The following is a 72089-nucleotide window of genomic DNA, read 5'->3' as shown; positions in this document are numbered from 1 at the left end:
TATGCAGCTGCAATTCTTACAATGAAAGCATATCCCTCTTTAAGTGCTGTTAGCTGGAAAAAAATCTTATGGCATCTTTACATGATGGAATACTATGCTGCCACTAAAAATTATGTTTTAGAAGAATATTTAATGTTGCAGGAAAATATTTACAGTATATTAATGGACAGGAAAGGTTACAAACCAGTAGAGTAACCATTCAGTTTTGTTAAAACCAAATGTGTGTTAACATTTTCCCCTACGATTATCTCTGGATGGTGGGATTTTAGATGACATTCTATTTTGTACTTCACACTTTTCTTTATATTTTACTTTCAGTAGTGGATTTATCATCAGGGAAGAAGGATGTGGAGGAGAGTCCTTAGTAACCATATGCTAAAACTTCCACACCTGGACTATTGTTATAGAAAAGATAAGTGAGTAAATGAGCTGTAATTGTTTTCATTTTCAAAGACGAATTAATGCTTTTCTTTTATTAAATATCAGGCTTTCCTTAAGATGCAAATGGAACCAAGCTATATTATTGTTTACCGGTTGTTTTTCCATTATTAGAGGAATATTTCAAAGAATATCTCATAAATTATTTAGGGATTGTCATTTAACTTAAGTAAGAGGTCTATTTGCATTTGGTATTTTCTCTTCTCGGGGAAAGGAAGTAGAGGAAAATCGATTAATCTCCAATCCTTTGGAATACAATTCAAATAGTTTGAGCTCTACTCTCAACTTGCTTTCATTTGGAATTACATGATATAGCGATAGATTTGGGTTCAAATCCAATTCTCTTGCTTTGTAACTTTGGGTGACTTTGGAAAGTTGGTTTTTCATCTGTGCAATGGAAACAATAACACCTAAATGAAAATCTTTATAAGATGTTTAGCATAGTGTAAGCTCTTAACAAAATTGACTAGCTTTCTTTTCTTTTTTTTGAGGAAGATTAGCCCTGAGCTAACATCCGTGCCCATCTTCCTCTACTTTGTATGTGGGATGTCTACCACAGCATGTCTTGCCAAACAGTGCCATGCATGTCTACACCTGGGATCCGAATCGGTGAACCCCAGGCCTCTGAAGCAGAATGTGCACACTCAACTGCTGTGCCAATGGGCCGCCCCCCCTTTTCTTTTTCTTAAGATTTTATTTTTCCTTTTTCTCCCCAAAGCTCCCTGGTACATAGTTGTGTATTTTTACTCGTGGGTCCTTCTAGTCGTGGCATGTGGGATGCCGCCTCAGCATGGCTTGATGAGCAGTGTGCCATGTCTGTGCCCAAGATTCGAACCAGTAAAACCCTGGGCCACCAAAGCAGAGCCTGTGAACTTAACCATTAGGCCACGGGGCCAGCCCCTTGACTTTCCTTTTTTGCTCCTTTTCTATTTTTTGGAGTGGATTTACTTAACAGTTGGAGAGAGAATTGATTAGGTATGAATTCTATGAAAAGAGCTATGAATAGCTGTGATGTACATATCCCAAAGTATGGAAGTTACCATATAAGTTGATTCTGATTTTTCATACCTTCCTTCTCAGGTGTCTATCACCTGGAGTATCGAGTTCACTACATTCTAAAGATGAGCTAAACACTGTTTTTTCGAAGATGATCTAATGTGTTTATATATCTTTTGCCTCTGGCATGATGGTTTTATTGCTTGTGTAAAAAACTTATTATTTCAGAGCTTAATTAATATTTTTCAAAACTCTGTTTAGATAGCCACTTGTGTTGCAGATTTTATCTGATTCAGTTTTTATTGATTAGGGAAATAAGCTTTGTTTTTATCTGGAGAGATTTGCTTTTTAGCACTCTCTCAAAATTGAGTAGTAGTCCACAAATTAAATGGTTACCATAGTAGCTTGTGGATGGGCTTAGTTATGACACTAAGTATTTAGCTATAGAATAGGAACGTGACTTTTGTTTTCTCTCAGGAAATCTAGATTTTGGTTTTCTCCACTTTCTTCTTTACCAAAAGAGAAATAAGGCTTTTATTTAAACTGGGTTTAAGTACTCTTTGTATGACAATATATAGGGATATAAATTCACTCTGAATCAAGTTCTAGAGGAAAATAGATTTTGTTACAATGAGTAGAAGTAAAATTGTATTTCTGCTTCATTTGAGGGTAGTTTGTCTTTTAACTTACTTAAATCTAAATTCATTCCCTTTGAGCTAAAATAAAGTTCATCCTGTTAAAAACCTCCTAAAGGTATGCTTTTGTAGAAAATAAAGGCAGTAATACTTGTTTACTTTTTGTGTTAAAGTGAATAGAATGTATTGAATTTGGGTAGATTTGCCTTGAATGGAATGGTAAATCTAAGCTTTGCAAATATTTACCACCTTCAAGTGATCTACGTTTTCCCTTGACTTTATGTTAAACCATTACACCTTTCTCTTTTAATACAGGAAACATTTGTGGTTCAGTGTTTGCTTTTCCAAGGTATTCTTTCAGGAAATTCCTGACCCTCTAGCAAATTTTGGTTCTTAAAATGGAGGTTAGCAGTTGTTGGAAATAAGGTAAAGAGTTTTAACCCTAAAGGAAGCTATATAAAAATTAGGTGTAGTCAAAGATTTAAAAAGCATTAGGTAATTCATAGTTATAGGGACGGACCCCCCTTTCTTCCCTAGATTACTCCTGGGCTACTTAACAGCCTTTTTTCACTATTAGATTGTGAGTTCCTTGAGGTGAGGTCTTAATATATTTTTTATTCCAATACCAAGTGTCCAGAATAGATTCAGCATTTGGTAAATATTGTAAAATGACTAAGTGAATCTAACTCCTCATGAATAAGACGTGAAATCTGACTGGTTAACTGGGGTTAAAACCCTTATCAATTCGGGAAGAGTTTAAATGGAAGTTTTCCAGGCAACAGATATTTGTGAAGGTGACCTGAATTGCCTTTGCTTTGTAATTTTAATGCTACACGGTTACTTTAAAGGATTTTCAAAAAAGCATCAACCATTAGAAAGTTATATCTATTAGTCTTGTTTCCTTATTATATTGTTACTCCTAGATTATGACTCATCTTTCCCCTGAGGCATCAGCCTGCTAAAACAGACCCATATGACTTTTTCATGTGTTAAACCAGACTGGAAAATTCGAAACTCAGGATCTTTGGCCATTTCTGAATCTCTTTTATTAATCATAATGGAATTATAAGAAAACCATTTAATAGTTAAAGAAGATAGGCTATTTGCATTCTGGGAGTGGTATTAATTTTAGTTTTCTGAGATCGGTGCCATCAGCTGAAAAGAAATGAATGAGGAAGTTTAACCAGAGTGACAAGGAATGAGTTGTAGTTTTGGGTGGTAAGACGAGAATTAGGTTTTACGTACAGGGCAAGATGCTCAACTATCAGAATGAGTACACACAGACTAGGAACTCTAGTTGTCTTGAGGTAGGAGGATTAGAGCTGATGTTGGACAGGTTTGTTGGGTTGTATTCTACTCCTCATCTATCAGAATTGCAGAACTTACTGATTTTCTCTTGTTTCTTCTTAGTTGAGTCCTCTCTTTATGCTAATCTTCATGTAACTTTAATGGTTAGGCACGGCGTACAGAATTAGTTTGCTTCTGATCAACTCCTTATGAATTCTTCCGTTTACTTCTGCAAAGTCTTAAGATGGCTTCTACAAAATGTAGAACCGCTATTCTGAGTTTTTACTCAAATGAGTTAGATCCAAGGTTTTGTGAAAAAAAGGATCGCCTCCTTTTTGTTTTTAGAGAAATCTTCAGTGGTATTCAAGAGATTTTCCGTGGCTCTTTGTATGCAGGATACTTATTTATGAAGGACTACCTTTTAATGTATCTTGTGTGAGGACTCAAAGAGAAGGTCTTAGGTTTCAGTAATGCCATGTTGGTTGTGGTAAACTTTGGACGCTGTCTTTAGAAAAATAAAATTAATCTTCTAAGATGACTATTCTGTGTTACCCATGCTGGTGTGACCTGTTGTCTCATATACTTAATTTTTATATCCTTAGATGGCTGGGAGGCCTGAATGATTTTTTGAGATGATGTAGAATAGACACCAGTCTTGTTTATTTCTTGTTTCAGTATTTTCTCTTCCCCTCCTTTTTTTTCTTTTTGAAAAGGAACAAAAGTTTGTTATATTCCCAGAAATTTTTGAAGTTTAAGATGTTAATATTTCTCAAGGGTCAAGAGAAGCACGTGGGTTTAAAAAGTCTAGGTCTTTTAGAGGATCTCTAGAGAGATCTCTGAAGAATTAAAAAGGGAAGATACCATTTGACTTCCCTTACTTGTGGCACAAGCTTCCTGCCAGACTGTCTGGTACTTTGGTCCTTTCTGTGTCCCAGTACAAAATTAATATTAAGCAATTAATGTTAAATAGAAAGTAATACAATAATAAGATTCAAGTAGAGTTGAAGGCCAAAAAATCTTATTATAGAGAACAGAAATTGTAAAATCACATTGTAAAAACCTTGTGCCCTTGATGAACATAAAGTGTGGACACTTGGTTTTTTTCTTAATACTGAATGTGGAATTTTTCAGAAAGCAGAGCTTCATTAAAGAGTTGATATCCTAGGGTGAGATCCTTGGTGGAAGGAACTTGTGCTGCTTCTGCTCATTTTTAATATAGTCAATCAATGTTCACTACTGCTTGGCCTCAAAAGGCAACAAAATAATTGTCTTGACAGATAAGTTAAAAAATATGTATATTTATAACAGATTATTTTAATTTCTATTTCCATTCCATAATTTTATAATCTCTGCTGAAGCAAAAAATTCAAGCAATTACAGATTGATTACTTCCTATTTATTCCTTTTAAAGCTCAGGATTCAAATAATATTTTCAGATCATGTTAAATCTTTTAGTTTGAGTTAGGTTTTTCCTCCCTCGTTCTTCTTTGGGCTAGAAATTGTATTAAAGGACAAAATTCCAGTGCAATTACTGTCAAAAGATCTATCAGCAATTCAGTTAATGTGCGTCATTTTTTTAAAATAACAGCTTTATTAAAATAAATCACATTCCACACAGTTTACCCATTTAAAGAGTACATTTCAGTGGTTTTAGTATAGTCACCACAATATTTATCACTCCAACAAGAATCCCCATACCAATTAGTGGGCATGCCTCATTGCCCCTCACAACTTCTACCCTGGATCCTAACAACCACTCTTTTACTTTCTATCTCTATGTATTTGTGTATTCTGAATATTTTATATAAAAGGAATCATACAACATGTGGTCTTTTGTGACCAGCTACATTCATTTTAACATAATGTTTTCAAGGTACATCCACGTTGTAGCATGACTTAAAACTTCATTTCTTTTTATTGTTGAATAATATCCCATTCATCATTTGACAGATATTTGGTTTGTTTCTACTTTTTGGTTATTATGAATCGAATTATGAGTGTGTATAAATTTTTGTCTGGGCATATATTTTCTCTTCTCTTTGGTATATACTTAGGAGTGGAATTGCTGGGTCATGTGGTAACTCTGTTTATCTTTTTGAGGAACTTTCAGAACTGTTTTTCAAAGTGACGATACTATTTGACATTCATATCAGCATTGTATCATGGTTCCAATTTTTCCACATCCTTACCAACACATCCAATTGTCCATCTTTTTTTATTATACCCATTCTAGTGGATGTGAAGTAGTATCTCACATTTATTTTTATTGTGGTAAAATATATCTAACACAATATTTATAATTTTAGCCATTTGTAAATGTGCAATTCAGTGACATTAAATGCATTCACAGTATGTAACAATCACCACCATCTATACTCAGAGCTCTTTTATCATCCCTGACAAAAACTGTATACCTTTCTTGATAGTCTCTTCAGTGAATGGTGCTGGGTCAACTGGATATCCACATGCAAAAGAATGAAGATTGGATCCTTACCTTATACTTTATACCACAACTCACAATGGATCAAATACCTAAATTAAAGACCTAAAACTATAAAACTCTCAGGAGAAATCATAGGGGCTAATCTTCATGACCTTGGATTTGCCAGTGGTGTCTTAAATAAGATGCACAAAACACAAACAACAAAAGAAAAAATAGTTTGGATTTCCTTAAAATTAAAACCTTTTTTCACATCAAAGGGCACTGTTAAGAGAGTGTAAAGATAATCTACAGAATGGGAAAAAATATTTGCAAATCATATATCTGATAAGGGTTTACTATCTAGAATATATAAAAAACTCTTACAACTCAGTGACAAAAAGACAAACAACTCAATTAAAAAATGGCAAAGGACTTGAATATACATCCCTTTACTTTTTAAAAAAATATTGTGGTGAACTACCCATACATAACATAATATTTACCATTTTAACCTTTTGTTGTTGTTGTTGTTGTTGAGGTAGATTCACCCTGGCAACATCTGTTGCCAATCTTCCTCTTTTTGTATGTGCGCCACCACCACAGCGTGACCACTGACAGAGGTCTGTGCCTGGTAACTGAACCCAGGCTGCCGAAGTGGAGCGTGCCAAACTTAACCACTGGGCCACCTGGGCTGGCCCCTATTTTAACCTTTAAATGTACATTTCAATAGTGTTAAGTACATTTACATTGTTGTGCAACCAATCTTCAGGACTTTCTCTTCTTGCAAAACTGAAACTTTATACCCATTAAACAACAAGTCCCCATTTCCCCCATCATCCCTTTACTTAAAATCACTATGGTTATGTTTATTTTTATTTACTTATTTATTCATTTATTTATTTATTGAGGAAGATTAGCTCTGAGGTAACTGCTGCCAATCCTCCTCTTTTTGCTGAGGAAGACTGGCCCTGAGCTAACATCCATGCCCATCTTCCTCTACTTTGTATGTGGGACGCCTACCACAGCATGGCTTGCCAAGCGGTGCCGTGTCTGCACCTGGGATCCAAACTGGCGAACCCTGGGCCACCAAAACGGAACATGCGAACTTAACTGCTGTGCCACCGGGCCAGCCCCAATATTGTTATGTTTCAAGTGGGTTTCTTGTGGACAACATATAATTGAGTCTTGTTTTTTAATTCATTCTGACACCTGATTGTATCCACACTGACACTCTGACACACTCTGACTCTTAGTTGATGTATTTAGATCATTTACATTTAAAGTTAATTTTTATATATTTGGATTAATATCTGCCATGTTTGTAGCTGTTGTTTATTCATTGCACTTGTTCTTTGTTTTCTTTTTATCTTCCCCATTTTGCCTTTGGTTTTAAACATTTTATATGATTTCATTTTCTTTCCTCTTTTAACTTATAAATTATACTTCTTTAAAACAATTTTTATTGGTTGTCTTACAGTTTGCAATATACATTTATAACTAGTCTGAGTCTACTTTCAAATAAAACCATACCATTCACAAATAGTGTAGGTACCTGATAATAGAGCGTTCCCAATTCTTCCTCTTATCTGTAAGGGGATCACACTCACCCGATACATTTTTGCTATTAGGTAAGTTAAGAATAAGAAACATAAAAGATGTTATTTTCCCTTCATTTATTCCTTCTCTAATGCTCTTCCTTTCTTTATCAGATGTGTGTTTCTGACGTATATAATTTTCTTTCTCTTTGAAAAACTTCTTTTAACATTTCTTGCAAGGCAAGTCTCCTGGCAACAGATTCTTTAAGTTTTCATTTGTTTGAGAAAGCCTTTATTTTTCTTTCGCTTTCAAAGGATCATTTTGCTGGATACGTTGTTCTTGCTTGGTGGTTTTTTTATTTCCTTTAAACACTTTAAATATTTTATTCCGTGCTCCTCCTGCTTGCATGGTTTCTGACCACATGTCAGATGGAATGCTTATCCTTGTTTCTCTTTAGATAAGGTGTCTTTCTTCTGCCTTCTTAAAATTCTTCTCTGTCTTTGTTTTTTTGCCTGTTTGCATATGATATAGCTCGGTGTAGATATTTGGTATTTATCTTGCTTGATATTCTCTGTGCTTCCTGCGTCTGTGGTATCTATCATTAATTCTGGAAGATTTTCCACCCACCATTATTTCAAACATTTCTTCTGCTCTTTTCTCTCTCTTTCTTATTCCATTATGTGTATGTTACAACTTTTGTAATTGTCCTATAGTTACTAGTTTTTCTGTTTTCTTTTTTTTCTCTCTTTTCTCTTTTGCATTTCAGTTTGGAAAATTTCTGTTGACGTATCATCAACCTGACTGGTTCTTTCCTCTTCGAGCTCATTGATTCTTTCCTTGCCTGTGTCCAGTCTATTGATGAGCCCATCAAAAGCATCTTTATTTCTTTTACAGTGTTTTAGATTTATAGCATTTCCTTTTGTTTTATTTAATAGAGTTTCCATCTCTCTGCTTATATTACCCATCTATTCTTGCACGTTACCTGCTTTTTTTTATTGGAGACCTTATCATACTAGTCACAGTTATTTTTAATTCCCCTGTCTTATAATTCCAAAAACCTGTGTCTTATCTGAGTCTGGTTCTAATGCAGTCTTTGTCTCTTAAGATTGTGTTTTTTCTTGCCTTTTAGCATGACTTGCAATTTTTTTTGAAAGCCAGATATGATATTTCTGGTGATAGGAACTGAGGTAATCAGGCTTTTAGTGTGAGCTTTTATGTTAATCTCACTAGGAACTGGGTTGTGTTTAATATTTGCTGTACCCGTAGGTGACAGAGGCTTCATTTTCTTCTAGTTTCCTTGTTTTAATTTTTTTCTTCCTGTTTTCTTTGGATTTCCCTAAGTAAAAACTCCTTCTTAAACAGAGTCTGTTATCTTGCTGTATTCTCACTTGTAATTCACTGTTGTTATGGTGGATCCCTGTTGATGGGGTGATAAGCAGTTGGGGAGGGAAAGTGTTCTGTAATCTTACGATTAAATCTCATTTTTTTCTAGTGGTCCTGAGTCCCTGGACTGTGACCTTCAAAAGTGTCTTTTAGCCCTCCCTCCCTCCCCCAGCTTCGGTGAGACAAGAAGGCTGGTGGAGGCTGAGGTTGCCTAATTGCTCTTCCTCCAGGTAGATGATGCTCTGCTAAAGTAGTTTATCTTCAGGGTGTGACTTTGTTAAGAAGAGAATGTTCTGGGCATATTTCAGTATGGTTACTTTCCCCTTTTCCTGCTCAAAGCAGAAGAGGATTTTCCTCAGATCTTCATTGTGAAAACCTGAAAACCTCCTAGGGTTCCTGGACGTAAAACCCAGGAAAGTGTGGGGCCCCCCCCAAAACTGGGACCCCAAGATATTTTAACTCTCAGGCTGATCCATACTTGGTCTCCTACAGTTTGTCAGTTACTGTTGAAGTGTTCCCACTCCAGATAAGCTGTGATTCTCTGTATCTGCCTGTCTCCAGTGTTTTCAGTGGTGATTTGCCCTGTGACCTCAGTTTTCTAAGATGTTATTGATTTACAGTTTCCTTTATCTTTTTTCTTGTTGTGAGCATAGGAGTGAGGACTTATAAGCTCCTTATGGGCTGTAGCTGACTGGTTAGTGTTTTTTGTTTTTTTTTTAAATGGTCCTATGTGAAATGCCATAGCTGTCTGTGGCTTTAGTTTTCGTACTGTCCTTTGCTTGAAATACTTTTGTAACGCCTGTCAAGTCTTGGTCTTTGTGAGGATCGGTTCCAGTTTTAGTTGGAAGTTTTAGGAATTGATTTTAAAATGATTTACTTTTCTTATTGTTAGTGACTTATCTTTAGTTGCTGCTATGTCCAAGTGAAAATAGTGTGGTAAGCACAGTGGCTTAAGCATGAGCAGTAAAGCCAGAGAACTCGGGTAATTTCATGTGTCCATAAAGTGTCTTATTAAAAAAGTAAATTAAATCAATGAGCGTATATAAAACAATAAAGATAGCAATGAACAAAGATGAAAAACTTTGGAAAAGTATGCTCTAGTAACTGAAAGCACTTTCATGGACGTCTTAGTTTGTCCATAGTCCTTTTAAGTACAGACGGTTCCCAACTTAATGGTGGTTCAACTTAACGATTTTTTGACTTTACAATGGTGCAAAAGCGATACACATTCAGTAGAAACTGTACTTCAGATTTTGAGTTTTTTGAGGATTATCTTTTAGGGTAACTACTTTTTCTATTCATTAAATTATATTTGTCACTGTGCCTGGAGTTCCCCTAAGGGGTGCAGTATAGCGTAGGCTTTGGTTGGAGATAGAATTCCTAATTTTCCACTTAGTAGCTGTAAGTGCAAATTATTTAACTCCCTTATTGCATTCAGCAAATAAGTGCCTTTCTGAGCCTCAGGTTCCTGTAATAAAGTTCTCATGAGGTTTAAATCAGGTCAGTGTGCATAAAATGCACATGTTAAAATTTGGTAAGTTTTTGTAAGGAAACCCAAGACACGTGGACCCACTGAGAAAAATTCCACCATTTACCCTAACAACCGGAAGCAGTGGTTAAGTATTCAGCAGCATAGTGGAAACCTGTATGGGCCTGTATCACATTTGCGACTAAAATCAAGGCATAAAAAGTTTATAGACAATTAGACTTTATTTTATATGCTTATGTAATTAATACTTGGAAGATTTTGATAGAATTTCTTATAATTTTACTTGAATAAGGACATAAGATTTCTAACACTAAAGCAAGGAGTAAACTTGTAAATAAAGGAGGTGTGAAAAGCTAACTATCAAATACTGTTTGATTTATAACTGAAGTTATTATGGATACTAACAAATAAATGAGCTGTATATTTTATAATGCATTGTAAATAGATACTATAATTTTAAAACTAAAAACACATGCACATATGAGTAATTTCTTGAATGGGAGTGGATTACCTTGCAAAATCTTAGGAAAATTAAGTTTTCAACTTTTAAGTTTAGTTTACCTCATACATCTCCAATCTTCATTTATGAACTATAAAAGAAAATTACATGAATTAAAAAAGAAAACAAAACTTTTACAGCATAAAAGCGATAAATTTATAATATGAAAAGGTAGAAAAAGATCACCTATAATATTATCATCTAGATAACACCTACTATTAATATTTCTGACAGTATTTTACTGTAATAGTTTTATTTTATTTTATTTCCTTTTTTTTTGGTGTGTGTGAGCAAGATTGGCCCTAGCTAACATCTGTTGCCAATCTTCCTCTTTTTGCTTGAGGAAGATTGTTGCTGAGCTAACATCTGTGTCAATCTTCGTCTATTTTATGTGAGATGCCGCCACAGCGTGGTTTGACAGTGGTGCTAGGTCTGTGCTCAGGATCTGAACCTGTGAACCCCAGGCTGCTGCCAACTTAACGACACTATGCCACCAGGCTGGCCCCCTATTGTATTTTTTTTTGTTGAGGAAGATTGGCCCTGAGTTAACATCTGTTGCTTATCTTCTTTTTGCTTGAGGAAGATTGTTGCTGAGCTAACGTCTGTGCCAGTCTTCCTCTATTTTGTATGTGGAACACCGCCACAGCATGGCTTGATAAGTGGTGTGTAGGTCTGAGACTGGGATCTGAACCCATGAATCCCGGGCCGCTAAAGTGGAGCACGTGAACTTAACCACTATCCCACAGGGCTTACCTCATGTGCTTTTAAACATAGTTGTGATCATATTTTGTCTACAACTTATAGCCTGCTATTTTTGGTTAGCATTGTAGTGTGAACTATTTTCCATATTATAATTGAACTTTTTTGAATTATTTTTAATGGATGGTATGATATTGTATGACTTTTATGCATACCTGTTTATTTAGCCATTATTATACATTTTAATTATTTACAGTGTTTTCGCTGTTGTAAATAACTCATAGATCAGTATCTTTTGTGAGTAAAGTTATTTATTAAGAATTATTATCTTTGTATAGATAAAAAGAAGCAGAATTACTCAAGAGATCAAAGGCTTATTGCCAAGTTGTTTTCTAAATCCTTTTATTACCACTGTCCATATGTGAGAGTGTCTACTTCAGAGTAAGTTGTCCTACAATGGGTAGTCTTTTTTTCCCTTAAGTATTTAATAAGTAAAAAAAGATATACATTTAACACTTTTTTATGGAGTTAATGATAGGTTACAATCTTGTGAAATTTCAGTTGTACATTAATGTTTGTCAGTCGTGTTGTAGGTGCACCACTTCACCCTTTGTGCCCACCCCCCACCCCACCTTTCCCCTGGTATCCGCTAAACTGTTCTTAGTCCATAATTTTAAATTCCTCATATGAGTGGGGTCATACACAGATTATCCTTCTCTCGCTGGCTTATTTCACTTAACATAATTCCCTCAAGGTCCATCCATGTTATTGCAAATGGAATGATTTTGTTCTGTTTTACAGCTGAGTAGTATTCCATTGTATATATGTACCACATCTTCTTTATCCATTCATCTGTTGCTGGGCACTTAGGTTGCTTCCACATCTTGGCTATTGTAAATAGTGCTGCAATAAACATTGGGGTGCATAGGACTTTTGGGATTGCTGACTTCAAGCTCTTTGGATAAATACCCAGTAGTGGGATGGCTGGATCGTATGGTAGTTCTATTTTTAATTTTTTGAGGAATCTCCATACTGTTTTCCATAGTGGCTGCACCAGTTTGCCTTCCCACCAGCAGTGTATGAGGGTTCCTTTTTCTCCACAACTTCTCCAACATTTGTTAGTATTAGTTTTAGATATTTTTGTCATTCTAACGGGTGTAAGGTGATATGTTAGTGTAGTTTTGATTTGCATTTCCCTGATGATCAGCGATGATAAGCATCTGTTCCTGTGCCTATTGGCCATCAGTATATCTTCTTTGGAGAAATGTCTGTTCATGTCTCCAGCCCATTTTTTGATTGGGTTGTTTGATGTTTTGTTGTTGAGTTGCGTGGGCCCAGGCGACTCGGCCCCCACTGCAGCCTTGGTCCTTCCTGCGGGAGCGGGCGGAGGTGCCGGGTGTCCGTGTGTCCGCTGGCCGCATCCTCAGTGCACCTGCTGTCTGCTGCCCTGTTGACGTTTATGTGACTGGCTCCTACCTTATGGTGTGCGTTAGCGCTACATCCTGCGTTGTGGTTACGTTCTGCCCTGTTGGTACTTTGTGCACTGTCGTTATTTTGGACGTTCTGGTTACTTGGTACTTTGTCGTGACGTTCCACACTGTCGTTCCATATTGTTACCTTGTATGTTGTGGTACTTTCTGCCCTGTCCTGACATTCTACGTTTTGTCGTGTGGAACCGGCACCAAGACTACAGAAGCCAGAATACTCACCCCCTCACCCGATTTTTGAAGAGAAAACTTTCCGGTGTCCTCTGCAGCTTCAGTATGTTTTCTCAGCCTCTAACGAGCAGGGGAAGCTGGGGCGGGCAGACCCCTTTGTTCCCAGTGCGTTTTCAGGGAGGGAACAGCTGCTTGGCTGCATCTGGGTCCCAGGCTGGGGCCTCAGCGTAGAACCCGCTCCTCCGCGAGGAGCCTGTGGCAGGTCCCCTTTAGTCGTGGGCGGGCAGGCAGGCTTTGCTTCTGGGGAGAGCGCCACCTCCCCGCTGTGCGAGCACTGGCAGGCGGCCCCAGATCTGCCCCAGATCGGCTGTCCTTGCTGACCTGTTTGTGCCCTGTGCGTCCACACTGAGCCACAGCCGGGGTCCCTGCAGACACCGCCCCCTGCAAGGCCTCCCGCACCCTCAGCAGCCGCGCAGAGAGCTGCTAGGTCAGGGCGCGCCAGCTGTCCCCTCCCACCTGCACAGCCGCCGGCCCGCCCGCCCGCGGGAGGGGTGGCCTGCCACCCCTCCTCCAGCCATGTGCCCTCCTCAGCCTGTGGAACGCGCGCCGCCTGGGCCGGCCCCCACAGCGCCTGGCCAGCGACGCACGGAGTGCGCTGAGCCCAGCCACCCCAACCGTCCTGCCGGGCGCAGCTGCCGCCCCGAGCCCAGCGGCCCCAGCCAGGCCCAGCCCCGAGAGCAAGAGCCAGAGCGAGGTGCCTGGCCCGGGCCCTGGCGGCCCACGCGAGCCGACATGCGGCTCCACGAGCCGTCGCTGTGCCAGGACCCCAGCCTGAGGCAGGAGCTGGCCTCACTGGCCCGCGGCTGCGACTTCGTGCTGCCCTCCCGCTTCAAGAAGAGGCTCAAGGCCTTCCAGCAGGTCCAGGTCTGCCGCATGTCACACCCCCGGCCCACCCGGGTCCCTCCCGAGTCCCTCACTGGTGTGGGGGGGGCGGGGGCTGCTCTCACCCACCCGTGCAGGGAGCGTGGGTCCCGCGTGAAGTCGCTGGGAGAGCTCCTAAGAGCTCGCCCGTTGCTGGAGTTTTGGCGGCAGGTGCCGCGGTGTGGCCAGGATGCAAGCCCCCAGCGCGTGGACAGGTTCTGGCTCGGGTGGGGACCTGACCCTGTGGTCCCGGTGGGAAGCCTGGCCCATGGTCACGGCCATCTCCGTGATGACACGGCCCTGTGGGACGCCTGGCCTTCTCAGCCACATGGTGTTTACTGGGCTGTGGGGATCTGCACACATGGGCCGGGCAAGTGGATGGCTCGGTGCTGATAGTGAGTAGTTGGCGTGTAGACACCCTCTCCATGGTTGTGTGTGCTCGGAGGAGTAAGACCTGCTGTGTCTACACCTTGGACGTGTTACGAGTTAGTTTGAGGGACCCAGTCGTTTGGAAGCATCAGACAGCCCGTGATCCCCAGAGTCTGTCTGTGACTCGAGGGGTCTCCGTGGCATATCTTGTCCTCGCCTCAGCTCTGGGCCGGTGCTGGGGGCAGGGCCACAGGGCTTGGGGCCGGGGCTCCTGCTCCTGAACGCCTCACCTCTTGCAGTTAGACACCCGCACTTTTTCTCTAGGCCAGGACTTAACGTCCTGTTGTGGCCAAAAAAAATGACATCCAATCAGACCGGGCCATCTGGGGGAAAAAAAGACCTGCCTTCTGCTGATATTTTAATGGGAGTTTTTCTGGGATCATATCTCAGCTTTTACACAGCTTGGGAATTTTTCCTGTCTTGTGTCTTCCAACTTCTGAAGTTTTGTCTGCAGCTGGGGAAGGTGTGAGTCTGTCCCTAGATTTTAAGGAAAGTGCCTGCATTTGGAGACCCAGGAGTGGAATCTGTCCCACGCGGGTCCTGCTTTGACGATAGGAAAACAGATGTGGGGCAGTTAGGGTTTCTCCTGATGGTCCACTGGGCTGTGTGGGAGACCCGGAAATCCCTCCAGCCTCGCCCAGGATGGTCGTGCCTGGGGGCCCGGCTCCCCACAGAGCCCATGCAGGAAAGTCTGCATTGCTTTAGGGCTGCTGCTTATCAAATGAAAATCACTTTTTGGGAATCAAACTTTATGAATTCATTTCATGGGAAGTTGTTTCTTGTCACAGAAAACATGTCTCAACCTTGCTTCTCAGCCGTGACGATGTGCATTGCGTAACGTGAGTGCTCCCTGGGCTGCAGGCGGTGGACCAGTGGGTCTTTCTCATGGGGGTTGTGGGAGGAGCAGAAGGAGAGTTCTCCTGGCTCCTTTCATCCCAAGATGTTGGAGGGCGGATTCGGGACACAGCCTTGGGGGGGTCAGCCAACATCTTTGGGAGAGGCTGGGGGTAGAGGGAGAGGCTGGGGGTGGAGGGAGGGAGGTGGTGCTTCAGCCTGACGGCCACGCCACCCGCTCAGTGGGCCCCCCTGGCCCGGAGCAGAGGACCCTGGGGCACGGCTGTGCCGTCCACAGTGGAGCCATCCCTGCTCCCGCCTCCCATGTCCACCCGCCCACCCTGCCCAGGGATTCTCGGGCCTTCTGGGCGCCGAGCAGCGCCAACTCCCGGTGGTCACTGCAGGCTCTCTCAGGCCCAGGACATGCTCGGCTCACCCCGCTGGAAGGGGTCCTGAGCGTCCTGTACCCCGGGGGTCCCATCACCCACTCTCCACAAACAGGCTCAGGCACAGTTGACGGGCGCCTCTGCTCCTCCACTCTGTCACCTTGCTGTGGGCCCGGACACGCTGTCCAGCCTCCCTGCAGGGTCCTTCAGGGCACACAGACCCCGCTGAGCGTCATTCCAGACCCCAGTGTGGCCACCCCCTGGGGACAGTCCTGGACTCTGAGCTGACCTCCCCTCCCTGGGGTGACAGCGTGGCCTCCCAGCTCTGCCTGTCCCAGATGGCAAGTGGGCCACAGTCTGGGGTCCTAGTCTGGGTGGGGTCACAGTACCCTGCAGGAAGGGTCATGAATACCCCCTTTGATCCACATTCCCAGGACCCTGGCAGCTGGAAGCGGCCCCTCTGTCCACTCGGCTGTGGATGCAGGTTCCCCTCACAGGCCACTCCAGAGCCGCACACACGCCCCCTTGGGAGCCCGTCCTGTGGGGCAGGTGCAGAGCCAGGCTGACAGTGTCCAGGCCGGGGACCCCGCTCAGCCGGGCTCCCCCGTCTGTGTCAGTGTTGGGAACACAGCTCTGCTCCCTCCTGTGAACGCGGCTGGCCCAGCAGCCTCCACAGTGAGCCCGGCCCCTCCTGTGCTGGAGGGAGATCCTTCGCACGAATCCGTGTGCAGGGCCTGGCTCCCCCGTTGTTGTCTTTGGCTCCCCTGTGTTAAACTTTGACCTCTGGCTCCCATCTGTCAGCGTGGAGTGTCGTTCACGCGTTTAGTTGGCGCACCTCCTGCCAGCTGGTGTGGAGGGTCCACGGGAGCCGAGGAGAAAGCTCGTGGCCCACAGGGGCCTCCTGTTGGGTGCAGCATCTTTGGGGCCTGGGCTCACCTGGAATCCACAGGCTGTCCCCCTGAGCTCCCTGGCCCCGTCCAGGGCCCCGTCCCGGCCTTGCTGCTGCATCCGGTCTCAGACGGGGCCGCCCAGGACGCTGCTGGGCTTGGCCGCTCCGGCCCAGCGTCCCTGCCTGGCCTGCTCTCATTCTGCCACCTGTGCCCTGTCCTGGCCCGTTGGAGTCGGAGGGACCCATCTGATGTCCCAGCACGTGCCGTCTGACCCCTCTGGGACCTGACCGTCCGAGGCTGGTGTTGGGAGGTGTGACCCCAGAGACACAGCTGGACGGATTTCTGCTGGGCTCCCCCACACCCTTCTGCGGGAGAAGAGATGCCTTTGCTTTATCCCAGGGCTTGGATTTTGGTCGTGGGGGCACCGCTCCGCCCCACTGTGTGTTCTGGGAGGCCCATGGGCGAGTCTGAGGTCCCAGGAGTGGGGTCGAGTCAGGGAGCAGGCGGCTGGGGCCCTCTACAGAAGTAGCTCTCCGTGAGGCCGTGCCCCTTGATCGGGGCTGCAGGGGGCCTGCGTGGGGCGGGGCGGGTGGGAGCCCAGGCAAGAGGCTTGGGGACCCGAATGCCCCTTGGTCGGCTGGTTGTCATTTTTTAAGAGGCCTGAGCCGTACTTTAGGACTCTCCTTTCACACACACACGTGTGTGTTTTTGCCACTTTTGTTCATTCCAGTCATCTGGCCGCGTCCCCTGGAGGTCGGGGAATGCGCCCCACGGTCCCTGCAGGACCTGCTGAGACCTGTTTTGCGGCCCAGGAGGTGGCCAGCCCCCAACGGCGTCCTGTGTGTTGGAAAAGAATGTGAGAGCTGCAGCTGTGCTGGGGCCGCATCTATTTCTGTCCCGGAGATTAAACTTGTAAATCTCCTGTGTCTGCAGCAGGCTGTTTGTTTCTCGTTGTCCGGTCAGCTCCGTCATCGCTCCGGGGAGCTGGGCCCGGCCTCCCTGGGGGCTGGACCTCTGCTTTTCCCTGCAGTGTCTGCCGTGTCCGTGTGGGGCTCCTGGGGCCGGCATCGGCCAGCTCTGAGGCATGTCGTTTCCCCTGGTCGCCTGCCCTGACGCGGTCCCTGTCTCTCTCTAGTACTGTCCACACCTCCACCTCTTGTGTGCACGTCAGTCCAGCCACCCCACGGCCCCTCTACCCTTTTCCGTCTTTTGAGAAGATGTTCACCCTCTGCACCCTTACGTCTTATGTGTGTCTCTTGTGAATAGACACGATTCTCTTTTTCCTTCTGATCTTCATCTTTTAACTGTGCCGTTTGTCTGTTTCCACGTGTTATGACTGTTCGTCCATCTTGGTTTATTTTCGTCCTGTCCTTTCTTGCCTCCTCTTTCTCTTTTCCTCTCCTACTTTGGAGTATTCCCTTGCTCCTAGCTGACTGCTCATCCTAGAAATGGCCACTACTGGATTTTTCCAGGTGAAAAATTAATACCTTTGCCTTCCAGCTCAAAACACTCAGATGGGGGCTGGCCCAGTGGCGCAGCAGTTAAGTGAGCATGTTCTGCTTCAGCGGCCCGGGGTTCACCAGTTCGGATCCCAGGTGCAGACATGGCACCACTTGGCAAGCCATGCTGTGGTAGGCGTCCCACATATAAAGTAGAGGAAGATGGGCACGGATGTTAGCTCAGGCCCAGTCTTCCTCAGCAAAAAGAGGAGGATCGGCAGATGCTCAGGGCTAATCTTCTTCAACAAAAAAAAACAAAACTCTCAGACACTTCCATTCCATGACCCCATTCATTTTATACTGCTGTTGTTGCCTTCGGAGGGTTTTTAAAAAGAAATAAAATCGCCGCCTTATGATGATTCACACAGTCAGCGTGTTGAGATTTGCCCCCCATACGCCCCTTTCCTGCATCTCCGACCTGCGTCAGGAGCACTTGGCTTCTGCCTGACGCACGGTCCCCCGCACATCCTGGACCAGCGTCTGCTGACAGTGGCCGGCTCGCTTTTGCTTTTCTTCCGTTTTGGTCTCAAACTGTCTCCATGTTGGTTTTGTGTGGCAGACACCTCCCGGGAGGTGGCGTTTGGGCGAAAGGGCAGCCGCTCTCCTCCAGCTCTGGCCCCTGCATTTCTGTCGAGAAGCTGGCTGCAGGGCTCCTGGGTCGCTCCTTTGGAGACGGTCCCCTTTTCTGTTCCGTTCCGTCTCCTTGTGGCAGGTTCTGAGGATCTGCCGCTGTCTTGGGTGTTGTCCAGTCTCGTCGTCCGGTGTGCAGTGTGGGTCACTCCAAGGACTCCTGCTTGGGGTTCCTTGGGCCTCGGGTCTCAGGATGTGTCTCCAGCTCTGCAGCTGCAGGCTCAGCACCTGCGTCTCCTCCCTCCCGGGGCACGAGTCCCTCCCAGCTGTGCTGCTCTGCTCTCCAACCCAGAAAGCAAGTGTGTTTCCTGTTCTTCTGGACGTTTTATTTGGGGCTGTCTTAAGTCTCCTCACTCTTGCATCTTCAAGCCTCTCCCTGTCTTGATATATGAAGCGTGTCGGCTCTCATTCTCAACAACGTCAGAGTCCGGAGTATTTGCCAGCCCAGCTGCTCCCTGCTTGCCGGCTCTCCCCCATGGTGCCTTCCTTTCATGTGTGTTTGTGCATTTTGATCATGAACGCCTCACTTTCCTTGGAACTTGGGGCGTTTTCTGAGTCCCGAGTTGAGGATGGTTCACCTCAGCACATCTTGCTGCTTCCGGGCACTGCTGATCTGTGGCAGCCTGACGTCGTCGGCTGGAGGGTTTGGGGACCAGGCACAGGATGTACATTTGGTTTGCACACTTGACTGGGAGTCTGCTGTGAGCTCTCGGGAGCTTCGCCACCACCCCTGCCCACAGCCCCTTGATGCAGCACCAGCTTTCAGGCCTATGATTGTCCTTTCCTTCCTGGGGTCAGAGGTTGGTGGGGATTTATTTCCACTTCATTCTTCTCGCTGCAGGGGCAGCCCCCAGGATCCCGCTCAGGGGGCAGCCTCCGTCGAGGATGCTGGATGTTGCCTCCTGTCCCCGAGCTCTGCAACACTGTGAGGTGACGGTCACTTCACCCCCTTGAGTGCACTCCCTGAAGGCAGCGCCTGTCCAGCCTCTCCTGGCCTCGCTGGGTGCCCCTTCCCAGCGTCCGTGCCCTGAGAGTCCTTCCTCTCTTGCCAGTCCGTGAGGCACTCAGGAAGATGTTTGTCAAGTGCTCTCCCCAGCATTTCCAGCTGCCTTCCTCAGAAGGGCTGGTCCGGGTACCTGGGTCTTGACAGGGCCGCAGAAAGAGCACACATGTTAGCATTTACTTCTCCCTGAGTCGATCCTGCAAGTCCAGCACCAGAACTGGGTCATCCAGTGTTGCGCTGTGCCTCAGGGAGTGAGTTGGTGGGAGACGCTTGCTTCCCCATGAGTGTGAGAGACATGGAAGGTTCCAGGCTGGGAGAGACTCACTGTGGACAGAGGGAAACAGAGTCATGTGGCCAAGTTCTCTGAGGTAGCAGCTTTCCAAACACAGCGAAAGGTGTTTTCCTTTCAGGGGAGCTCTTTGGGATGTGCGTTCCATCACTGCATATTGCTGGGGGCCTGCTCTGTGCCAGGCACTGGAGGGTAGCTGCACCTTCTAGTTGGGATGACAGAAAAGCCTACAGAGCCTGACTGGGATGACAGTACCTGTGAAGGGGAGGCAGGTGGGGTGGGATGTGTGTTCTGTCAGGGATGAGCTTGTGACCTGTGGTGATGTATTCTGTGAGGGGGCAGCAGATGGGGTGGGATGTGTGTTCTGTCAGGGATGACCTTGTAACCTGGGATGATGGTTCCTGTGAGGGGGCAGCAGGTGGGGTGGGCTGAGTGTTCTGTCAGGGATGACCTCGTGACCTGGGGTAACGGTTACTATGAGGGGGCGGCAGGTGGGGTGGGATGTGTGTTCTGTCAGGGATGACCTTGTGACCTGGGGTGAGGTTCCTGTGAAGGGGCAGCAGGTAGGGTGGGATGTTTGTCCTGTCAGGGATGACCTTGTGACCTGGGGTAACGGTTACTATGAGGGGGCGGCAGGTGGGGTGGGATGTGTGGTGTGTCAGGGATGACCTTGTGACCTGGGGTGATGGTTGGTGTGAGGGGACGGCAGGTGGGAGTGGGCTCAGGCGGGGGGTGTTGTGTTGTCTATTGATGACATGCTAGTGGCAGGTGGGATCTGATCATGGTCTTAGATGAGGTAAGGCAGTGTTTGTGGGGCGCCTGGGAACAGTAGGCACAAAGGCCCTGAGGTGGGCAGTGACAGGGGCAGTCATTAGCGCCTCCACACACCCGCTGTGCCCCAGGGAGCTGTGGTGCAGTGGTTCTCAAACTCCTGACCCAGGGGACCGTCCTCCTGTACCAGCGTGTTGGTGGAAGGGACGTGTGGCACCCTCAAGGGAAGCCCTCCTGCTGGCAGCAGCCAGTGTGGCCATGCGGGGTGTCTGCAGGGCGCTGTCAAGAGCACCAAAGACCTGTGGTTGTGTCTTTGCCCCTAAGTTTGTAGCTGTCTCCCTTCCTCCCTCCCTCCATCTGCCAAATTCCCCCCAAATTCCCCCCGTCCGCATGGCTCTGACCACAGGGGCCGTCTCTCACTGCGCAGCCCATGTGGGCGTCCTCCCTCCACCATGGTCAAGCTCCCCAGGCAGTAAGCTCGCTCGTGTCCCACTCTGCTCGTCCTGTGCCGCTGTCCAGAAGGTCATGTCTCATGGAGCTATGCGTGTGTCCTCGGGGCCAGGCCTCAGGGCCCGGAGCAGAGGAAGACAGGCGCTCTGCTGTGTTCCAGGGTCAGAAGGACCCGGGCTGCCGCACGAGGCGAGGGGTTCCTGGAGATCAGCGAGCTGTGTGTCCACCCCCAGGAACAGACACACGAGCTGAGGCAGAGACAGGCCCTCGCGTGGCAGCCCTGGGCGTGGAGGCCTCATGCGTGTGTGTGCGTCTGTGTGTGTGTCTCCATCGCGACCAGCAGGCCCTTTCCCGCCAGTCCTGACTGGGAGGCCCATTTGGCTGTTGGGCCCCATCCCCTTCCTGTTCCTGCCCCTGGAGACAAGGGGACCAGCAGACGGTGGGGGATGGAGAAGGAGGAACAGGTGACTGAGCCGGTGCCATCGCTGTCGTGGGAATCTCTGCGCCATGTGCTCAGGAAGCGGGTAGAAACCGTCAGATGTGGTTCATCCCGTGCAGTGTGAATACTGCCTCCTAGAGTGCTCAGTCTTTGCAGCTTCGGAAGACACGTTGGCGCGTCTCCACCCACAGAGGTTTGGTGAACTTGCTCCTGACGCGTGGTTTCTGCCCCTTGCGAGGCCCACACAGGACCTGGGGCTCCCCGTGCCCTTGGCCCAGGCTGGCCCCTCTGCCCGGGTGGCCCATCAGCTTCTCCCTCTCGGACTGCGGCCGAGCCTGCATCATGGGGGCCCGGTGTCCATCCTCCTTGGAACTGGCCCCCCATGTCCTTCTCTATACCTCTGGCCTCTCCTGTTGTCCGAGGCCTCCCCGCCCAGCAGGGCCATGGGAGGGTCGATGGGCCACTGTACAGAGCTCAGACGTTGTCCCCGTGGTGCCAGTCGTTCTGAGTTCGTGAGCACAGGGCACGTGCTCAGATGTCATAAAGTAGCTCCCAGTGCTGCCTTGGACCATCTGTTAGACCAACGAGAGAATGAAGCCGACTACAAACGTGATCTAAAAACTCCCGTGTGGTGACAGACGTCACAAAGTAAATAAAAAGACGTGGGGCCTGGGGACGGAGGACAAAACTCACAAAGTCGAAGACACGTGCCGCCCTGGGAATGGTCAGAGGAGGAACAGAAATGATGGCACAGCGTGGAGTAGAGAAGGGGCAGGGAAGATGGTGTCCTTGCCTTTTAGACAAATGAGGAGATGCTCCACCTGGTTCAGAGTACGGTGGGGGTGGAGCATGATGCCTGTGTGGTGTCTTAGTTCCCCCAGACGGCGGAACCTCAGTTTGACAGCGCCCTCTGCTGACGGGGCAGGAGGGAATGCGGTGTCGGAGATGGTGGTGGCCCCCGGAGCTCCTCCCGCAGGAGCACGTGGACGAGCCACACTCTTGCGGTGCTGAGGCCGTGCCGGCTGCCTCCCTGTGCTCCCATTCAGATTGGGGCCTTTGTAAGCTTCTTGCACTCGCTCACCTTTAAACAACGCAGGACAGGCGCCTAGCCCGTGGTGGGGACCGCCCACCTTTAGGACTGTGGTGTGTGCAGACACCAGCACCAGGGACACCAGGCCCCCAAAGCCCCCTCAGGAGGTGCTCGCATGTATCCTCACGCCTAGGACAGGAGCCACGAGCACTCGCTGCTGCTGCTGCTGCTCCACAAAGGGGCATGCTGGCCTCCCGCCCTCCCCTCACGTGTGGTGGCGGCCGGGTCACCGCGAGGTCACCAGGGCACAAAGGCCACGTTACTTCCCCAGGCAGAGCCGCCAGGACCCCAGGGCAAAGCCTTGCTCGCGGATCCCAGCCTGGATTCGCATCTGCGTAGACTGCGGATTCATGAGGAGGTCTGGTCGCCACGCGTGACTTGTGCAGATGAAGACAGACTTCCTCGTGAGTGTCCAGCGAGGTTCCAGAGCTGTCGCTTGGCAGCCCTTGGGCAGGAAATGTCCCTATGTCTCCACAGGAGGGGGGCACAGATAGTGGGCGTGAGCGACACAGGGCCTGACACCACATGTCCAGGACGCCCCAGTGAGCCCACCCCGCTGCTTTCAGGGCTTCGTGTGGTGGAGTCAGCATCACGCCGTCGCCAGCTGGAGTGTGCCTGTGGCCATCCAGGGGGAGGAGGGCACCCATGGGGACGCTCGGGCCAGCCAGGGGGGCGAGGGTGAGCCTCGTGGTGGATTGCTGTGCACTGACAGCCGCAGGAAGATTTGATTTAAGTTCTTTGTCACGTTCTGTCCATTTTGTCAAAGTCCATTTCTCAGGACCGGCCTGAGTATTAACTGTGTAACGGGTCTGGCAGAAGCCGGCTGACACGGTGACAGCAACCTCGTTTTCAGGAATCACACCTGGTCGTAGGCGAGAGGCCGAGCAGTGTGTCTGCATGGAGGCGTAGCAGCGCTGTCATCCCTCTTCCTTGTCCTTTCCTAGGTGACCAGGTGCGCGGCCTCCTAGCGCTGACCAGCAGCGAACGACGTCCCTGTGACTTAGCAGCCCAGGGGTCTGTGTCAGCCCAGCCATGGACTGGGGAGAAGGCACATGGTTGACAACGGCTCCAGAACCAGCCCAGGGGCAGCCACCCCACAGTGTAGGTGCCCTGCCCTCTGCCTGGAGCGCCAGACTCCTTGTGCCTCAGTTTTCCCACCGTGAATACAGGATGCTGGTGGCACGTCAGTCACAGATTGTCCTGAACGCGGCAGTTGAGTGAGATGGCTCATGGGAAGATGTGGTCGGTGCTCAGGAAACACCAACACCGTATTGCACAAAGGTACAAGGGCAGCGACTGTGGCCGACAGCTCAGGGCATTGGGCTCGCAATTCATTCCGCCTCGCGGGAGAGAAGAAAAGAGAAAGACGGGAAAACGGAACCACCGCCACAAGGCAAGGAAACAGGCACTCAGGGGCCTGCCCCGGGGGCACAGCAGTTAAGTTTACAGGCTCCGCTTCGGTGGCCTGGGGTTCGCGGGTTCGGATCCCAGGCGCAGACCTAGCACCGCTCGTCAAGTCACGCTGAGGCGGCCTCCTTCATATGAAGTAGTAGACGATTGGGACAGATGTTAGCTCAGTAACAGTCTTCCTCACAAAAAATTAAAAAAATGAAAAATGGCCCTCAGTCTTTGTTCCAGAAATCGAGGGGAAAAGTTATCTTCCTCAAAGCGAATCGTGGGCACCCCCAGCAGATCTGTTGAACCGAACCCTCTCCTTCCAAGGAGGCAGCTCTGGGTGTGGCTTCCCCTCCCGCCTGTCCCTGGGCCACGGTGGGTGTGGTTTTGGCTCAGTGCTGCTGTGCAGGGCTGTCACATCAGGACTCAGTGATTCTGACACTGTAACCCAATCCCCGTGGAACAGGACATCCCGGGCTGGGAGGAGGGGGATCAGCCTGTGTCCCTGGGTGCTGACTCGGGCCGAGTCTCGTGAAGGGTGGGCCCGAGGTCATCGTCCAGCCTTTGCTCTGCTCTGAGGCTTAGTCCACAGTGTGGTCCTCGTGCTTCCCACCGTCCCTGGCAGATCCACCTCGCTCAGCACAGCCGGCCTGCAATAGGTGCCGGAACCTCAGGGCCGCCCTTTGCAGCCTCTCCTTTCTGATCACCGTGCCGTCCACATCTGCCTCTCGGCTCTCAGCACTGAGGTGACCCTGCGTCAAACCCCTGACTGTTTTATTTGCCCTGTTGTGATCACAGGGCTCATTGTCGTGCGTCTGCAGGCTCTCCCCATAGCCCCCCAGTACAGCAGACTCAGGACAGCAACACCTCTGGACGTGTTGCTGTCGTCTGTGGGTCACGTCAGTGGGGCAGGACAGAAAGCGTTTACAAGTGACTCCTCCTCCTAGTGCTGGAGGGAAAACAGACAGGTGACACAGGGCGTCCCGGGACATGACTGAGGGGACGCGAGGCCGTCCCGAGATGTGACTGAAGGGGACATGGGGCCATGCTGAGACGTGACTGAGGGGATGCGGGGCCACCCTGAGACATGACTGAGGGGGACATGGGCCCCTCCCGAGACGTGAGTGAGGGGGACGAGGGACCGTCCCGGGACGTGAGTGAGGGGATGCAGGGCCGTTCTGAGACGTGACTGAGGGGATGCAGGGCCGTCCCGAGACGTGACTGAGGGGGACGTGGGGCCATCCTGAGACGTGACTGAGGGGACGTGGGGGGCCATCCCAAGACATGAGTGAGGGGGACGTGCGGCCATCCCGAGACGTGACTGAGAGAACATGGGCCGTCCCTGAGATGGACTGATGGACTGAGGAGGACACTAGCCGGTCCCAGAGGCTGCAGCTGGGTGGCGAAGAGGCCCCCGTTGCAGGACGAGATGTGTAGGACACCCGCAGGTTTCAGTGGGGAGCCGTGTTGACTGTGTATCCTGGTGGCAAATTGGTAGTGCTGTTGGTGTCTGGTGTTCCAGCCCCTGGTCCCTGTGGCATGAGGCGGCGGCTGCATGAGCTGTGCTCTGTCACTCGGCCTTGGGGAGGGTGGCTGACATGTGAGTGCCCCGTGGCGCATGGAGGGGACCCCCCACCTGGGCGTTCGGGCCTGCTGGCGGTGCCATTCCTCTGGGTAAGAACCACGCTGTGCCCGGTCACTGGGCCGGCCCTGAACCCTCTGTGGTGTTTCCTCGGCCTGCTGTGTTGTGTGTGTGTCTCCTGCACGCTCAGGGTCTGCAGGTCCTATGTGGTCCCGTGGTGTCCCGTGTGCATTGGGTTCCCCAGACCTTGTTGAGTTGGGGACCCTCACAGTGCACTCTCCTGACCATCTGCCCACTCCCGGCCCCATCAGCCCCCGTGGCCTCAGGCATTGGGTTTTTGCTGCTCAGTCCAGTCCTTCCCCAGTAGGACGCTGGGCTGTTCCTGCCTCCTGAGACTGTGGCCTCGTGTCCCCAGCCCTAGAGAATGTAGGGTGTAGACCGGAGATGCGTCCATGGGCCAGACTGTGCCTCCCCGTCACTGCCCGTCGAGGCCGACCGGGTGCCTGGTCCTCGGCGGCCGTCTACGACCCGGCTCCCAGGAGCTGTTTCTGGCCCCAGAAGGCCTCTCCTGAGTCAGCAGGGAGATGCTGCTGAGTCCTGCTGGGCGACCGTGCCCACCGTAGTGGGAACAGCGAGCCTCATGGGCTCGGCCTCAGAGGAGATTCAGAGCCTCTCCCCCCTCGGTGCTGCAGACCCGGCCTGGGGCCAACTTTCGGCAGTCATTCCTTAACCGGGTCCACTGAACAGCTCTTTCTGCTTGGGGGCATTTTAAACAACCGTGTTTTATATACAGAGTCCCCCCTTCCGCCTGTAACGACAGCCCCACAGCAGGTCAGCTCCCTGAATCCCCGAGGGCACGTCCCGACACCACTGTGTCTTGGAAAGCATGTCAGGAGGTCAAACTTCTCCGAAGTAGTTGCTGCTGAAGGTGCTGGCTTCACTTGGGGTGGCTCAGCTGCCGTTCTGCCTTGTGGCGAGAAAGAGGCTGCAGGGCCAGATCCTTTCCCGGAGGGCCATCCCAGGTCAGGTGACAGACGTACGTCCCATTCTCCGGGAGGCACACGTGGGAACCAGCGACTGCAGGTGTGGGCCCCAAAGAGAGGCCACACCTGTCCTGGCTGTGAGCGAGCGCCATTGACGGCCCGCCTGGAGGACCCTGACCCCAGGAGGACTGCGGGGCAGGCTCCCCACAAGGACCTGTGCCAGCCTCCCTGGCAGCCTGGGCCGTCAGCTGTCACTGTTGCGGGGTCACACTGAGGCAGGGCTGGGGGAGGCTCAGCAGTGTGGATCAGTGGTATGTGACGCTCTCTTGTGGTGTGTGACCTTTCGGATGCGGGTGGCCTCATGGCTGGAGTTGGCCCCCAGGATTGTCTGGCGTTCTGTGCACATTGGGGTTCCGTGGCCCCGTGCGCTCACTTTGAGAACGGTGCCGCCCCTGTCTGTTACGGGTTCATGTGAGGACGATGTTTCCTGTTCCCAAGTCCTCACCACCTGTCTCATTTCTCAGGTCCAGACAAAGGAGGAGCCCCTGCCACCAGCCAGCAGCCAGAGCATCCCCACCTTCTACTTCCCCCGAGGCCGTCCGCAGGGGACAGTGAACGTCGATGCCGTCATCGCCAAGATTGAGCGGACCTTCGCCCAGTTTCCGCACGAGAGAGCCACCATGGAGGACATGGGCAAGGTGGCCAAGGTGGGTGCCCTGCGTGCTGCCTCTGGGCAGCACCACGTTCACGGGTTGGTGCTTGTGTTCTGTTTTCAGGATCTGAAACACAGTGGAGACTCTGTATTAACGGTTGTGCCAAATATTGAAGACAGACATGCCTGTGCGTTGTTGCCCTCCCAGATGGAGCAGCGTTCACCTTTGCATTTTTTAAGCAACTGATCCCCTGAGGTCCAGCCTGGGCCTTCCTCTGCGCCCTCCTGCCCCGTGTCTCTCCCTGTGTAGGGTGGGTGCTAGTGGACCCACAGTCCATGCGCAGCAACATGTCGATTTTGAACTTAGCCTAACACATGATCCCCCGTGCATTGTCTCACCATTTGGTTTTGAAATTCGGTGGCATGTCTCCAGGCCATCCATGTTGACATGTGTAGACACATGTAGACGAGCACAATCGTGGTTTCCCACATCGCCTCAGCCGCGTGGGAAGGCTCCCGTGTAGCCGGCGGCTGGCACGGCCCCTCCTGGGTGCTGGCGTTGACGCGTCCCGCTCCCCCATGGATCGGGCTGCCTTGGGCTGTGCTCCTGAGCTCCGCCTTCAGGCCGCATTGGGGTGCTTGTGCTTCCCCTTTGCCCCTGTGCTTCCGGGGTGCTTTCTCTCTCTTTCTCTCTCTTTCTTCATCCCCACCCTCCCCTCTGGAATGTCTCTTCCTATTCTGGATGCTGACCCTCCGTCCATGTGTGTTGTGAGCAGGTTCTGTTCACCTGCTGAATGGTTCACGTGCTTCCTTTTGCTTGCAGTTTTTAGGGCTTGTCCTCTTTTCTTGTTGGAACTGCTTTATTGAGATATAAGTCTCGGACCACAGTTCACCCATTTAAAACGTACAACTCAGCACAATGCAGTGTATGCCCGGAGTTGTGCAGCCATCATCGTAGTCAACTGGAGGACATTTTTGTCACCCCCTAAAAGAAACCCTGTACCCTTTAGCTGTCATCCCCCCTCCCCCACCCCCAACTAATCCACTTCCTGTCTCTGTAGGTTCGAGTATCCTGGACATCTTATGTAAACAGATCCATACCATGTGTGGCTTTTTGTGTCTGCCTTCTTTCCCTCAGCACACAGCCAGACCCGGGCGACACTGGGGGCTCGGCTCCAGGCCCCCACAACAAAGTGAATGTCACCATAAAGCAAGTCACACGAATTGTTTGGTTTCCGAGTGCAGATAAAAGTTAGGTTTATGCTATGCTGTAGTCTAAGTGGGTGATAGCATTATGACTAAAGAAAAGTGCATACCCTAATTAAAAAATACCATATTGCTAAAAAATGCTAACCAGCACCTGAGCCTTCAGCAAGTCATCTTCTCTTTGCTGGTGGAGCATCTGGTGAAAAACGCAATAAAGCAAAGCGCGGTAAAGCGAGGAGCAATAAAGGAAGTGCTTTATTGCAAAATAAAGCAAAAATACAAGTGAGCCTGTGTTTTCAAGGTTCGTCTGTATTGGGGCGTGTGTCAGTAGCACGTCCTTTCAGCGTTCCGTTGTGCATTTATCCATTCATCAACTGATGGACGTCTGGGTTGGCCCACCTTTGGGCTGTGGTGCACAGGGCTGCTGGAACACGCGTGTGCGAGTCTTGGTGTGCAGGTGTAGGGTTCTCTCAGATATACACACCTAGGAGTGGAATTGCTGGGACACATGGCGACACCATGTTTAACGCTTTGAGGAGCCACAAGACCATTTCCCAAAGCAGCTGCCCCATTTTGCATTCCCACCGGCAGCGTAGGAGGGTTCCGATCTCTCACACCCTCGCCAGCACTTGTGTCTTGCTGATTGTAGACAGCGTGTCCTAGGGGGCACGAAGTGTCTCCTGGTGGTTTTGACTCGCATTTCCCTGAAGACTGTCATGTTGAGCAGCTTTTCATCTGCTTATTGGCTATTTGTGCATCTTCTTTGTAGAAATGTTTGTTTAGATCCTGTGCCCGTTCTTTAACTGGATTGTCACTTTATTGTCCAATTGTAAGAGTTCTTTATATATTCTAGATTCAAGTCCCTTATCCAATACTTGGTGTGCATTTTTTCCCATTCTCTGAGTTGTTTTTTCTTTTTTTTAATTATATGTACTCAGCACCTGAAAAACTGAGAATTGACCTGAGTCTTTTTTAACCTTTTCTTTTTTGTTGAGGAAGACTGGACCTGAGCTAACATCTGTGCCAGTCTTCCTCTATTTTGGATGTGGGCTGCTGCAACAGCATGGCTTGTTGAGCGGTGTGTAAGTCTGTGCCCAGGATCTGAACCCACCAACACTGGGCCACTGAAGCAGAGTGTGCAAACTTAACTACTGTACCACCAGGCTGACCCCTTTTTTCAGTTTTTGATAGTCTTCCATGATGCCAAAAAGTTTTTGTTTGTTTGATAAAGTTCACTTTATCTGTTTTTTCATTTGTTGCCCGTACTTTTGCCGTCATATCCAAGAAATCATTGCCAGATGCAAGGTCATGAAGATTTGCTTTTGTTTTTTCCTGAGAGTTTCTAGTTTCGGCCTTTACGTCTAGGTCTTTGATCCATTTTGAGTTAATTTTTGAATATAGTGATGCAGCGGTCAAACTCCATTTTTTACGTCTGGAAATCCAGTTGTCTCAGCACCAAGGCTGAAGAGACCATTCTTTCCCCGTCCAGCGGCCCTGGCCCCCTTGTTGAAAATCAGTTCCCCATAAATATGAGGGTTTAGTACTGGATTCTGATTCTAGCCCTTGACCTGTCCTTGTGTCTTTATGCCAGTTCCACCCTGTCTTGATTACTGCTGCTTTGTAGTCGGTTTTGAAATGGGACGTGTGAGTCCCTTCTCAAGCTTGTTTTGGCTCTCCGTGGACCCTTGCAACTCCTTATGGATTTTAGGGTCAGCTTGTCAGTTTCTGCAGAGACGCCAGCTGGGGTTCTGCTGGGCTCGCGTTGACTCTGTAGATCGGTGTGGGGAGTATGGCCGTCTTACTACTGTCTTCTCATCCATGTACATAGGACGTCTTCCACTCATTTAGGTCTTAGTTTCTTTCGAAGATGTTTTGTAGTTTTCAAGTATAAGTTTTGCACATCTTCTGTTAAATTTGTTCTGAAGCATTTTATTCTTTTTGATGCTATTATAACTGGAATGCTTCTCTGAATTTTATTTTCAGCTTGTTCATTGCAAGTGTATAAAAATGCAATTAATTCCTGTGTACTGATCTTGTATCCTGCAGTCCTCTGAACTCATTTATTCGTTCTAATAGTGTTTTAGCGTATTCCTTGGGATTTTGTGTGTACATGATCATGTTACCTGCGGCTAGAAATAGTTTCGCTTCTTCCTTCCCGGTGTGGATCTGTTATTTCCTCGTCGCGCCCGACTGCTCTGGGAAGAACCTGTAGCGTGGTGTGGTGTTGATGTCCGAGAGTGGAGGTTCTTGATCCTGCCCTTGGGAAAAGCATCCAGTCCTTCACCGCTAAGCATGCTGTGAGCGTGGGTTTTCACAGATACCCTTTATCGGGTTGGGGACCTTCCTTTCCATTCCTGGTTTGGTCAGCGTTTTTATCAAGAAAAGATGTTAGCTTGGTCGGATGCTTTTCCTGTGTCTGTTGAGAGGCCCGTGTGGTTTGGTTCTTTATTCTATGGATGAGGTGCATTACGTGAGTTGGTTTTTCCAATGTTAAACCAACCTTGCGTTCTGGAGCAAATCCCACTTGGCCATCGTGTGTGGTCCTTTTTCTGCGTGGCTGGATTTCACTGGCTGGTATTCTGTGGATGGTTTTTGTGTCCGTATCCAGAAGAGATACTGGCTGGCAGTTTTCCTGTGATTCCTGTGTCTGGTTTTGGTATTAGGGTAACACTGGTCCAAGAGGAAGATCGGAAGTGTCCCCTTCTCTTCTGTTAGAGATCGCCTTTTTAAAGTATGTTTTTAAATTTTGTTTTATAAGTATGTAAAAACGTACATGGTTCCAAGGTCAAAACTCACAAACCAGATATATTCCCATAAGTCCAGAGTCTACCCCTGTCTGTTCAACTCTGCTCTCTTCCTCCCCCATAAGTAACAGTTTTCATAAATTTGGCTTATCCTTTATTTTTTAATATGAGCAAATACCTACAAATATACATCTGTGTATGTACACACATATTTAATTTCTTCCCTTTCTTGGATGAGAAGTAGCACGCTGTTCTATGCTTGGGTGTGTTCTCTCTGAACATTATGGGTGGCGATCACTCCCCATTGGCGAGGTGGCCCTCGCTTTGCATGTTCGTGTGGGAGCATGAAAGTGACCCCACGAGCTGAAACCTGTGTAGCTTTTCTACTTCTTTGGCGGCTTTCTCCGGGCACGGTTGCTGGGCGAGAAGCAGTGGGTGTCTGCTGTGGACAGTTTGGTGAGCTCCAGTGGGCCTGTCAAGCCGTCAGCACAGTCAGCATGATGAGCGTCTCCACTGGCCCCTAAACTCTGCTTCATTCTCATCCCTCCCGCCCCCAGCCCCAGGCTCCCTGTGGTCACTATTGATTAGGGATTTCTAGAATTGTACATAAACTAAATCATACTGCAGATACTTTCATTCTTTTTATGGTGGTAAAATTCACATAAAGTTCCACCAGCATTTTAACCATTTTAAGATGTACAATTCAGGGGCCTTTATTTCATAGACAGTGTTGCACAACCATTACCACTGTCTGGTTCCCGAACATTCACATCCCCCTACAAGGGAATCCCGGGTTCTGTAGCAGTCACTCCCCATTCCCCACGCCCAGCCCCTGGCAACCATGAGTCCCCTTTCTGTCTGTGGATTGGCCTGTTGTGTTTCAAAAAGATCTGGGCAAAAGTTTTGATACAAATGAAAATAAAACCAAACCCACCTTCCCTAAGCGTCATTTTTTAAGAACAGCCAGAGAAGTGTGATGGTTTGGTGCCTAAGCTTCCTTTCCTGCTGAAATTCTCATCCAGCCTGGCACCAACCTGAAGGAAATCACCTCACTCCTCATGCTCATCGCCCTTCCCTCTTGGGACCTGGGACCTTCCTCCCAGGACCTTGGGGTTAGGGGCTAATAATGGAAGTGAAGTCACTTAGAAAACACAGAAAAGCAACTTTAGGAGATATGTCACTTCAGGTAATCTAATCCCATCCATCAAACAAAATCTGCAAGTGTTTGGTGGTGAGGATGTGGTCTATTTTCCAGAAATCACAGACAGCTTATATTGCTTCCTGTGAAAACTTTTTCACCTCCTGTACAAGCTCCCATCCAACCCAAGTACGTTTCTTAAGTAGTCTCAACAGAAAAACTAACCTGAGAATGATTTAACGGGACTTTCAATTCTAAAAGATCCAGTGTCAAACGCTTTATGATCAACTTCCTTTGGCACCGCAGAGCCCACGCCCTCAGCACGCTCTCCCGGCTGCATCCTCTCTCTCATTGCCTTCTTCACAGCAGCGAGGCGACCCCCATCTGCGATCCCAGCATCATCATGTTTTGGTTCACTCGCTATACCCGAGACAACTTTTTCCTACAAAGAGAAATTATGACATTTACTAAAGCAACTCATTACCATCTTATAAGAAAAATGAATAAAGCATGCCTAAAATATTTCACACATCCATCTTATGCTTATCAAGTTCCTAGTATGTGCTAAACATGCTGGGGGTCAAAGGTAAAGGACAAAGTTCCTGCCCTCAAGGAGTTAGTTGTGGTTGTCGTTTAATGTAAACAAAGATAGGACCCTTCAACATGTCTAAAAACTGATGGAAAATTCAGTAGTCTTAACGGTGGCCTATAAAATAATGTAGGAGAGAAACACTGGTGGTAAGGGGCAGAATTACAAGGCTCCGACATAATGCTGTCTTGACACAGCCGTTATCTGCGTCACTGATGGTGTTATGTCCCCAGGACTAAGCACCCGATAAGAAATGCGCACGGCAGGTCCAAATGTCCCAGCATCCTTCCTGTTTAACAGACTTGAAATTCATTCAATCAATCTCGTCACTGTCCTCAGGGCCTTTGTCATTAGTAAGACATTACTAACGTCTTACTAAGACATTACTTCATTAGTAAAATAAGGAGACTTCATTAGTAAAACAATCCTACAATAATCCTTTAATACTCTAACATCTTAAACTCCTAAGACAGAATTCAAAACAGAGTTTTTATTTGGATTACACAGCATAATAAAGTACCAGTTTAGAAACCTGATTTTACAACCAGAGGCATTTTTCTAAAATCTAAAAGAAAAAGTGGCAGGGCTCCAAGCTGGCTTGAGAAGTAGCAATTCTGAACCAAAAGCTTGGAGTTAAAATATTTTGGGAAAAAAATTAGTACTAATAGATAAGAATGGAATCTATCATGTCAACAAAGCCAATTTTACAGAGAAAATAGGAAATTTTACATGATAAAATTTGGGAAGAAGAGAGAGAGTCTAAGAGTCATTGTTCCTCTTTTCTACTTAAAAAGTTCTTTCATTTTGAAATATATCACGCACAAGAGTATAGAAAGCAGAGATGGCATAACCTGTGGGTTAAGAACATGGGTTCTGGAATGAGAAACCCAGCTCCACCCTGGGCACGTGCTCGAGTCTTCCTGGCCTCAGATTCCCCACCCGGGGATAACGGCACCCACCTCACAGTACTGTTGTGAGGATTAACTGAGTCAATGTGTGTGAGGGCCTGGGAAGCATAGTTGGCACATTATATAAATTATGTACTACTGCTATTATTACTACAAAACAATGTATAGGTACAGTTTAAAGAATAAAACACACTGGTACATACCGTTACTTAGCAACTCAGAAGCTCTCAGGAGGACCAAATCCAATCTCAGCCCCACCTCCCCCGCCAGAAATAACCATCCTGAATTTTGTGTTGACCTTTCCTCACTCTTCAAGACAATCAGGACATTGTAATAGATGACACGTTTTGTGAAATGAAAAACCTGAAGCTAAATGTTTCTAAAGCTTAAATTCATTAAAGTAAAAGTCTATATTAGAAATCCACAAATTTACCTGAAACACATCTTTGCTCGTATTGCTGGCTTTCTCCCATCCACACTCCTCAAGTATGGTCAGATTGTTGAATTTCTGGCGTAGATCCTGTATCTGTTAATAAATGAAGCACAAGTTTATCAGATTAATGCTAACCATATTAAATTTACAAATTAATGCCCAAAAGCTTCAAACAAATTGACAACGACTTGGACTGCTGACATAAAATTAGACTGTCATTGTCAATTTTGTATTCAAATGAATTCTTATGGTAAAATTGTTCATTGTTATTTTATGTTAAAAATCTACATAAAGGATGTCATATGTGAATAACTCCCAAACTATTATGGTAGGAGAGATATCCTAAATTATACAGTGTGAACACAATCTCTCCGTTTTTTTTTTTGTTTTTTTGGTTTTTTTTTACAGTTTATTTATCCCTTCTCCTACTGAGGAGCATATCCATTGCTTCCAAGTCTTGGCAATTATGAACAATGCTGCTATAAACATCTGTGCACATGTTTGTCTGGACACAGGTTTTCAGCTCATTTGGGCAAACACCAAGGAGCGTGACTGCAGCATCGTATGGTAAGACTCTGTTTAGTTTTGTAAGAAACTGCCAAACTGTCTTCCAAAGTGGCTGCACCATTTTGCACCCCCACCAGCTATGAATGAGTGCTCCTGTTGCTCCACATCCTCACCAACATCCGGTGCTGTCAGCGGTTTGGATCTTTGCCATTCTAATAAGTGTGTACTAGTGTCTCATTTTACTTTTAACTGGCAATTCTCTAAGGGCATATGATGTTGAGCATCTTATCTTTTCATACACTTACTTGCCATCCATCTGTCTTCTTTGATCAAGTGTCTGTCTGTTCAGTTCTTTTGTCCATTTTTAAATCAGGTTGCTTGTTTTATCATTGTTGAGTTTTAAGAGTTCTTTGTATATTTTAGAAAACAGTCCTTTATCAGATAGGTCTTTTGCAAAAGTTTCCCCTAGTCTGTAGCTTGCCTTCTCTTTCTCTTGACATAATCTCATTTTATTTTCATTTTTATTGTTTTGGTGAGGAAGATCGGCCCTAACATCTGTTACCAATCCTCTTCTCTTTTCGCTTGAGGAAGACTGGCCCTGAGCTAACATCTGTGCCAGTCTTCCTCTATTTTGTACGTGGGTCACCACCACAACATGGCTTGATGAGTGGTGTAGGTCCATGCCTGGGATCAGAACCCGCAAACCCTGGGGCAATGAAGTGGAGTGTGCCAAATTTAACCACTATACCACTGGGCTGACCCTGGCACAATCTCATTTTAAAGGATTCAAATAATATACATACTAGCAGGATGGGAATGTATGATCCCATCCTTCTGGTATTTCCAATCTCCTCAAAGTGGTAACCACTGTCAACAGTTGGGTAAATATGCTTTGAGTCTCCGTTTATACAAATAGGTACTCTATTTGCATTTATACAAATAGGTACTCTATTTGCATTTATACAAATAGGTACTCTCAATCTCCCTTTCTCAAAAAAATTTAAATGTCAAAAAGACTCAGGATTACACTTATGACCAATTGATTTTCAACAAAAGTGCCAATGCAATTCAGTGAGGAAAAGATAGTTTTTTCCAACAAACAGGACTGAGAAAAGTGGATATCTGCAAGAAAAAATATGAATTTGGGCTCTTTCCTACACCATACACAAAAATGAACTCCAGAGCCAGCCCTGATAACCTAGTGGTCAAAGTTCAGTATGCTGTGCTTCGACAGCCCAAGTTCAGTTCCTGGGTGTGGAACCACATGACTTGTCTAGCAGTAGCCATGCTGTGGTGGCAGCTCACACAGAAGAACTAGTAGGACTTACAACTAGAATACACAATTATGTACCAGGGCTTTGGGGAGGAAAAAAAAGAGAGGAAGACTGGCAACAGATTTGCTCAGGGCAAATCTTTCCTAGCAAAAAATAATTAATCACAACTTAATTTTTTTAAAAAATGAACTCCAAATGTTCACAGACCTAAGTGAAAGAGATAAAGCTTTTAGAAGTAAACATAAGATAAAATCTTTGTGACCTATGGTTAGGCAAAAAGAGTTCTTGGAAATAATGCCAAAATCACAACATTAAAAAAATTGATAAACTGAACTTCATCAAAATTAAAAACAGCTGTGTTCCAAAAGATACCATTAAGAAAATTAAAGAACAAGCCACAAACTGGGAGGAAATATTTGCAAATATTTCTGATAAAGGACTTGTATCCAGAATATACAAAGAACACTTACAACTCAATAATAAAAAGACAGACCCAATTAAAAATGGGCAAAAAGATTTGAATAGATATTTCACCGAAGACGACATACAAATGTCTAATAATAAGCACATGAAAAGATGCTGATCATCATTACTCATTAGGGAAATGCAAATCAAATCTACAATATGACAGTTCACACCCCACAGGATGGCCGATACTAAGAGAGACAGGAGCAAGCACTGGTGAGGATGCGGAGCAACAGGAGCTCTCACACACTGCTGGCGGGCACGTGAAAGGGTGTAATCAATTTGGAAAGCAGTTTGGCAGTTTCTTAAATAGTTAAACAGAAATTTACCACATGATCCAGCCATATCTACCCAAGTGAAAGAAAACATGCCCACATGAAGATTTGTAAGTGAATATTCATAGATTATTCGTAATCGTCAAATAGTGGAAATGTCCATCAACTGGACGATACAGACTGATGTCTCCATGAACCGCTACTCAGCCATGAAAGGAACAAAGTACAGGCATGTGCTGCAACATGGAGGAACCCCAGAGACACCACGCCGAGGGAAAGAAGCCACATACAAAAGACCACATATTGGGTGATTCTTAGAATGAAACGTTCAGAAAAAGCAAATCTACAGAGACAGTAAGGAGACTCGTGGTTGCTTGGGACTGGGAGTGGCAATGGGAACTGACTGAAAACAGGCAAGAGGCATCTTTCTGTGGTGAGGAAAACGTTCTAAGTTTGGATTGCAGCGACGGTTGCACAACTCTGTAAATTTACTAAACATCATTGACTTTTACACTTAGAATGGGCAGATTTTATCATATGTAGATTGTTTATCCTCAGTATAGCTCTTTAAAATAAATAAAAGCCCCAGGAGCCAACTTGAAGAGGCTCCCACTGGCCAAAACTGGGAAATGAGCATCACTAAAGATAATGACTGTAAAAGATGCCAACACAAATACTTTTAAATCCATAAAATAATTATGATACTAAGAAAGACAAAATTAATTGGTCACCATTGAAGGATGCTAGTGAACCAACTCATTATTATGTCAACTGGTCATAAAGTGACTCCATAAACACTATTCACTTCTGCGCCATATAATTACCAGAATATTGTGTTTCTTCACATTTTTCTCTAGACTTCATCATTGCTTTGCTTTTTGTTTGCTTAGTTTTTTAATGTATCTATCATCAATTTGCCTCTAAAGTCTGCACAGTATGTATAAATTCCCTCTTAATACAACTAGAAAAGCAAACCACTCGGGTATTCTGTTCCGTTCAGCCTCAGAGACAGTATCTCGCCGAGCCCCAGCCTCCTGCTCCAGTCTGAACAGCTGCTTCCTAAGCCTGCTGCTCACCCTCTTTACTCACCTCAGCCACAATTCCCTTAGACTTTTTGGGGATCTGTCCCAGCTCCTTCCCCTTTCTTGGCTTACTCCCTCATTTTTGTGAGGGCCGTTCTCAGTTTCCTGAGAAAGGGTGCCTGGGAGGTAAAATTTCAGACTGTGTGTGTCTGAAACATGCCTTTCCACCCTCAAGCGTGACTGGCTGGGTATACAACACCAGGCTGAGTGTTATTTTCCCCGAGAAGTTCGAGGGCCTTGTTCTCCCAGCTTTCGATGTCGCTGTTGAGAAATCTAGGGATATTCTGATTTTTGACCTTTTGTATGAAACTTGTTTTTGCTCTCTGGAAGTTTCTAGATGTTTCTCCTCATCCCAAGAGTTGTACAATTATATTTCATTGTGCATTGGTGTGTGTCTACACTGACATACAGTGCTAGGCACTCAATGGGCTCCTTCAATCTGGAATTCAGGTCCTCCAGTTCCAGGAAAATGTCAAACTATTTCATTGATCATTTCCTCTCCACTATTTTTTCTGTTCTCTTTTTCTGGAATCCCTGTTATTTGGATATTATACTTCCTAGACTGGTCCCCTTAATATTCTTATCTAGTCTCTCCTCTTTTATCTCTCTCTTTTTGCTCTAATTTATGGGAGATCTCAGCTTCATATTCCATCTTTCTAGTGAATCTTACATTTCTGCTCATATAGTTTTTAACTTCAAAGAGCTCTTGTTGTCGTTCTCTGAATGTTCTTTTTTGCATAGCTGTTCTCATTTGGCAGAAAAAATGCCTGGTCTCTTTGAGCATATTAACACTTGCTTTTAAAGTTCTTTCTCCTGGATCAGCCCACGGCCTCATCCAGACAGCTTCCTTCCTGTGCTGCTGCGGCCCCTTCTTCCAGGTTTCGGGCTGTCTGCAAATGTCTCATGGTTCTTGGCCACTGGTTCTTGAATTAGTATTTTATATGCTTATTTCTAAAATAAGCTCAAAAAGCTAGAAATTGTCATCTCCCTACCTTCACTGATTTTCCTAGTAACGGCCTCTATCAGCGCTTTCTACACCAGATTGGTATGAGGGCTATGTCTGACTCTGATAAAACTATAAACTCCTCTGGGGTAGAGAATGTGCCTATTTGTCAGCTCCTCATACAACGCCTGACACACAGCAGGGACAATAACTGCTCGATGGACCCAGCTACTGAAGACTCGTCCTCATTTTCGCACACATGGAATCATCACAGACTAGGCAACAGCTGAATAGAATCTCAATTTCCAACCCATATAGAAATTACCCTGACAGTATGCAGGAGGAGGGGACAGCAGCCATAAAATTTAGACAGTGCTTTACAGTTTGTAAAGGGGCTAATATCTCCTTTAATATTACAGATACCTAAGCCGCCTCTACTACTCCCATTTTACTACTGTTACCTCACTTCCAAAAACATGCGACTCGAAAGTTAAGCCATTCCAAATCCTGGCCACATACCTGAAGGCTGGCCATGTTCCAGAACCCATCCAGGTCTGCACAGGTGGTATCCTTTTTGCCTCATTTGTATTCCAAATTGTCCACCAGTTCTTCAAGCCGTTTGAATATTTCTGCCTTAAGGAGTCTTTTTTGACCAACTGCGAGGGGAATAAGATCTTCTGCTAAGGAAAAGATGAGATTTTTAAAAGCTAGAGAACAAAACAGGACCTTGATTGCAAGTCAGCCAGCTGATAAGACGACCTCACCCCAAATATCCTGGGGCTTCCAGAATCAAACTCTTACCTTAAAGCAAAACAAAAAAACATCGACTACAAAACTTTGTCATACAAATACTGAGCATTAACTGTCTGCTTCTGTTCCCACTAAAACGTAGCAATATTCATTCTCATATATGTTGCTACATAGTAAACAGCATTCTGCTCACCTTGTATTTTACAAGAATTCAACCTCAAACAACTCACTGTACATCAGCATCTAAGGACTTCACACAGCACACAAATGATTTTTTCTAAAAAGCTTCTCCAAATAAGATTAAGGAAATATCAGAAAATTTGTTCCATATTTATTTAGGTCATTTTCATTCAGAAAATATTTTGCATAATTAAACAATACTAGATATAGATGTCACTCAAAAAGTCATAAAAAATCTAACAATAAATAGGCAAACGTTTAACTCCCAGGAATGATTGCTAACATTCTAATTACTTACACCTTATAAGTCATCTACCATTTTAGCACAGAGATACTAGTGAACGTATGTTGAGAAATGAAAAGTCTTGCTATTTTGATTAACAAAACTATAAAGTTCGGCAACACTAGATTTTTGTTTCAGATAAATGTACACATATTAAAATAAACAAATGCAGAGCCACCCTGGTGGCCAAGTGGTTGGGTCCATGCACTCACCTTCAGCAGCCCAGGGTTCACTGGTTCAGATCCTGGGCCCAGACCTACACACCGCTCATCAGGCCATGCTGTGCTGGCATCCCACGCAGAAGAACTAGAATGACCTACAACTAGGATATACAGCTATATGTCAGGGCTTTGGGGAGAGGGAAAAAAAGGAGGAAGACTGGCAACAGATGTTAGCTCAGGGCCGATCTTCCTAAAAAGAATAAATACATAAATAAAATAAAATAAACAAAGCTAAGACAAAAAACATAAATGTTCCCTCCCCTTTGTTTGGAATCTATACTTCAAGCTTCCTTTCCCACTCAAGGCAGTCGGTCAATATTAATTCCTCTCTTTCATATCAGAGAATCTTTCTAAAATTATGACATGTTTCAGCTTTACAAATGTTTCTCATACTAATATCTAAGTACTAGCAATATGACACTTATACAATAGCGATTTTCCAGAGCTGATGCTTATTTTATGAACTGTGATATATTAAAATCCATAAATACAAGTTGATATCCTATACATGTCCATCTTTCTACACCTAAAACTTACGTGGATGGTTAATGCCAAGAGCAACTTTCCAAGCTAATATTTCTAGTTCTTTCCATTCTCATTTATCAGAGATGAAACAGAAAGAACCAGACATGCCTGAGTTCTGTCTTTACTTCTGGTATTGCCCATGGAACTGAGACCAACCCAACTGCCCAGAGTAAGTTGAAGCTAAACCCTGTAAGACTGGAATTACAGTGTCAGGGCCTCACAGATTCTAATTAGTAGGCTTTGCTTGTCCAAGGGCGGTAGTTCTCAACACTGGTCAATTTTGCCCCCCAGGGGACATCTGGCAGTGTCTAGAGCACCTTTGTCACAAACCAGAGGAGTGCTACTGGTCTGGGACGTTACACAACATCCTGCGATGCAGAGGACGGCCCCACAACAAGAATTATCCAATCTGAAATGTCAGTAGTGCAAGTTGAGAAACCCCGGCCCAAGATAAATTGAATCTGTCTCTTTATAAAAAGCATCTTAGCAGGAGAAACTGAGGATAGTTTTTTTTCTTAGAAGAAAAAAATTAGCTGTTTATATCTAATGAAAACTTAATTAATGAGAAAGGAGACTTGTCTTAGATCCGACATTATTTAGTTGGGTAAATTGCTTATTATCTCAATGTCTCAGTCCAACAACACGGTGGACTAGCTCATCTCTAAAATCCCTTACAATCATAAAACCTTACGTTCTACAAACAGCTGAAGTGGCTCTGAAATATACTCATTCATAATAGAACAAATGAGTATTAAAAGTATAGGAAGATAATATTTCTCCTCTATTTGATTGTCAAAGCCCAAAAAAGTGGTTAGTACTGTATTGGAAAAGATGTGAGAATCTCCTTGCTACATTCACTCAAGAACATAGTATGTCATCATTTCCTGTGTGATGTGGAGCGTTGGGGCCTTTCTCCAGATGCAGTCCTCTGATCTGTGTCCAAGGCATTTAGGTGACATGGCTTTTAGGTTCCCAAACAGGAACTCTAATTTTCAGTCTTCATAGTTGGAGAAACATAATCCTATCTTATGATTTAGTGGGCCAAGGAGCCTACCATCATCTCCCTCTATCCTTCTTTTGTAAAATAAACATTAACTTAGTTTCTTTGTTTGAAAAAAAAGGTATGATAAAATAGGAACTCCCATATTTTGCTGAGGGAATGTAAATTGAGGTCTTTATTTATTTGCACAGGAGAGGATTGAAAAGCATCCAGGCTTGTTTTTTGCAGGCTTGACAGTAATACTACCAGACTGAACTCAATGGAAACAACCAGCAACAGGGACCTACTAAGTAAATCGTGGTGTAGCCATACAATTGGATACCATGCGGCCATTAAAACACACACAAAAACAGCATGAGAAAGTTCTTAAAGGACTCAAATGGAATATCTCCTACATTTAACATTAAATGAAAACAGAATAGTATGCTACTGTTTACATTTAAAAAAAGTTTATCTACATATGCATTATGTATCTCTGGAAGAATTCACAAGAAATGAATAACACTTGCCTCTGTGGAAGGTTCGAACTGTAGGGTTGGGAGCAGAGTTGGAAAAAAGGCTTCTCACTTGTACCTCTTTCTATCTTTTAAGTTAGCAACCACATGAATATACTAGCCATTGAAAAAGATTTTTAATTTAAAAGATAAATAAAAATCACTCAAGGTCAGTTTCCTCCTAATTCATCTACGTATTATATTAAGGTTAAAATAGTTTAATTTTGGTTTTAAATGTCTAGACATTAATACAAAATGCTTACACTGGGAACAAACGCACAGACCTGAAATGCAGCACATGTCGCTGCTGAGATGTCTGATCCTCCTTTATTTCAAGTGATGGGACTTCTTTTATTGGAAAGCCATGTAAATTTTCAGTAGTAGTTTCATTTTTATTTAAGACACGATCTATAGATTAAAGAAAACATTACATATACATTTCAAAGCAGCAACTCCTATAACGACATCCCCCACAAGACAAATTTCTTAAATCCTTCAATTTTTTCAACATTGAAATTTAAAATTGTAAATAAATTTAAAATTTAAATAAAATTTTATTTCTGCCTCAAAGATTTCATTCATCAGATCTCCTTTTACAGTGTCTCTCAATGTTCTTCATCTCTTGAAATTTACATTTCGGTCCCCCTCTCAGTCTGCAGTCCTCATTCCAGCTCTGTTTCCAGATAGCCCTCCCCATGCTTTTCCGTCTCTTCTGACCCTGAGATCACACCCTGAGCTACATGGTGAGACACATGGTGGAAAAGACTCTAAACGATCTCTGATAAACCATAACCCAGAGAAACAAGTAAAAAATTCATGAAAATACCATACCTGTGCTCCCAACTGTCAGAGAACTCAAAGGACGGCGTAATTCGTCGGAATCTTGATGTACTGAAGTTTCACTTTTGTGTGCCAACATTTCTTTTGTTACTTCTGGAGCCTCATCACTAAGCAAGAGCAAAAATACACTTCGTAAAACATGAACCCATACATCTCACTGAAGGATTTCAAAATTATGTTGTTTTTTAAAAACATGGGATAAAATAGAAATATGTTTCTGTTTTTTAAAACATGTCTAATCTAGAGGGAAAAACCGTAAACACCTCCAGCGGGAAGGCCCGTCTCTGCCCCCTGTGATGAGATCCACAGATGCAAAGCCCTCTCAACCGGACATACACACTTAGGAGTCTCAGATGCCGCAGAGCAGTTCTCGGTCAATCTGCCGCCAGCCAGCCTTTGGAAAGCAACCTTGCCATTTCTTGTAAAGATTCAAACTGATTTTTTCTCCCCACTTTACAAGTTAATCATTTTGTCTTTTGAGATAGCTTTTATAAAGTAGTACTCAGTAAAAAAAACACAAACAAAAAAATCCAAACCATGTCTGAGCTGCAGTATAGCAATTTCTTCTTTCTAAAAATTTATTTCTAAGTGTTGCAATTAAGTCACTTCTTAAAAGCAAAAAAAAGCAAATTGAATCGTGAAAATAATAATGCACAGAAAATATCAAATCTGTCAAATACATTATTGTATCCTTCTGAAAAATTTTTTGGAGAGGTCAAATTTTCATGATTTGTAATGAACATAGTTTACTAACTAAATAACTTAAAAAGCACAGGCCAAATTTAAGAAAGGCATTCGTTCTCCATGTCAGCAAGGAATTCATTAATAACATCTCATTCTGTCACTGGCTGTCAAAGTAGCGGTGCTTGTTGGAGTCTAGGTGTTACGTCATAGCTCTTCAGACCATCTGGTGGCCGAAACAGAAAATCTACTGGTGCGAAGGATGGCCTCCCTTTCACTTCTGCAGGATTTGTCTCAGGTAACTTTTCCACTTTGGATAAGACTCCATCTGGATCCCTTCCGTTTGTCACACTGGTTTGTGATTCCAAAGTATTTACTTCGCTATCAACTTTAAAAGACATGACCTGGATGTGAATAAACAGAATAGAGTGAGAGTCTCTCTTCTTGGGATATATTCCACCAATTTTTTAGGCCCGAAAATGTGAAAGTTAAGAGATATATCCCACGTACATAATTTAAGAAACAAAAACAAATACAATTAAATGTTTACATGGAGTCAGAAGACCAGCTACATAAACCATTGCTATGGTCCAGAAAGAGGGAGAACCAATCCATATTAAAAAAACTATGTAATAGGTTTTAGGTATTACCAAAAATTAAAATATATGAAAACTAAGGTGGAAAAATTCACTCACCTAACAAATACGTATCTTTTTACTTAAATTATATTGATAATTACAAAGGTTTGAGAATCAGAAATCCAATGTTTATTGGATTACCAGTATTGTCAAGGACAAAATCTTTTTTAATAACTTTGGATTATTATAAATAAGTTTATCATATGAGCAAAACTATTTTTCAATGTGGCACAGTAAGATTAACCATATAAAATGTGAAGCGTATTTTCTTTTTCAAGTCAATTTGTTATTTGGTAGTTTTTTTTTTTTACTGTAATATAATTGGCATACAACATTACATTAGTTTCAGGTATACAACATGATTCAATATTTGTATATTGTGCAATGATCACCCCAGTTAGTCTAGTTAACATCCATCACCATGCACAGTTACAAATTTTGTTTTCTTGTGATGAGAACTTTTAAGATCTACTCTTAGCAACTTTCAAATATACAATATTATTAACTGTAGTCACCATGCAGTACATTACATTCTCTACTTACCTATTTTATAACTGGAAGTTTGTACCTTTCAACCACCTTTGCCAATTTAATCCACTCATTTCAACATAATTTTTAGAGGTTTCTACGTTTCTGAGTTTTAATGAGATACGTATTTCTACCCGGACTAGAGTTTAAGGGTAACACTGTGCTTGAGGCCTGTGTGGCTGCAAAGGTAGACACTAGCGATAATCCTTAAGGAGAAAACCAACCTTGAGGGAGGAGCTGTGAGGTCCAGCTGCTCGCCTGTGAAGATCACCCTGTACTGCCTTCCTTGGAGGATCTATGTCTGATTTTTGGTAAGAACCTAGCCAGGTTTCTTACACTTTGGCATAACTTTGTTTTTTTTTTTTAAGGCTAAGGAATTATAGCATGGATTATAAATTAAGGGATTGGGTCCTCGAAATGGTGGCTCTTTTTGAAGACTCTACCAGGCACTATGCTAGATGCTGTCAGAAACGTCAGGTGATTTCATTCTTGAAACTACTCTGTGTAGATATTACATGTTACAGCTGGGAGAACAAACTCATAGCTTCCCCAAGATTATATAGCCAATTGGAAGCGAGACAATAGGCAAACTCAGGCCTAGCTGAATCCAGAGTCAACGCATTTCACCCACTGCACCCATCTCCTAGCCGATGCTCACATGAAGGTTTCCGTCAGCTGTGTTTTTATTTTCTCTCTTCTGTTAACCAAACTACACATTCTCTACCTATAAGGTTTTAAAGATGAGACACCTCACAAACCATAACAGTAAACCCTCTTGACGCTTCCTTGTGCTTCAAGAGGTTTTCACACACGTGGAGGTTAACCTCTTGAAGCAGTTTTGTAAGCTTAATTTCAGCTTCATGAAAATAAAAATGAGATTTTCCAAATGTCTAGAAATAAACAGATACTTATACTCTACCTTGCCTGGTTCTTCTTCGATCTTTTTGGCAGGCCTTCCTTGATCTGGTACTTTTCTTTCTGTTATATTATCTAAAATAAAAATGACATAACAGATCCATTTTGACTAGATAGAAAATTCTGCATTAAAAATGCTAGGTAAGGAGCCGGTCCAGTGGCATAGCAGCTGAGTTCATACACTCCACTTTGGTGGCCCGGGGTTTGCTGGTTCAGATCCTGGGCATGGACCTATGCACTGCTTATCAAGCCATGCTGTGGCAGCTGTCCCACATATAAACTAGAGGAAGATGGGCACAGATGTTAGCTCAAGGCCAATCTTCCTCGAAAAAAATTAAAAAGTACTAGGTAATTTGGGAAAGAAAAAAAGGCAACAATATGAATCTATGCCTTAATGGATTTTATGATTAAAAGTCATTTTAAAATATCCTATTTAAAATACCCTATTTAAATACGATAAATACAGATAAAACTTCCTGCCAAGTATAGGATATCTGTTTACAAAACCAAAGGTGCTAAAGTATTTTACCTTTTGCCTCTGACTATCAAATGCATATTTATTATAGAAAATCAGGAAAAGCAAAGCGCAAAAAACATCACCCCAGAGGGGCTGGCCCCGCTGCGCAGCAGGTAAGTTCACGCTTCTGCTTTGGCAGCCCAGGTGCTCAGATCCCGGGTGCGGACCCACCCACTGCCTGTCGAAACCATGCTGTGGTGGGTGTCCCACATATAAAGCAGAGGAAGATGGGCACGGATGTTAGCTCCGAGCCACTCTTCCTCAGCAAGAAAGAGGAGGATTAGCGGCAGATGTTAGCTCAGGGCTAATCTTCCTCAAAAAATAAATAAATAAAAATCACTCAAGATGACCTTACTCAGAAATCATCACTGCTGACAATTCAGGGTATGCTTTTCCAGTTTTTTTCCTATGTTCACATATTCACATACATATTTTAGAATTGTGATCACACTGTTCAGAATTTGACCTGTTTTCTTTGCCCACTTAATACATCCTGGACCATGTCATGAAGTGTCTTTCACAGGATCGTTCTTAAACGCTACACTGTATTCCACCAAACAAATGGGCTGTAATTTACTGGGGCCATTAATCTTCACTTTGTGGCGCTGCCCACCGATGCACACGCTTCACCGCTTGAGCGCCCACTGTGTGCTAACTGGATGGTGGGGCACTGAACCTGTCTTGGGGACCTGGAATCTCCCGTTTCCTACTCAAAGAAGTACACGATGACTTTAAAATCTGAACACGAAAAACCTCAGGGACCAGAGCATTCTACTTCAGCCACTGATGAAGGAACAGTTCTCACCACGTGCCGCTCGCGTGGCCGGCACAGCCAAGGCTGCTCCCGCAGAGGCTGCACTGGCGGTGCCTGCCCCCGAGGTCTGCTTCGCTCTTTGAGTCATCGACCGAGTGGTTCTCACGCACGTGGGCATTGCAGGCTGCCCTGCTGCGGGAACCATGAAATTAAATGCTTTCGGTAATTACTAAAGCATTGTTGCGGCAACGTCAGAGCTTATAATAATAAGCTACCTTTTTCTCGTTGGACACTTTCTTTTCAGAGGTTTGTCTTTGACCAGATCGTGTTGCTCGAACATCACTCCTATTAATGATCTATTGAAAAGATTAGGTGGTATGTGATTTAATTGCTTGATGAATCAAATTACCACATTTTCAATCGGTATTTTGACCCCTCATCTGAAATCTATTGTAAATGACCCAGCAAAAAATCCACCACCCCAAATAAGATGAGATGAAAAAAGTTTTCCATTATATAGATTTCCTTACAAACTTTTTGTAGAATCCTAGAATTTTGAAAATGCTAATAGCCTAAGCTATTCTAAATAGCTGACTATAATCTTCTGAGATTCCTTAAACATACCAGCATGTTTTCGCTTCAAAACTTTTGAATTTTGTCTGGAAAAATCTTCTCCTGGATAGAAAACTCTTCCCACAGTGCACTCTGCAACTTCCTTGGAGACTGCATTCAAAGCGCCACCGTCTCAGTGAGGCCCCATCGGAAGCTCACCCTGTACCAGCTTCAATACTCCCCATCTGCCTTCTTTTTTTTTTTTTTATTTCCCGCATAATACTTAGGACCATCACATACTATATATTTTTCTTTTCATTGCCTATCTCACATGTAAGCTCCATGAAAACAGGGAATGTTGCTTTATTCATTACTATATCCTAGAGCCTAGAGGAACATGGCAGTGACTCAATTTATTGAATACATGAAACGGAGCCTTCTCACCTGATAAAGAGACATACTATTTACCTCCTTGCCCACTTCACTTTATTTTAGTAATCGTCCTATTAACTTTGTCCATAATGGTGTTCTGAAGACCCGTAAGTTTATCCCCCACCCTACGTGCTTTATATCCCTATCTGCATTTTATAGTGACATGGATGCATAATAGAGCCCAGTAAACAAACAGAGTGACACACAGAGTTGGTATAGATCTCATAAGGGATGTTTGGCAATGAATATTTCAAGTGAGTACTTCCTTAGCATCTAGCCAAAACTGCTCTATGTCACCATGCCAATAACAGGGAGTTTGGTACTGTTAACTCTAGTAAAATAATCACTCTGATTGAAGCTGATAATAGATTTAAAATGAATTTACTTACTCTGAGAAAAGGAGCACGATTCATCATTTTAGTAACAATTATCTACTATCAACTTCACCCTAGTCAGCTCCATTTGGGCTTTGGCCTTTGACCTGGCAATCCATACAAGATGGAACAGCATTAAAACAATCAAAAGCAGACAAAGTTAAAAAAAATGAACTGCCATAATTTACTTCCATGTCTCATTACAAAATAAAGTCTCCATTTTAAAGTTAAATTTTACCCTTAGTCATCCAATCCTTAATCATTTATGGCAAAAAGATACTTGCTAACTTAAATTACTCTCTTTTCTGGTTCTGGTTTGATTTAAATTATGCTTAAAAGCCTCAAAACTTACTCATATTTCTCAGTGAGCACAAAGGAGAAATTTCATACTATATTTTCCAGGTATTAGAATCCTTGTTAATATGATGAACTGGAAATATTTGGAAGGGGTCAATGAAGAAACTAGAGTATTAAGATCTCTTCTCTCCTGTTTATGAAAAGATACTGCACAGCTTACTTTCTTAGCTTTGACAGTTTGCCTTCAAATCCAATGATTGTGCACTTGTCCTCTGTCCATAAGAAAATGGAGACCTGATCACAAAGCAAGGAAGAAATCCAGCAAGAGAAGGATTGATTAAAAGTGATAAGTTATTTATCAACTCTAAAATTCCTGAAGAAGCACAATCAGACTTCTTCTGTAGATTAGAAGCCACTTGCTTCTCCAAATCTCAGGGAAGATCTAGTGCTGAAGAAACGAGGCACAAAGTAAACAATATTCAGCGATGGCTATTGTCTAAGTAGAATAAAAAACTACTGGTGAATCGTATTATTTAACACAACAATGTGTGTCTTTTTCCCCCTACATATAACACTTTGTAAATAGCTGTTTACAGTTTAGACCAATGACTGGTGCCTTACATACTCTTGAGAAGCCAGATTAAATTCAGCCCCTTCCAAGAGGTCTTCTCTGATGTTCCTCCAAACAGAAACAATCTCGCCCTCCTCGAACACATACACACCATATTTTTCTGTATCTTTCCACCTTGAGCTACATTCTACTAATTTTGGTCACTTCCACCTTATCCTAAGGTCACATGCAGAGTAATCAAAGGTCTCTCAAATCAATGACATTCCTGAAGCAAACAAAAACAGGCGATATCTTGAGCTTTTATATTATTCAATTCTTATTTAAATCAGGAATGAATACACAGCCAACAAGAGACTACCTTGAAAAGAGCAAATCACCAGTGACTACCTAATTTACAAATCCAGCTGCCTGTGTTCAAACTTCATCCCCCTTAACTCATGGATCATTCTCTTCTTTAGATCACCCCTCCTCCAGCTTCTGTCCTGTTTTAGCTCTCCTGCCAATCTGACCTATCACTGGTACCTGACTTCTGCCCACTTGAAGGTGCTCTCTAGACCTCACTCTTTCACAATGTGTATATCTTTACTGGAGTGGTCTCATTTAGCCCTACAGCTTAAACCCCCATCCATACTCCCAATATCATATCCTAAATCCACCACTCAGCATGGATCTCCGTCCTGATTTTCAAATTTTTATTCCCAACTGCCTGTTATCCAGATGGCCCAAATGAGCTGCAGAAAAAGCAGGAAAAGCATTATCAATATGCACCCACTTAGGCATGTTCCTTTTCCTGGCTTCCACCCCTCTTTTAGCTGCAGCATAATTTATATGGTTGCTCAAACTAATTTATCTTCAGAATCATCTTATCTCCGACTCTTCAATTTCCTTCACCCCTCACCATCTGCTTGGTCCCCGTCAAATTTATCTCCTGAGATGTCTCACACCTGTTTCTTCCTTTAAGCCCACTGCCCCAGTCCCCTTATCCTGTCTCATCTATTCCATCACGACAGTCTCACTACAGTCTTCCTACCTATAAGTTCTTCCCCTTCCAGACTACGATCTTCCAGCCTAGGGTAATCTTCCTGAATTATTAATCTGATCATGGTACAAGCTCATGTATAAGCCTCTCTTGACTCTCCGCATCCGACAGGGTGGACGCCAGATCCTTCGCCCGGCCTTGCCCGTCCAGCCTGGCTCTGACTGCTTTGCTAGTTTTATCCCGTGTCAACCTACCTATGGCTGCACCGAGAGACCTCATCTCCATCTTCTGAACTATTAGGATGTCACTCCCAGCTCCTGCCAACTAGCTAAGTGAATAAAGGGACTACAGGGAAAGGGTTGTTTTAGTCATTTAAACTCTCAAATAATCGCTTCTTGGCCTCTTGGCTAAGATCAAGTATAATCTCTTAAAGAAAAGTCTGGTTAAGAACTATTCCTGAATATCAAGTTATGATACTAAATTTACCTTTTTTGGTTGGTGTGCTGGTATTCATGAAAGAAAAATAGTCTTATCATGTCTATAAACACCCACTATAAATGGTCATCGCTGAAGGTTTCTCAATTTTTTCAGTCGCTTTTCCTCTAGGTATTTCTGGAACATTTGTCTTCGTTGATCACTTAGAAGAGACTTTGCTGATCCTAAGCAGGGGGGAAAATAGCATATAAAACATTCAAATAAAAAGTTATCCAAATGTCTAAAATACCATTATCTAACTTCAACAGCTGCTAAGCAATACTTTCAGTAACTTCGTATTGATTCCTTAGCACGCTAACCACACAAGTCATTTCAACCCCTGTTCTTTCAAAATTTCTCTCCCTTTTGCCTTCTCTTGTTCACAAATTAACTGCTTGCCATCCCCTAGGCATCCATTACTTCACTTTTAAATTAATTAACTTCTATGATCACCCACCTCCAAGCTGACCTCCAACAATTCTCACCTCCTGGTAGTCATGCCCTTGTGTTGTCCCCTCCACACAGAATAGGGCTGAGCTGTGTCACCAAGAAAAGTGTGGGAATGATGGAGTGTGGCTTCCAAGACTGTATCATTAAAGACAGTGCAGCTTGGCCCTGCTCTCTCTCAGATCACTTGCGCTGGGGAAGTCAGTGGCCATGTGGAGCCTTAAGGAGATTCAGGCAGCCCTGATGGGGAGTTTTAGGCTGCTTAATTTTAAAACAGTTTATGATGAGGATTTTTAGGCTGGTTACTTTTAAAACTACAGATAAGAAGCAGGCTCCAAGGAGTGGAATTTGTTTGCCCTTTGATCAGAGGCAATTGCATTTGTAAAGGAAATCTTCATGCCTCCCTCTCTGGAATTTGTTTGCCCCTTGTTGGGAAAACATTTACATTTCTAAGGGAAACCTCTATCTGTGAAGATGCCTCCCTCTCTGAGCCAGGAGGAAGGGGGGATGGCCTTATCTTTGGAAACTGTCTGGCAACCTCATGTAACTGACCCCCCACCCCAAAATCCTCCTTTGTCTTTAGCCGAGGATAATATTTGAGCGGTGACTTCTGCCATTTACTCAATCCGGTTTGATTCTTATCTAAAAGTTGTGGGACCGCCAAATGGCCAGACCAAACGGGCACTAATAAAGAGATAACTCACACACCTATGCCTTAAATATTGGCCCCAACCCTCAGTTCGGGGCAGCGGCAGCAGCAGAAGCTCCGACTGCCCATGGGTCCTGTCCCCATGCTATTCCACACTATTCTCTAAATAAAAGAGCACTACTGCCAGATCTTGAGAGTCTAAGAAATCTTTCTTTCGACTCCTCGGCTCACCGACCCCGCGTCAGCCCTATGGAGACACCACATGACGAAGAACTAAGGCCTCCTGCCAAAAGCCAGCATCGACTTGCCAGTCATGTGAGTGAGTCATCTTGGAAACAGCTCCTCCAGCCTCAGTCAAGCTTCAGAGGCATCCCTGGATGACACCTTGACCTGTCAGATTCCTTATCTCCCACCTGTGATTCTCAACTCAGGTTTCTACTATGTATTTTCATGTTTATTTAAACTTGTTTGAAAAATGTGAGTGGCTACTATGTACCAGACATTTTTAGGAAGTAAGAATAAGAGAATTTCTGCCCCTGAAGGGCTCACAGTATCGTGGGGGAGATGAGCACAGTTTCAATTTGGTTTAGCATGGAATGAAGACTACGAGAATGCACAATCGAGAATCAGTATAAACCTGTCTGGGGAGGTCAGGAAAGGCTTGTCAGAAGAGAGAATACCCGAGAAGGTTTCTGAAGAATGAGAGTGCGTTTGCCCACTGGGTGAGGGTTTAAAATAATCCAGGGAGATGACTGCACAACTCAGTAAATTTACTAAACAAAAGGCATTTACTTAAATGGGTGAATTTTATGGTATGCAAATTCTACCTCAATAAAGTTGTTTAAAAGAAATAATCCAGGCAGAGAACAGAAGATGCGAAAGCTCAGATGATGAAGTGGTTAATCATCGATGAAACCCCTATATCCTCAACTTCCCTGAAGTTCCTCTTCCCTTCATCTCTTGATCTAACCGTAACCTGGCTCTCCCCTGAAGACAACGCTCCCCTAGTTGTCCTCTCAAGTGGTTGACTGTTTTCTTCTCCCACAAAGGTCATATCACTGGGCCTGAAGCGGGCCGGGGTGGGGGGTGGTCCCTCATTGCTGTTTCTCAATTATTTCTTCCTCTTCACTAAAACAGCCCAGCTTTATATTTCACATCATCAGACCATACTAGACAGCACCCTGACTTGCCATCTATAGATGGCAAGTTCTTCTCTCAGTATTTTACAACTTAGTAAATGGCCACTCCATTTTTTTAGTTGCTCAGGCCAAAACCCTTAGAACCATCCTGACTTTTCTTTATCAACCTACATCCACTCTATTAGGAAATCCTATTGGTTCAAACTTCAAAATGTAACCAGAATGAAACCACCCAGGGTTGCCGTTCCCACTGTGGTCAACCATGAGCTAAATTATTGCAGTTATCTCCCAGCTGGTCTTCTGGAGGCCATGCTGGTCACCCTACCATCCGTAAGTGATGCTTTAAAACATAAAGCAGATTATAAACACACTAATCCAATAATGGCTTCTCATGTCACTCAGAGTAAAGCTGGTCTCCCTGTAAAGAAGGCCCTTGGGCTGCATATTTCACTGGTCCTGGAAAATGACAAAATTGAAGCAGTGAACATTTAAACAACTTGAGACCTGATTTAGCTACAAAACTTCTATTTTAATGTCCCTTATCAATTAATCTTGTCAACACTTATCTTATTCAAACTCCAGAAGTCAGAACTTACAACACTCCACAAGCGAATGGAACTTTCACAGCCCTTACCTTAAATAGGAAGTATTTAGTCATAGAAAATATCAAGTTATTTAGAATGGTATTTCAAAACTCCATTCTTCTGGTAAGTTTTTTTTTTTTTTTTTGATGTGGAAGATTGTCCCTGAGGTAACATCTGTTGCCAAAGCTTCCTCTATTTTGTTTGCTGGATGCTGCCACAGGCTTGAGGAGCAGTATGTAGGTCCACGCCCAGGATCCGAACCCACAAACCTCGGGCCGCAGAAGCAGAGTATGTGAACCTAACCACCACACCACCCAGCTGGCCCCTGGTCAAGGATTTTTTAACCTCAGGTATTAAACCAACTTTTTTCCCCTCTTCAAAGCAGTTAAAATTACAATAGCTCTTTACTTACTTTGCCTCACACTCATCTCTTCTGGAATAGGCTCTTGAGATGTCTCCTCTAATTCAAGATTTCTACCTTCCAAGGTTGGAAGGTTGACATCCGTCAAACCAGAGTGTCTTTTTCGTTCATATTTATCATATCTGTCTGCTTTCTGAGAGAGAAAACTCTCCTCAGCAATTTTAGTTCTAATCATCTCAATACTTAAATCCTTTCTCAGTTGACTGGCAAAATGTGATGCAGCCATCCTGCCAGGGAAAAGAAAGGTAGACAACTTATATAGATTTTCATATTATTTAAAAAATTAAGATTCCAGTTCACCTCCTGCCCCACCTCAGAGCATTCTGAAATAAAAAATTTTCAGTACAAAATGGAATAAATATACGACACTGCAGAGTGGGAAGAAAGTTATCAAAAGATAGTACGATCTATTTTGGGCTTCTACATAGGGCCTTGCTTGACAGATGAAGTGAAGCCCAGGAAGCTGTGGGCCATAACACAAACAAGAGGCTCTAGGCTCACCGCACAGCATTACAAAGTGACAAGAGTGAAGGAAAGGAGAGAATAGGGAAAGTAAGTGAAGGACAGTATACAGAATCGTTTCCTAACCTTTCCCTGTGATGAAGGCAGGCAGCCTGGCATTTTTTCTCAAGCCAAAAAACAAAACAAACCAAACACACGAGATGCCTATTAGACAGACAGGGATGATAAGCAGGCAGTTGGATATACAAGATTGAGCAAAAGATGGGATTTTAGAAGAACTACCATGGTGATACAGAAGGATAACCATAGTTTGCCATTTGAGGGCATAATGAAATTATTTTCGGCCATGTGAAAAATCATATTGTTTACCTGGCCCATACTCTTTTCTTAGAAAGATTCTTGAGAACGTGTTCAAGCAAAACAAGGGAGAAGGACAACAAACAGGATGCCATGTGTTCCAGGAAATCCTTCATTCAAATGAGGAAAAGAATAAAGGAAAGTGGAAAGTCTAAGGGAGTCACCTATGCAGCTGGTATAGAAAAGAACCAAGCCCAATGGGAGAAAGATGACTGATTCTCCACAAGTGTTGCTGGCTCAAAAGAAAAAAAAAAGAAAGAAAAAGGGGAAGGTCTGCAATAGGAAGATAGAAAAGTTCTAAGCACACTATACTCTTCAACAACAAGAATAACTGAGACAGTCCACTAGAAAACTCCAGATAAAAGAAAAATCTGCACAAGAAATGCAACCCATTAAAATGTTACATGATTTTAAGCAATCAACAGAGTATATAAAAAATGAGAATTCTTCTGACCTGGATGCTAATAACATTCTCCTGTAAGAGCCCAGGGGAAGTGACAAAGGACTCTACTTTTCAGTAAGCATGCTCCTCTACTATTTGACTTGCCACCTCCTGCAAGTATTAATGTGCTAAATGTTAAACAATAAACCATTAGTTATTTTAAAATACTGCATAGGACTATGCTCCACAAAGAGAGACAGGGTGTGTGCAAAAGCTCGAGTTAATAGTAAAGGCGTGTTTAATTGTCACCTAAACCAGCACAGGTGGTTAGTGTCATCGCTGTTACACAGGTGAGGGAGAGAACTGCCAACAGGCGCTGGAGCTGGGATCTCAAGCCCCGCAGCCTGGCTCTTCACATACAGGACATCTAAGTTCCCCTCTTGGCTGAGTGGAGTTTCTTCCAGCTTGAAAGTCTAGAATGCCTTCGTCTTGCTTGCCTAGAGGTTCCCAACCAGGGCGGGTTTAGTTGTCGCTGGCTCTGGGAGCAGCTACTGGAATTGAAGGTCGGGGCCAAGGATGCTAAGCATCGTCCCGCCCCAGAGGCCAATCACGGCCCAGTGGTGAAACGCTGACTGCTGCATAGATTATGGCAACAAATACTTACTCTTCTGGAGGACGGAGCCATCGGCTGCGGGAAGGACAGGTAAGTGGTCCTAGAGGAGCCTCCCCCAAGCGGCGTCCAGCTCGCCACTGCCCACCTCAGACCCTTCCAGACCTTCTAGGAGGAGGCGAGCCAGCGCCCTTCCTCCAGCTCCCAGCACTCACCTTCCTCAGGCAGCCTGTCGCGTGAAACCTCAGTCAAACCAAAAGGAAAGGAACGCTCCCTGTCTGGAGAGCCGCCGCCGCCGCCTCGGAGCAGTGCCGCCTACACCTGAGCCGCCCAGAATCCGAACTTCCCACACCCAGCCTCTGATTGGAGGGCCTTTGAGCAACCCCTGCGGGAAAGGGGCCCGCCCCTTCTCTCCCACGAGGCTTGCGATTGGTTCTCTCCCTGTGCTATTCGAACTGATTGAAAGGTGAACGCACGGTTCAAAGGATGGGCGGGTACGACGGGATTATGCCTGAGGGGCGGGGCCGGGGCGCAGGTGAGGCGTTAGGGTCCCTAATCCGACCGGAGCTCCAGGGCCCCAGCATCTGAGGAAAAATGAAAGCGCTCCTCGGAGCAGAAGGGATTCACTGTTTGCAGGGCTTTTTAACGTCCTTATTTAGTCACACAAATACAGCTCAGCTTATTGGAACGTTTTCTTCACTTAATATTTTTTAAAAAGGGTTTACTACCGCAGATTTCTCCTTACATCGCTTAGCGTTACTTTCCAACATCGCCAGGCTTTTTTTTTCCCATCCGCTTTTTATTGAGGTAAAATTTAAATACCGTGGAAAGGATTGATCTTTTAGTGTGTGATTTGATGAGTTTTGCTAAACGTAAACAGCTGTGTAAGCACCACCCAATCGGGATACAGAGTATTTCCATCACTGAGAGTTCCCTCATCCCCTTTCCAGGCGCCCACTGTTAGGCAGCCAACCTCTGCTCTGATTTCCATCACCACACACATAAAGGGGGTAGGTCCTCTCCCAGGTGGGCCTTCTTTCTCTAACCATGCTTTCCAGATCCATCCCTACTGTTGCGTGATCAGGAGTTGGATTTTATTGCTGAAAAGTATTCCATCGAATACTTTGTCTACCCATTCACCCATTGCTGGACATCTGGATTGTTTCCGTTTTTAGCGATTATGAATAAAGTTGTGTGGAAATTAATAAATAGAAACTTCATTAAATTGGAGTCTTGGGGCCCAAAGGCAGAGCTCTCACACCCTACCTTCTAGCAGAGCCCAACAGGAAGAAGACAGACTTCTTCTTGACCAAGAAGCTCAGCCAATGAGAGACTATCACAACTCAGCTAGTGAAACGCTGCTATACCTCTGGACTCCATGTTTACAATGGCCGTCCCAACTTGCTCTTCCTCCCAGAATAGAGTTTCTCCTCCATGCTGCTAGCGACTTGCACCTGGCTCGAGATGGTTTCAGACTTTGAACTGCAATTCTTTCCTGGTCCCCCATAAACCCATTTTTGCTGGAGAAATAACTGACTGTCTGTTTAAGGTCAACAGTTGCTATAAACATTCTTGTACAAGTCTTTTTTGTGGGCATGTTTTATTTCTCTTGGGGAAATATAGATGTGGTATTTCTGGGTCATTCTGGGTATGCTTAACTTTATAAGAAATTGCCAAGCAGTTTTCCAAAAGAAAGCTGGCACATTGTTAGGAACAGAGAGGGTCATGGTGCAATGATAAAACATTCTATTCGCCAAGCTAGAGCAATTTTAAACATGTATGGAGCTAATAAAATAGGCTCACTATTGATGAAGCAAAAATCTACAGAACTACAGAGAAAAAATGATGAATCCGCCGTTATCGTGAGTGATTCAACACACCTCTCTCAGCACTGATTGACCAAACAGACACAATTCAGCAACGATATAAAGAAGATCTCAACAAAAGAATTAACCAACTTGACCGAATGGACATTCAATAATCAGAGAACACATATTTTCCTTGAGCACGTATGGAGGAGTTACAAATGATCACACACTAGGCCATGAAGAAAACTTCAACAAACTGCATAGACTCAAGAAAGTTAGAAATTAAAAGCGAAAAATAAATTTAAAATCCCTGTGTAGTAACTTCTGGGTTTAAGATGAAACTTATGATGGAAAATGTAAATGTCTAAAACCAAAAGATAATGAAGAAGCAAATCAAGACTAGTGGGATTAGGTGCTTTGAAAGGAATTTTGAAAGAAATTTTAAATGCTTATATTAGAAAAGAAGAAAATCTTAAAATTAATATGTGTCCCTCTTAAGAAATTAGAAAAATAATAACTGAGTAAAGTCAAAGAAAATAGAAAGATAGTAAAAGAAAGTACACAAACCAGTGAAATAGAAAGTAAAGATACAATAAGAAAATCGACAAAGTTAAAACTTCATTCTTTGAAAAAATTAAAATAGATAAAACTCTAGCAAGATTGATCAAAAAAAGAAGACACAAACAGTATCATGAATGAGAATACACAAAGGGGACTATATGCGTTACTTATTCCTTTGTAGCAGATTACCCCAAAATGTGCAGCATAAAACAACCACCATTTTATTTGCTCTTGATTCAGTGGGTCAGGAATTTGGGCAGACCTCAGTGGAAGAAGTCATCTGTGTTTCATGTCTGTGTTCTCAGCTGGGTTGGCTCAAAGGGCCAGGCACTGGCTGGGATGGGTATTGATCCCCTTTCTAATTCTCTCTTCTCATTCTCCCACTAGAGTGAGAGAATCCACGGCCGTCTCGCTCATCTTTGTGGACCCAGTTGCTGACTATCAAGTGGGGCCATTCTCTCCCTTTGGTTAGGCTTTCCTTCCCCAGCAGATTCTCCATTTGGTCTCTCTTGGACTTCTTTGCCTGGTAGCTGGGTTCCTTCTTGGCATATGTGGAAAGCCTCATAAGACCTCGATTTGGAAGTTCCATATTGGCAGAGGAGAAAAACAAGAGCTGGAGGTAAAGGAACTTGCCCACCTTCTGAAGGAAAGTAGACTGTGAAGAGGGCACTGAGTCTGTGTGCTTGCCTGTGCCATCTTGCACTCTCTCTTATTCAGGATGATGTGTAGTTTTACATGAAGTTTAGATCTCAGGAGTAAATATATAGTGTAGTGTGCACTGATAGAGATTACATACAGGAACTTTGATGGAATTTAGCAGGGTGCTGGAATATATCTTTAAAGTGGTTTTACTGTACCAGAGGACATGATTTTTTTTGCGACTCTGATAAAGAAATATTTTGAATGATTTCTTCTTTTGAAAGACGGCGTGCTCATTACCATTGCCTTGTCACTCTTGCTAATTTTTGTTAGTGTTTCCTTCTAGTCGTTTCTCAAGTATTTCTTTTTGGCTAAATTATTTGTTTATCTATATAAAGCTAAGGGGGTTTGTTTTTCGGTGTGGATTTTTTAGCAGCTCTTCCTAATATGGGAAGGAATTTAATAGTGAATTTTTAAAGTAAAGGCCTAGTGCCCATAGGCACATTTTAATGTGTGAATTCTTTATTAAGTATGTCTTATAAATGTTGATGAGGCAGTGTGTTAAAATAGTCATTTATTTTTAACTAACCTAATTTTTGTTAGAAAAGGATTGCATCATTAAAAAAATTAAAATAAAAAAGCTTAAAATGAAAATAACAAAGTCTCCCTCCTCTTCCCAGTTTTCTCCTCTTCTCCCTAGGCCCTAACTCATTTCCCAGAAATCACCTCTGTTAATAGTTTTTAGTTTAGTTTTATATCATATTTCTTCAAGTTTTATCAAGTTTATACAGAATCTATTGATATTCCACTCTGAGGGACTAAGAATTTATCATGATTTAACTCCCCTTCCACCTCTGGATTATATTGTTTATATTTTTATTTTCTAGTCATTGCCTTATTTACTCTAAATAGCATATATAAATGTTTAATTCTTGATTTATCAAATTTACTATGGATTCAGTATCCACAATGAAAGGCAAGAACACTACCCTTCTACTCCTCTTCTCTCTAGTTACCTCCCTATTGTTCTCAGTTATGTTAATATTGTCTGAAAAATACTGTGTGATCTTAATTCATGTTTCCCCTTTTCCATTTTTCCATTCAAGCAGTAACATGCTGTGAATTTTATTGCCTCAGGAGAGGCACAGGGCAGGGAGGAGGGCAGAGTTAGCCAGTCAAATGTTTGCCTGTTTTACTTGTCCACACACCTGAGCTCAGCGAGGAGCACACGACGTTCAGGAGGACGCAGGGGCCCTGGAGGAGCAGGGGCAGGAGAGGCTCCCCCGTCGGAGGTCCGCGAGGGCCGGAGCGGTGCTGAGAAGCTACGTGGGAAACAAACACTGCTCCATGGTGGAGCCCTAGGAGGGGCAAACCTCAGAAAAGGTAGTGGTGTCAGCTATTTGGGGAAAGCAGGACCCTAGCACAGGGTTCCAACCTCAGCTGAGACTCCCATGCCGCGCGTGGAGCCCCAAAGGAGCAGAGATCTGCTGCGCTGCAAAGAGTCATTCATGGAGGCTCCCGGTTACCCGGGTGTGCAGATCACTGAAGCCTGGGGGGCGCCCTTCTCTCTGAATATTTGGCAACTGCATACCTTGGTGGGACCCCAGGAGGGCAGAGAAAGCCCAGGAATGTCTGTGGTTACATTTCCCATCAAGCAGGTCTTATGAGAGAGGTAGAGGGAGAAAGAGAATATTTCCCAGAGGTGGAAATTAAACTGAAATGTAGAAAATAAAGTGATATTTCTTATACACTTGAATTTGTTGGCTGAGATACCCTGCCACGTAATCTTTAAATTGCCAAGATTTATGAGATTTACTTGCTGTTCTGTAATATAATTATTAAATCTTCTGTGCTTTTGACATTGTTTGACACCCAAAAGTGAAAACCAATACACGGCATGTACAATATTAAGATTACATAAGTATTATTCACCGCAAACCAAACATTGCGATTGAACTAATTTAGAAGGAAACTGAAGGCTACGACATTAAAAGTTTGCTGCTTAAATTTTTCTTTTATTTTTTCTGGTTGTACTTAGTTGCCACCATTATGTACAATCTGATGTCTTGGTTTCCCATTTTTGGCCTGAAGAACTTCAAGTAATTGTTTTCTCGTGGGGACACTGAATGGTAACTTTTTAATTTCCAGATGTCTTCATTTTATCCTGATGCTTAATTAACAATAAGGCTAAATTCAAAAAGTCTTTCCCTAGACCTTTGAAGACATTACTGCACTTTCTTCTATTTTCTTACTTTTGTCTACTTGCTCTAAAATAGATCGAGAGAGGTGAACTGAAGGCTCCATCTCTAGTGGGTTTCTATTTCTCCTTGCATCTCCTACAGTTGTTGCTTGATCGATATTGATGCTATGTTATTTGGTGCAGAGATTTTATACCTTCATTGCAAATTCCCCCTTTAATATTATAAAGTATCTTGTTTTAATGCTTTTTTGGGTCTAAATTCTGACATTACTACAAGTCTGGCTTTGGTTTTTCTCTCAGGCCCAAATACTCTCACGAGGAAGCATCTTGAGGGAACTCCACTGATGGTTGCTCCACAGCCAGCTCCTCCCTTTGAATCCGCTGATGCTGAGCCTAGAGCTTATCTGAGGCTTCCTAGAAAGAACCTGGCTTGGCTTTGGTGTCCTGAGATGCAATTTCTTCTCTTTTGATTTTTACAGGAAATTTCAACCCATTTGCTTTCTATTTTCCAGGTAGTCCTCAAAATTTCTGGCACACTGACGAGACTGTAATCGTTTTCTACAGATATAGTTCTGTGATTTTGAAAAGTATCTGTGTTGGAATTTCAGTGGGAGATGAGAGAGTGGGGATTAATCATGTGTCACAGCGTACATCTTGACCTGGAATCTTTCCTGCAAGAGATTCTCAATTGTAAGCTCCACATTTATAGAAATAAAACATTGTTCAGTGCCCATCCACTTTCTTCTTCCCTCTCTTCCTCTTCAACATGTATTGCATGTGCACACAAAATCATTTCATTTAACACGTGAATACTTTTCCTTAAGATTCACTAAAACTCTCAGTGCTTGAGTTCTCTTTCCTTCCCATGCTGAAAATGTAAAATACTGGAGAGATCTGTCTGAACAACGTATCTCTAGTGAGCATTCAGAAATTTCACATGGTTTCCTTTGCTGTGCAGAAGCTTTTTAGTCTGATGTAGTCCCACTTGTTCATTTTTTCTTTAGTTTCCCTTGCCCGGACAGACGTGTGACTTGAAAATATGCTGCTAGGACCGACGTCAAAGATCGTACTGCCTATGTTTTCTTCCAGGAGTTTCATGGTTTCAGGTCTTACATTCAAGCCTTTAATCCATTTTGAGTTGATTTTTGTGCATGGTGTAAGGGAATGATCTTTCATTCTTTTGCATGTGGCTGTCCAGTTTTCCCAACACCATTTATTGAAGAGACTCTCTTTTCTCCATGGTATGCTCTTGGCTCCCTTGTCGAATATTAGCTGTCCATAAATGTGTGGGCTTATTTCTGGGCTCTCGATTCTGTTCCCTTGATGTGTGTGTCTGTTTTTGTGCCAGTACCATGCTGTTTTGGTTACTGTAGCTTTGTAGTATATTTTGAAATCAGGAAGTGTGATACCTCCAGCTTTGTTCTTTTTTCTCAGGTGTTCTTTGGCTATTCAGGGTCTTTTGTTGTTCCATGTAAATTTTAGGATTCTTTGTTCTATTTCTTTGAAAAATTTTGTTGGAACTTTGATAGGGATTGCATTGAATCTACAGATTGCTTTAAGGAGTATGGACATTTTAATGATGTTGATTCTTCAAATCCAAGAGCATGGAATATCTTTCCATTTCTATGTGTCTTCTTTGGGTTCTTTCATCAATGTTTTATAGTTTTCGGTGTACAGATCTTTCACCTCTTTGGTTAAGTTTATTCCTAGGTATTTTATTCTTTTGATTGCAATTGTAAGTGGGATTGCATTCTTAATTTCTCTTTCTTCTGCTTCATTGTTAGTATGTACAAACGCAACTAATTTTTGTACATTGATTTTGTTTCCTGCGACTTGACTGTATTCCTTTATTGAGAAGATATTTGCAAACCATATACCAGATAAGGGGCTGGTATCCAAAATATACAAAGAACTCATACAGCTCAACAAGAAAACCAACAATCCAATTAAAAAATGGGCAAAAGATCTGAACAGAGATTTCTCTAAAGAAGATACACAGATGGCAAACAGGCATATGAAAATGTTCTCAACATCATTAGTTATCAGGGACATGCAAATCAAAATTACAATGAGGTATCACCTCCCTCTGGTCAGAATGGCTATAATTAACAAGACAGGAAACAACAAATGTTGGAGAGTATGTGGAGAGAAGGGAACCCTTGTACACTGCTGGTGGGAGTGCAAACTGGTGCAGCCACTATGGAAAGCAGTATGGAGTATCCTCAGAAAATTAAGAATAGATCTACCATATGATCCAGCTATTCTGCTGCAGGGTATTTATCCAAAGAACTTGAAAATACAAAAGCATAAAGATGCATGCACCCCTATGTTCATTGCAGCATTATACACAATAGCCAAGACTTGGGAGCAAACTAGGTGCCCATCAAGGGATGAATGGATAAACAAGATGTGGTATTTATACACAATGGAATACTACTCAGCCATAAGAAATGATGAAACATGGCCATTTCTGACAACATGGATGGTCCTTGAGGGTATTCTGCTGAGTGAAATTAGTCAGAGCGAGAAAGTCAAATACCGTATGACCTCACTCATAAGTAGAAGATAAAAGCAATGACAAACAAACACATAGCAATGGAGATTGGATTGGTGGTTGCCATAGGGAAAGGAGGGGAGGGCAAAAGGGGTGATTAGGCTGACATGTGAGGGGATGGACTATAATTAATTTTGGGGTGGTGAACAGGATGTAATCTACACAGAATTCGAAATATATTATGATGTACATCCAAAAGCTATATAATGTTATAATCCAATGTTACTGCAATTAAAATATAAATAAATAAATAAATTTCAGAGTGTATATATATATATATATATATATTTTTTTTTTTTTAGGCAGATTAGCCCTGAGCCAATCCCCCTCTTTTTGCTGAGGAAGACTGGCCCTAAGCTAACATTCATGCCCATCTTCCTCTACTTTATATGTGGGATGCCTGCCACAGCATGGCTTGCCAAGTGGTGCCTTGTCTGGACCCGGGATCCGAACAGGTGAACCCTGGGCCGCTGAAGTGGAGGGTGCAAACTTAACCACTGTGCCACTGGGTATATTTTAAGAGACATTGCTGTTATGTAGCCATTAGAGAGTGGCATAATTCTGAGGGGAATCACAGCAATTTGTGGTCAGAATACAGAGCAGTATACAGAATACATTATAGTAATAAAAAATATATCAATAAGTTCAAAGTTTTGAATAAATTGCTTGCATGTAACTTTATTCTTATACTTTCTACACATCACCAGGTTCAAGGCATTTTACAGCTAGTGGGTGATAATATTTGCAATAAGTCAGTTTTTTCTTTATATGATAAATACACAAGCAGAGAGTTATATGTTCAATTTAACTATAAAGACATGTGATGTTACTATCTGCCTGATCTTAAATCCTCCTTTTGGAAGATAAATATTTTTTTATTTAATAGAAACATTAGTTCATCTACTTTGTTAGCCCCATCAGCATCTGTATTATCACTTTTCCTTTTGGAAATCGAATGGCTTGAGCCCTTCTCTAAAGGAACCACTTAGCATTGTGCAGACTCACCATGTGGTGCACCTGAAAGCCCAAAACCCATCATCATACAGACTTGTATTGGGCATGTCCAAAAATTTAGACAGACAGCTATCTTGTAGGTAGCAACAGGAAATAAAAGAGCTGCAAGACAGTCATAGTAAAAGGATGCTGGAAACGTTCTAGATCTTGATCTGGGTGATGGTTACACAGGTATATACATATGTAAAAATTCATCAAGATATATATTTAAGATTTGTGCATTTTACTATATGTCTGTTATTCCACAATAAAAAACAATTTGTGAATATAAATGAGAACCAATTTATATAAGCCTCTAAACTTTGCCCAATTATTGAATATAGCAACAGAAATTTTCAGAGGAGTACTAAGTATTAGAAATTTCCCTAAACGGTATGAAACTATTTTATGGTAGTTATTTTAGTTTCCTGCAATAAATTTAAAACATTCTAAAATTTTCAACTTAAGTTAAAACTGTACCATCAACCGCACAACAGTACAATGGATGGATAATCATGGGTATGATCACATTTTGGAACACTGTGCAGCAATGACAAGTAAGGAAGCACAGCGGCACTCATAAACATGGATAAACCTCACAAGTGCAAGGTTGGGTGAAAGAAACAAGTCACAAAGAAACTATCAAAGGTAGTCAAAAGGAGCTATATCGTTATGCATGCTTACACAGGTGGCAAACCTAAAGAGATGCCAGAGAATGATGAAAAAAGCCAGTCGTTACCCCTCAAGGGAGGGAGGAGGATGCTGATATAGGAAAGAACCACAGATGGCGCTAAGGTACTGGCATCGTTCTGCTATGTTTCTTCACCTGGGGGGTGGTTACACACGGGTTTACTTTAGGATTGCTCTTTAAGTATAAAAGAGCCATACTAACAAGTAAAAATCCAATAATCAGCTATTTCATGGTCCAGAAAGCCCAGGGGTTTACCCTTTGGGAAACTGAAAGTAGTTGCAGGTAGCCGGCATTATGTGTAGAGTTGCCAGATTTAGCAAATAAAAATAAGAAATTACAGCAAATAAAAACACTGGATGCTCAGTTACATGTGAACTCTGATAAACAATGAATAATCTTTTAGATAAGCATACCCCATGTAATATCTGGTCCCATGCAATATCTGGGACATACACGTACTGAAAAATAATGCGCTGTTTATCTGAAATTCACACATTACTGAGCATCCTGTATTTTATCTGGCAACCGTAAATATGTGGCAAGCTGCACAGGCAGAAGCAGTTCTCGGTGGCCCGGTGAGGGGAGTACCCAAAGGAGGGCCAAGGAAAGGGAAGAGAAAGAAGAAGAAAAGTCTTAAATTAGCCTGACCCTAAGCTATTTGAACAATAGAGTAAGTGAATTAGCTGAGTTCAACCATTATTGCAATAGTTCAGGAGTAATGAATTCACACAATGTATCAAATAATTTCTATCAACAAAAAGCAGTATCAGCAAATGTTTAAAAGAGCCATCAGTGTTTCTCCTAAAAATTGTGTCTCTCTCACTACATCAGCCTCTCTTCTGATCACTTGGGATGAAAATATTGTGAAAGATAGCCTTGAGGATGCTCATTCTGTGACTAAGTTTTCTTAATCTGTAGACAGTGATTAGGAGTCAGGTTGCAATGTAGGTTGTTTCATCTTGTTTTTATTCTACAAATATTATCTGACCACCTATCATGTTCCAGGAACCCGTCTTAGACCCAAAGGACAGATAATGAGTGACACAAACATAGTCCCTTCCTGTGGAGCTCAGAGTCTAGGCCCTAGTGGACTATAAAATAGATAGATAGATAGATAGAAAGATAGATAGATAGATAGATAGACAGACAGATAATTACATGCCCTTGGGAAAACATTATCTAGCAATAGTGGATATTTGCTCTTTGCTGCCCAGCATCCCTCTTTCTTTTGGGAAACCATCCAGACTCCATTTTATGTTAATTTGTTTGCCTGGAATTGATCCACAAGCCCGTTGCCACGATTGATGATGTTTGATTCAAAGATTGGTATACAATCCAATTAGAACTGATGAACCCTTGAGAGCCAGTAAGTAGAGGCTTCTGGAAAAGGGAAGCATTCCCCCCTGCCTTTGGTAATGGATAGGGGAGCTATCCAGATGATCAGGGCCATCAGGTACACACCCCTAGAGGACACCATTCACATACGCAAAAGATGAAGTCATGACCCAGGAAAAGCATCCTGGTGACATTGCAGAGCCGTGATTCAAGATGAACTGAAACTCCCCCCAGATTTTTCAGTTACATTAAGCCAACAAATCCACCCACTTCTTAGAGCAGGTTGAGTTTCCGTTTTCCGTCATTTGCAGCATAGAGTCCTAACTGATGCAATAAAAGTCTAAGAGGAAAGAAAAGGTTTCTTGCCTGTTCCCAACCTCCAGTTTCATGCCCCGGAGGTAATCACTGTGATGCTGCGTTCAGACATTTGGGTGCACACGTATGTATAACGCATGCCTTTCATGCAAATCGAATTGTATTGTATACATGGTTCCACCACTTGCTCATTCTAAACTTATGTTGTATTGTGGAGATCTTCATTTGTTGATACAGACTATTCGGCAATTGGATGTATCATCATCAATTTGATCTGTCTTCCACTGGTGAAAATTTATTTTCTCTTCAATTTTTTACTATGATAAACAATACCTTTATACATATATCTGTGTGCATTCATGCAATTATATCCAAAGGGAAAAAACCCTAGAAATGGAATTGGTCTTTCAAAGGGAATGTAAAAAATGTTGCCTTCCAGAATGATTATACCAATACAGTCTTCTCAAAAACACATGAGAATGTTTCTTCTCCACCATTAGTAACACTGTGTTTTGCCAAATATAAGAAATTTTGCCAATATGATAGTGAAAAGCAGTATTGTTTTCTCAATTTGCATTTGTTTGATGAGTGTATACACACACATAGACACACATGGAGAGAGATTCATATATATTTAGGCTATATATTTTATAAATTCATTAGCTATTTTTCTATAAATTCCCCATTCATATCCTCCACAGATTTTTCTCTTGGGTCATTTATCTTGTCCTTATTGATTTGTCTTTACATATCAGGAAAATAGACCCTTTTCTCATACATGTTCCTTTTTTTTTTAAGTATGCTTTTCCTTTTTTTTTGGTGAGCAAGAGTGGCCCTAAGCTAACACCTGTTACCAATTTTCCTGTATTTTTTTTCTCCCCAAAGCCCCAGTACGTAATTGTATATCCTAGTTCCAAGTCATTCTAGTTCTTCTATGTGGGATGCTACCGCAGCATGGCCTGGTGGGCAGTGTGTAGGTCCACACCCAGGATCCGAACCAGCAAACCCCAGCCTGCCAAAGATGAGCACATGAACTTAACCTCTCGGCCACAGGGCCCACACCCATACATGTTCTGAATATATTTTTCCAAGTTTGTTGTTCACCCTTCAGCATTGCTTTGTTTCTTTATCATTTTTTTAAGTATAACATTTCAAGTGTACAGAAAGCAGGAGAGAATTATATAATAGCACCTATATGTCCACCATCCAGTTTTAAAATGTTACCGTGATTTTGCAATATTTGCTTCACCTTTGTTTTTTAAAGAATAAAATGTTACAGGTACAGCTGAAGCTTCTCTTCCACTCTCACTGATGCCGTTCTTCTCCACGTCTCCCCACAGGTGACCACCACCTCGAAGGTGACGTGCATCATTTGTGGAGACCCTTTGTACACCTGAAAACCCCCTCACATGCACCAAAGGTTTAAATATTTTCCTGTGTCTTTTAGAAGAAAAAAAGACAGCAATAATGAATTGTCTGTGGACAGTTGTTCTCAAGTAAGCCTTCCCGGGATCTGCAAGCATCTTTCCAAGAGAGACCAGGTTCACATCGTTGCAACAGTGAGGCTCGCAAAGTTCCCGTGAGAAGCTGTTCACAAACTGTGCCACCTTCTGACTGATGTTGCTAATAAAGAACAGAGAAGAATCTGCCCGTCAAACTTGCCTCAAAGGAGGTCGTTGAGTTGCGATTGGATATATTATATATTATACAATAATTTATTTTGACCCTAGGAGAGGTTCATTTGAAAAAGGCCATAATACCTCTTTCTGCCCACTTTGGAGCAGATTTTAGCTGGGGTCAAAGCTCTAACGTCTGCCTCTATGAAAGGTTGCAGGCAGAGGGCCTGGGGCGTTCCTATCTGCTCGGGCACATGAAAAATGAAGACATTTCCTGAGGAGGCTGATGGAACCAATGTGCTCATGTCTGAACGTTTTTGCAGAAAGAATTAAAGGACGGTAAAAGAAACTTCTGAATACTCTCTAGTCTTTGGATATTCTGAAACTTCTACCTCATTGCTTATTTTTAAAAGAACCCAAATTGGGCTTGGCCTAAACAAGGGAGTCACCTGTGATTTTGACAACACCTTAAACAATACACTCCCATGGTTTTATACTTTTTCACAGATCTGTTTCTTTAAAAAATGTATATATATAATTTTTTAAAATTATAAAGTTTCTATAAATTGCACCAGACTGTGCATATCATTCTGCAATTCAGCATGGTTATTCACTATGACTTCAAAATTTATCCATGTGGATGCATATAGATTGAGATTATTCCTTTTAACTACCGAATAGTAGTCCCTTTTATGAATATATTTTTCTATTTTAAAATTAATAAACATTTAGATTATTCCTTTTTCCTTTAGTAAAAACAATGCTGCATTGACATATCTCCTTGTGCACGTGTCCAAGGATTTCCCTAGTGTGTCTGTCTACAAGGGAGGCTGTTGGTTTGTGAGTCCTGCACCCTCCTTACTGGCTATTGTAAAGTGTTCTTCAGCGTGGTTGTCTCCTAGAGTTCATACTTTTCCCTAGTAGTAAGTGAGGATTCCTCTTACCCACATCCTTTCTGTCTCTTGTGTGTATCCTCTGTGTTTGGGAGTTGTATGATTTTGATAGTAGTATAATTTATCAAACTATTGCCTTATGGCTCCTGGCCCGTGTGTGTGTGTGTGTGTGTGTGTGTGTGTGTGTGTGTGTGGTGTAGGGTGGTGTGCGTGTGTTTTGTCATGTTTAGAGGTTTTTGGTCACGTTTAGTTTTGGCAGTAAATGGTTACTGCAGCTTAACTTGCAAATATAGTTTTCAGGTTGTTCATTTTGTTTCACAACGATGACATTAAAAGAGAATAGTACTAATAGTCCAGAAATCTGGTAATCCTGCAGCAGGATTCTATCCAGACTGTGCAACACTTTGCCTGCCAGATATTAAGGGAGGCTAACGGTGAGGTTAAATTAAATTCAGAAACCTTCAATTGGGAAACCATGCTAAACACTGTATGTAGTAGCCAGACGTCTTCGTTGAAAGGCTTCTGCTCACTGCCCAGAGCCGGGTTGTCTAATGCAGCATTGATAACTGTATCAGGTCGAGGGCGAAGATTGATCTGGAGGGTTCAGTACTGATGCTCCTTTCTCCCTATCTTCCTTGTCCTACATCTTTTGAATAATGTTCACTTTCTCCTCATTATCAGGTCAAAGTTTCAGGAAAGTCCTAGATGTAACAAAGTTCAGGCTAAAAATTTTTGAAATGTTAAGCTTATGCAAGACATTAAACTTTGTCACGCCATCCCAGCCAAAAATAAACTAAAACTCCAAACCTGTTGCATAACCAGACGTGACATCTGCAGAGCCGGCCTGTAGAAATAAGCAATAAACTACACAGTGAACAAGGAACATAGCAGGTGTGGTCAATCAGGAAGAGCTTTTTGACACAAAATGATGATATTTTTACTTCTGGAACAATCAGAGGTATGTTCTTATTTTATGTGTTCAATCTTTTTTGTAAAACATATTATTTAATAACAGTATAAGATCTAATAATGGTTTATTGCACTATCTGTGGGGGTGAGGGTAGGGCTTACTTTCTTTCACCATCTAAATGTCCCTAAAAGAATCTTTACCTCAACACGTGCATTCCTCCAAATTATGTGTGAAATTTCCTTTGAAGAGAACTCAAATACTTCAGAAAAGTTTGGATCCTACATAAGCAAAGTCATTTTGATTTTCAATTTTCATGATCTTTAGAAGGCGGTAATGTCTTTAAACCCTTTTGGCTAGAGGTGGATTTTTTAATAAGAACGTGAAGAAAACAAGTCTTGACTCAAAGCACGTGGAAAGACATCCGTAGTTTTCAAAGCCTTCTTAGACCATTAGGGTAAAGTCTTCGTAATCCTATTCTCTCCTCAGCAAACTCTAAGGCACTCATGGTTACAATTTGTGTGGCACATCTCATTTCTGTATGACATTTTGGTTACTTAATTATTGGAACTCACCATTCCATAAATCTGCGCTTGCCATTTGCCTTCTGACTCCAATTCCTGCCTCGTGCCTTCCTGCAACTCCAGCTCTCAGGTGAGATGGGTCAGCTCAGACCTGAGGAGGGAGTGACGGCTGCTTGAGATGATGGAGATGTTGGATTCAGAGCAGCTGCTTGGGAAGCAGGCAGTTGTTCTGAGCAAGAAGGCTCAGTGCTTCAAGGCCGTTACTCTCAGCCCAGGAATAAAATTCTACGGGACACAGTTTAATTGCTTCAAGATTCAATTCATAACCCTTTTTCCTGCATCCTGTCATTATTAGGCCATTATTTTTTTGTCCCTTTTATTACATTCCAACAGATCCAGGCAAATATTTGCAAATATTTTTAGAGATGAAGCTACATGTGACTCTTCACTCAAGTGCTGAGTGACTACTATCATAGGCTACAACCAGTAAGCAGTGAAGCCTAGACAAAGGTCCGGATACGAAGGGTAATAATTAGTATATTCATCTCTCTTGTTTGTAGTTCCCACAGATACTAAGTGGTTAATTTATTAGCTTAAGAAAGATACTTCACTGTATCATAATTGTCAAGGAGTGAAAATATTGCCTAAAAGCATTGGCCGAGCTGTGCCTCTGCTGTGAAATCTTTTATGTAGGAAACGTTAACGTGTCATCATATGCCGATAGGAACCAAGGCCTTTGAGGAAGGTATAAGAAATTAAAGACCAAAATCATTTAATTTGAGAATAGATGCATTAACAAGATCAAATACAAGTTACTTGTCTTTTGTTTCAGATACTACCCTGAGAAAATTTTCCTCAGCACATATTGACTATATTTTGAAGGAAAAGGAGCATAATATAACCTTTGAGTCCTGAGAAGAGCAATTGCAATCAATGGACTTAATGTCTTAAATGGCTTTTATTATCATCATTTGTGGTATATAGAAAAAGGTTAATAAAGCCTCTTTCACAGCTGGAACTTACAAATTAATCCTGTTCAGCAGCATTCTCTCTCTGTGCTCACTAATCAGCTCATGCAGCTGGTGGCTGACGGTCATCTCTTCCTAATTAGAGGAGCACGTGCTGCAGAGCCATCATTCTGAATGAGA

General features: G+C 43.6%; 1 protein-coding gene and 1 long non-coding RNA gene across 2 annotated transcripts; one reads left to right on the top strand and one right to left on the bottom strand.

Annotated features, from left to right (window-relative positions):
• Positions 1-13353: 13353 nt before the first annotated feature.
• Positions 13354-68979, top strand: LOC139043198 (serine/threonine-protein phosphatase 2A regulatory subunit B'' subunit beta-like). Its single transcript, XM_070503485.1, has 4 exons — positions 13354-13966; positions 27158-27340; positions 50552-50712; positions 68342-68979. The coding sequence occupies exons 1-3, from the start codon at positions 13619-13621 to the stop codon at positions 50678-50680; spliced, it is 660 nt and encodes a 219-aa protein (XP_070359586.1). The 5' UTR covers positions 13354-13618; the 3' UTR covers positions 50681-50712; positions 68342-68979.
• Positions 41880-46462, bottom strand: LOC139043199 (uncharacterized). The gene is made up of 2 exons (XR_011500263.1): positions 45909-46462; positions 41880-44227 (listed from the first exon to the last, which is right to left on the bottom strand). It is a non-coding gene; the product is annotated as an uncharacterized lncRNA (long non-coding RNA).
• Positions 68980-72089: the final 3110 nt, after the last annotated feature.

The sequence above is a fragment of the Equus asinus genome, unplaced genomic scaffold, assembly GCF_041296235.1.
Source record: "Equus asinus isolate D_3611 breed Donkey unplaced genomic scaffold, EquAss-T2T_v2 contig_193, whole genome shotgun sequence".
Classification (NCBI taxonomy): Eukaryota; Metazoa; Chordata; class Mammalia; order Perissodactyla; family Equidae; genus Equus; species Equus asinus.
This window is presented reverse-complemented; position numbering and strand designations above follow the sequence as displayed.

Coding starts and splice junctions, on each gene's coding strand:
- LOC139043198 (XM_070503485.1), top strand. CDS start 13,619: ATGTGCCCTCCTCAGCCTGTGGAACGCGCGCCGCCTGGGCCGGCCCCC. Junction 13,967..27,157: donor AGGCCTTCCAGCAGGTCCAG/GTCTGCCGCATG, acceptor CTCATTTCTCAG/GTCCAGACAAAGGAGGAGCC. Junction 27,341..50,551: donor ACATGGGCAAGGTGGCCAAG/GTGGGTGCCCTG, acceptor CGCATCCGACAG/GGTGGACGCCAGATCCTTCG.